This window comes from Trichechus manatus, unplaced genomic scaffold, assembly GCF_000243295.1.
Source record: "Trichechus manatus latirostris isolate Lorelei unplaced genomic scaffold, TriManLat1.0 scaffold00170, whole genome shotgun sequence".
NCBI lineage: Eukaryota > Metazoa > Chordata > Mammalia > Sirenia > Trichechidae > Trichechus > Trichechus manatus.
In genome coordinates this window covers 4,658,987-4,729,367 of record NW_004444106.1, presented here as the reverse complement: position 1 = coordinate 4,729,367, position 70,381 = coordinate 4,658,987, and the positions used below count along the sequence as shown (strand labels likewise).

At 41.2% G+C, this 70,381-nt stretch overlaps 2 protein-coding genes across 14 annotated transcripts in view; one reads left to right on the top strand and one right to left on the bottom strand.

Moving 5' to 3' along the window:
• Positions 1-14,264, top strand: part of ZNF3 (zinc finger protein 3) — a 17,842-nt gene extending 3,578 nt beyond the window's left edge. For 5 of the 8 annotated variants that reach the window (XR_002825670.1, XR_002825669.1, XR_002825666.1 and 2 more), the window contains exons 3-7: positions 888-1,026; positions 2,101-2,192; positions 2,485-2,611; positions 4,567-9,426; positions 10,576-14,264. Coding sequence is in view for 2 of the 8 variants with exons in the window: in XM_023741069.1 (XP_023596837.1) it covers positions 972-1,026; positions 2,101-2,192; positions 2,485-2,611; positions 4,567-5,621 (1,329 nt within the window). In the remaining 6 variants the exon portion in view is untranslated. Of the gene's footprint in view, positions 1-887; positions 1,027-2,100; positions 2,193-2,484; positions 2,612-3,409; positions 4,206-4,566; positions 9,750-10,575 lie in introns of those variants that run through there. The other 3 variants (XR_002825671.1, XM_023741069.1, XM_023741070.1) reach the window with 3 other exon arrangements.
• Positions 14,265-20,738: 6,474 nt separating this feature from the next.
• On the bottom strand, positions 20,739-67,178 carry ZKSCAN1 (zinc finger with KRAB and SCAN domains 1). 6 transcript variants are annotated; one of them, XR_002825665.1, is made up of 7 exons: positions 67,006-67,178; positions 58,343-58,846; positions 57,959-58,112; positions 55,816-55,907; positions 55,383-55,509; positions 50,134-52,880; positions 46,323-48,781 (listed from the first exon to the last, which is right to left on the bottom strand). XR_002825665.1 is itself a non-coding variant. In XM_012558502.2 (6 exons), exons 2-6 carry the CDS (start codon positions 58,766-58,768, stop codon positions 51,988-51,990), a joined length of 1,692 nt encoding a protein of 563 aa, XP_012413956.1. In that variant the 5' UTR covers positions 58,769-58,846; positions 67,006-67,178; the 3' UTR covers positions 46,323-51,987. The 6 variants fall into 6 exon arrangements, 5 of the variants coding, with proteins under 5 accessions (XP_023596827.1, XP_023596825.1, XP_023596826.1 ...); XM_012558502.2 differs by having other exon boundaries at positions 46,323-52,880; XM_023741056.1 differs by having other exon boundaries at positions 46,323-52,880; positions 58,343-58,804; positions 67,006-67,132.
• Between the last annotated feature and the right edge of the window lie 3,203 nt (positions 67,179-70,381).

Here is a 70,381-nt window from a genome sequence, read left to right as displayed (position 1 = left end):
TACCATGGCTTGGGTCAGGTGCACCTTAGTCCTCAAAGTGACATCTTTGCTTTTTAACACTTTAAAGAGGTCTTTTGCAGCAGATTTGCCCAGTGCAGTACATTGCTTGATTTCTTGTCTGCTGCTTCCATAGTCATTGTTGATACAAACCCATTGCCGTTGAGTCAATTCCGACTCATAGTGACCCAAGAAGAAGGAAATCCTTGACAACTTCAGTTTTTTTCACCCTTTATTATGATGTTTATTGGTCTAGTTGTGAGGATTTTCGTTTTCTTTATGTTCAGGTGTAAGGATAACACCTAAGCATATAATATAACGGCCAGAAACCTAATGAAGTAAGTTTTTCTCTCCTACCAATCCTAAGGTATATGAGGTTTTTTTTTTTTCCTCCTCTTCTATAAATGGTTAGCTTTGTTCATTATCCCAAATAGTTTTAAAAGTTGATATGATACATGCCCACTTTTGTAATCTACATGGACACACACTTACAGTTTATCCTTTTTACTTTATATAAACCTTTCAGTGCATCTGGTATTTTTCACTTTGAGTTGTTGAGTATTTCATTCTGTTAATGTCATTTGGCTCGGTTGGTCCTCCAGTGGTGATATTTTGTTATAAATGTCATTAAAGTGTGTGGCGGGAGCCACAGGTGGGATATTGTTAAGGAACTTGGGACTTTTTTGTGGTCCTTGTGGTAGTCTCATTTCAGGGAGTAGGTGTATATATCCCCAGGATCTAAAACACTAGTCCCAGTTGCTGTTCCCTCTCACTGTTCTCGGGCACTGACTGAAATGCTCATTCCCCTCTTTCTGTGTTAGGAGTTGTTTTTAGTTTTTCATTTGTTTTTATTATTATTATCTTTGAACTTTGGACTTTTGCTTCTGCAGTGCTTCCGCATTCTCATTCAAAAATCCGCTTCCTGCTGAGTCTGCGTATAGGAGACCAGAGTGCCTGAACTTCTAGCCCTACCCATGGAAACTCAGGCTGATCATGTATCTCAGGAACCTCAGGCCCTGCTTGAGAGTGGTGAGGAATAGGGATCCATTCATTCTTTTATTCAGTCATTCAGCAATCATTTATTGAACTCTTTTATTCACCAGATACTAGGTTAGGTGGTGCTAGAATACAGAGATGAGTAAGACATGGTACTTGCCATTGAGGAGCTCACAGCCTAGTGGGGGAGGCTGACAGAAACCAATAATTACTCTACTGCTTGACGGGTTTTATAACTGAGGCATTTTTTGAATGGCTGTGAATACTTTAGGCAAGATTAAGAAAACTGGCAATCACTGAATTCCATTTCTCAGACACCCTCTGACTGCAAACCTTATTTATAAACATAGCTTGTACTCTTAAGGAGCCTGGTCTTAGAGGAGACTCTTGGGAATTTGTATTTTGCTTTCATAGACTGTGCTACTGACTTTGGAGTCGGTTTCAGTCTTAATGGGTATTGTTCCCATGTTTATCAGGAAAAAGCAGTTTTGTCTATGATTCTACAGAATCTCTTACTTTTGGAGAGTCTAAGACACACTGCTGGGGGACAAATATGTAAACTTAAGAATTACAGAAAAGATGTGTGATCCAGCAGAGAAATGGGAAGCATTCATGCTTTATAGATTTGATCTGGGGATGGAGAAAGAGAAGGGCTGTGGATATTATATTCCCTGTCAGGGCTAGGGTGAAGCTACTAGTTTTCCTCTGGTCTAAGTTTGAATTCAGAGATGTAGAAGAATGATGGGAGGGACATGGACAGGATAGCCTGTTTCTGCCCATGCTTGGGAGGATGGACAACAGCGCACTAATCACTAAAGATAGCACTTGGCAAATTGCATCGAGAGTAGAGTGACTGGAGAGAAAGGACGGGACCTGGTGCAGACTGGGAAACCAAGAATTAACAGGACTTTTGGATGTCTCTCCTCAGGCAGGATGGACTTCTGTTGTAATCACCTTTAATAGCCACAGAGGAAGCTATCTTGAAATGTAAGAGGGAGTGGGTCCTAGGTTGTTACAGGACTCCATGAGTTTTCTGTGGATCTGGAAGTCAGCAGGTCAGGAGGCCAGAGAGCAGACTCACTTATGGGCCCTTTTATTGTCCATCAGCTCTTCCTTCTTCAAAAATTCCTGCCTTTTCTGATAAAGACAGCTTTGGGAATGAGATGTTGGCAGCTGCACTCCTAAAGGCCAAGTCCCGGGTGAGTTAAATGGCTCCCTTTATCCTTCCTTTCCTTCTCTTTTTGTGGAAATTTGTTGTGCAGCAACATCCTATTCAGTGCTGTAAACCATGATTTCCTCTATCAGGACCTTAGTCCTTTCCTGCTGACTAATGGAGCTTTACAGTGTCTTGGCCTCTGTCTTTCTGTACCCTCACCTCCTTTCCCCTAGTTTTCAAATATCCATCATTCAGTCCCATCCCAAACTATTTTTTTTGATGTTGCCGGTTCCATCCCTAACCTTGAAATTGCATGCAAGAACTTGTTGTTTCAGGAGTTGGTGACATTTGAGGATGTAGCTGTGTACTTTATCCGGAAGGAGTGGAAGCGTTTGGAACCTGCTCAGAGGGACCTCTATAGGGATGTGATGCTGGAGAATTATGGAAATGTCTTCTCACTGGGTAAGGAGTTAAGCTTTCGCCACAAAACTCCCTTGGAGTTTCTTTGTTTCCTTGTTTGCTAGTAACAATCCAGTCACTGAAAATGATAAACTAAGGTTTGACTTAGTGTAAGAAAATTCTAACAATAATAGTGGTAACTCACATTTGTAGAGTAATTTGCAGTTTATAAAGAGCTTTCATATACTCTCATTTACTCCTCACAGTAACAGCAATTGGGGTAGCTAGTATCATCCTCATTTTATGGATGAGGAAAGTGAAGTCAGATCTTAAGTGCTTTATGCGTGGTCATATAGCTGGTGAGTGGCAGAACTTGGGCTTTGGCCTTGTAACTCCAAATCTGGCACTTTTTCCGTGTTATTCTCAGGATTTAAAATGTAATCCCGAGACTTTTCCAAAGGATTAGCATATTGGTATTCCTGAACATATGAGGTACTGCTCTGTGCCCAAGTGAACATTCTGGGAGTCTTTACCTCCCTGCTTCTCTGTTGGATTACCTCTATGGACCTGTTGCTTTGTTCAGGACCTAGTGCAACTGCTGCTCTTGCAGAAATTTAAACTTGTTTTAAGTAGAAATTAGCTTCTTACCCTTTAGGATGTGGACTGTTAATTCTGTCTCTCACTCCACTTCAGCGAGAACATTTTCTTGAGCAGCTCCAGGGAGTCCTCCTAACTCTGATTTGAGACCTCCCTATATATTACCTTTCTGTTCCCTACGGATCCTGGGTCTGGGATTGAGCTCTGGGACTGCTCAGTATAAGCAGTATAAACCTCCTGTCCCGTGTCTTTCCCCATGAGCAGGATTCCCATTTCTGAATCCTGACATGATCTCTCAGCTGGAGTGAGAGGAAGAGCGGAGGGTCCTGGGTTTGAAGGGAACTGAGAACAGAGAGGTCCTGAGAGGTACCTGTTCAGGTGAGGGAGAAACAGCTATTTCTGTCCTTAACACTTGTTGCCCTGTCTTTACTTTTTAAAGTACTGATTAAACTAAAAACGCTGACTATCTGGAACCTTTACACTTATTCTCTGTGCCTGAAATTTCCCTGTAGCAACCCCAAGGTAATAAAAGTAGAGAAATCAAAGGTGAGATTGCTGTCCTCATCCATGTGAGCAGAGCCTTCTAGGCCTAGGACCCAGAGATGGACTAAACTGTCGTTTGTTGATTTCTGTGGACTTGGCATATGTGGCTGAGTACAAAGAGGATTTTTCTTTTTTCCTGGACTATAGGGATCACTAGTGTTCTCACCCTTGTTGTGCCTCTCTGTACTACTACTGTTTCTCATCACCGTTCCCTACTTTTCTTATCAACCGTCTATGTTTAGTTTCTTGTATTTGCTCTCCCATATCATTTTTAAACTGTTCTGGCAGTTACCATCTCCCCAAAATTATATCTGCACTCTGACCACCCTGAAGACTTTTTCACTTCATTAAGCAATATGTCCTCCTCTGCCTCTCTGCCTGATCCCTCTTCCCCTCCGTACATACTCAGCTTTCTCTATATTTTCTCTAGCTCTTTTCTCCTTGATTTTGCTTCCTGTTTTTTTCTTTCCCCGTTTCCTCAGCCTAGTTATCTTATTTTGCCTTAGCCATACACATACTGGTCAGGCCTCTTTGCTGGCATGTAAAGGCATGTGCAGTGAGCCCTGGTGGTACAGTGGTGAAACACCTGCCTGCTAACTGAAAGGTTGGTGGTTTGAACCCACCAGCCACTCTGCAAGAGAAAGATGTGGCAGTCTGCTTCTGTAAAGATTTACAGCCTCGGAAACCCTGTGGGGCAGTTCTACTCTGTCCTGTAGGGTCAGTATGAGCTGGAATCAACTCGATGGCAGTGGGTTTTATGTGTTTAAAGGCATGTGCTTTTAGCACTGTAAATATTAGTCACTTGATTATCTTGTCCTCTGGTTTTTATTCTTTTTTCCACAAGGAACAAGTGACATTTGCATTTTTTATTGTGCCAGATGGTGAGAATGATCAAGAAATTTCTGAAGATACAGGATCACATGGGGTGCTGTTGGGAAGATTCCAAAAGGGTATTTCTCAGGGTCTTAAGTTTGAAGAAGCCTATGAACAAGAAGTCGGTCTAAAGCGGCAGCTGGAGAACTCTGGAGAAAGACTGAATAGGAAGATAAAAGATTTTGGTCAAGTGACAGCTGAGGAAAAGCTGACCCCCATGAGAGATAGAAGTGAGAAATACAGTGATTTTGGGAATAGCTTTACTGTGAGTTCCAACCTTATTTCACATCAGAGACTTCCTATGGGAGACAGACCCCATAAGTGTGATGAATGTAGCAAGAGCTTTAATCGCACTTCAGACCTTATTCAACATCAGAGAATTCACACTGGGGAAAAACCCTATGAATGTAATGAATGTGGGAAGGCCTTCAGCCAGAGCTCACATCTTACTCAGCATCAGCGAATTCACACTGGTGAGAAACCTTATGAATGTAATGATTGTGGGAAGACCTTTAGTTGTAGCTCTGCTCTTATTCTACATCGAAGGATCCACACTGGGGAGAAACCTTATGAATGTAATGAATGTGGAAAAACCTTTAGTTGGAGTTCCACCCTTACTCATCATCAGAGAATCCACACTGGAGAGAAACCCTATGCTTGCAATGAATGTGGGAAGGCCTTCAGTAGGAGTTCTACCCTTATTCATCATCAGAGAATCCACACTGGAGAGAAACCTTATGAATGTAATGAGTGTGGGAAGGCCTTTAGCCAGAGCTCACACCTCTATCAGCACCAGAGAATCCACACTGGAGAGAAGCCCTACGAATGTATGGAATGTGGAGGAAAGTTTACTTATAGTTCAGGCCTTATTCAGCATCAAAGAATCCACACAGGGGAGAATCCCTATGAATGTAGTGAATGTGGGAAAGCCTTCAGGTATAGCTCAGCTCTTGTTCGCCATCAGAGAATTCACACTGGAGAGAAGCCTTTGAATGTAATGGGTATGAACAAAAGTTCTCCCAGAGTTACTGCTGAATTAAATATCAAAGAGTCTACGTGAAAGAGAGCCCACACCTGTTTGCCTCACTTCTGAATCTGAAGAGCTCCTGCCTTACTATATAAGTACAAACAGCTTAGGATATATCCCTTCCAACTCAGACCTTTCATTGTAGCAACTGGCACTTTGGGAAAATTAGCCAGCAGTGATTAGCAACCTAGTGAATTTCCCCAGAATGATACCAGCCTTAAAAAATTATGAGGCAGGCAGCAGACGAAGTGCTGGGAGTAGAGGGAAGCTCTGGAACTAATCACCCATTTTGGAAGGGAGTTTGCACTAAACCATTTTTCTTACACCAGAGGAGCCTTTCTTTCCAAGGTGAGCATGGAAGCACAGTAGGAAAAAAATTCCAAGGATTCCTCTAGTTGGAGTTAACAGCACAGAAGGCAGTGGAAAGAACGTTCTGAGTCCTGTTATTTGCTGGGGAGGAAATGGAAGCTGTATTTCAAAGCCACCGTTCCCAATCCAGCTTTAAGCTTTGATAAGGAATGTGCTATTTTGTTTCATAATTCTATTAATTATGAAAAATTGGCACTGAGATATGTATTTTATTGAGGGAAGGCAAAGACCCCTACAAAGGTATTCTGTGATATCTGTATCCTTTAGGGCCCCTGGAGCAGCTAGACCAAGTTTCTAACAGCAATCTTAGCCATATTGTGAGAGGACCCTTTGCCCTTCCCTGTTGTAATGTGACTGGGAAATCCAACTAATCATTGAGTCTAGCCTGAGAGTAGACTGTCAAAAGCAGTTAGCATTGGCCTCTGTATCCTTTCTTCCTCCCTTTTTTTCTCACCACGCCTGTGATGAACGTGATTTAATCCAAACCCCTAGTTTCTGAGGATGCTTTTAAGGAGCTTAAGTAGCCCTGCCCTCTGTCACGTGTGACATCTGGCCCCGGACCTCTCCTGACTCCACCTCTGACTCTTCAGCAGCCGAGGATTAATACACATAAAGAGTAAAGTCCCAGAGAAGGAAGGCTCTGGCCTAAGCCTGGCAGCAGGGCTCTTTGCTGGGTTAGAATGGAGCTCCCTGAGTTTTCCTGACTGAAGGGATGATCTTCCATTATGTTTTCCCAATCCTACTCATCCTGTAGTATAAATGAAGTGCACTATTAAACAGAATAGTTTTTCAGAAGGAGAGATTGAGTGTGTTTTTGTCCAGGGGCCAAGTTTATTTCAGTTAAAGCAGGAAACAGTGACTATTAATGGAATCTTAAAATTAACCTTAAAATTTTTTTTTATTGGCAACATTTCTTTTAGTCACAAACATGTGGCTTCCTTTTCCCTAAAGACTGCATCGTATTCCTCTAGATACTGCCACAGACTCTGTCAGTCATTTACACAGTCACTCTACAAAATCAATTTTGACCTCAACTACTCAGAGTAAAACCAGAGTTCACAGTTAAAGGGTACAGTCCCCCACAAGACTGCCCTTCAGACACCAGCCACAAGTTCAGGGGTTCCCAGGACACCCTTCCCATGGCTGCCTCCAGATTCAGGGGTTCTCAGTACCCACTCAGGTTTGATGATTTGCTAGAATGACTCATACAACCAGGAAAGCGCTATACTTTTATAGTCTTAAAGCAAAAAGACACAAAAAGAGCCAACCAAAGGGAAGAGACACAGGGTGAGAGGAGGTTCTAAACAGCTTCCTTGTCCTCTCCCCATGGAGTCAGAACACATCAACCTCTTGGCACATCAGTGTACAAAGAACATCATCAGTCTTACCCAAGCTTTGGTGTCCAGAGTTTTTATTGGGATTTTCATTATGAGGGCATGGTGGATTGAATCATTGGCCACATTATGGAACTCAAAATCTCCCCTTCCCCAGAGGTTGGGCTAATACGTGACGGTGGGTCCTTCTGGTGTGGCTGACCCCCACCTTGGGCCATCTCATCAGCGTAAACTATCACTGTGGTCCAGGATTGTCCGTAAATAATAAACACTGCAGTTACTTGGGAAATTCCAAGGGTTTAGAGGGTTCTCCCAGGAACCAGGGACAAAGGCCAAATTCTTTGGGTAAGTTAATTCTTCACTCCCTACACTCCTGTCTCTATACCCATTTTTGGGCTTTGTGAACTACATGTCATTCTGTGTAGTACAATACTTCAGACCAACACCTAAAACTAGGAAGGTGTTACTGGGCATGTGATTGCTGACAGAGTACTTGGTTGTTGGGTAGCAACGGGCGTATTTAGACTTCCTGATTTGGTTGGTAGGAGGATGTTACAGCCACGGAGAAGGCTAGGGTGAAAGTGTAATGGAGATGAGACAAGGTCTGGAACTCTGGCCTCTGACATTGTGATTGACCACCTAATATATGTTTTAATTTCTTAAAGCTATAATGAAGTCAGTCATTTTGGCTTTTCATCGACATTCAGTACATACTTGCAGATTGACTTTCTCAAAGTGTGGACCATGAACGGCCCATGTTAGAATCACTGGGCTGCTTATTGGAGTCCCTGAGTGGTGCAGATGGTTAACTGAAAGGTTGGTTTGAGTCCACCCAGAGCCACCTCGGAAGAAAGGCCTGGCAGACTGCTTCCCCAAAATCAGCTATTGAAAACCCACTGGAGAACAGTTATGTGATACACATGGGGTCGCCATGAGTCAGGATCAACTCAGCGGCAATTTTTTTAATTTTTTTAGGCTGCTTATAAGTAATGCAGTTTTCTGAGCCCCAAACCAGACCTAGAAAATAATTTCTGGAGATAGAGTCTAAGAATTTACATTGGGAAGGAAGAAATAGGATAGTTACAGAAAATTTCTATGAGGAGGTAAAGTTGAACTAGGTCTTAGAAGATAAAGAGATGGGGGTTCCTGGCAGGACAGTTTGAATGGACCTGAGCATGGCCGCTTAGGTGGAAGCTGAGGAAAAGACTACTAGACAGGTAAAACGTACATGATGAATGTTCACTAAATGTAGAGGATCATCCCCTTCTCTGCTCTGATGCTTAAGTCAGTACTGGACAGACTGTGAAGCCTCCACTGAAAAGACAAAATGCAGCCTGAGACTGATCAGGTCCATTGCATGAAAAATAAGAGGTTTCTTTTTGTTTTTTAAATAACTTTGAAACTACTTCTATGACATTTTACTCACCTGATTCTCCTAGCTGACCATTCCCATTTCCCATAATGATTCCCCTTCTCTCAATCTATGCATTGTTGCTCCGTCATGGTGTCAAGTTTCTGTCTCCTCTTTCTATACCATTATCATTGGAACCCATTTACTTCCATGGCTTCAGCTATCACCTCTGTGCAAGTAAGTTAAATCTGCATTTGTGGTACAGATCTTTCCCAAGCTCCAATCTTGAGTCTCCAGCAGACTGCATTTACAGTTAGACTTTAAAATTATGTGTTTAAAATCAGATTCATCTCTCCCATAAGCTGTCTCCCTCTCAAAATTTCTACAAACCTCTCAGGCTCAAAACTTAAGTTTTCTTTGTTGTCATCCTCCTACATTTAACCATCCATCAGGTTCTGGGCAGGATCAGTAAACGTAGTGGAATGACAAGAGATGGTTGTCAGAGGGGAAGTTTTCAGAGTTTGACGTTATGGGGGAGGTGGGAGGTCCCAGTGTAGATACTAATTAATAGTAGGTAACATGTCATATGCTATGTGCTAGCCTTGCCAGGCCCTGTTCCAATTTGCTCATAACAATCTACCTATAAAGTGTTGGTATTATCCCCGTTTTAGAGATGAGGAAACAGCATTGAACTTGCCCAAAGGATTTGACAATGGAAGACCTCCCCAGGATGCTGCACTTGGTGGAAGGCTGCATGATGTAGCCTTCAGGTGGAGATGGGGAGGTATGTGTGAAGAGTAAATTTCAACCAGGAGGTTGTCTTGTCAGTTACGATTCTGCAGTGTTCATAGCTCTTCTTCCTTTTCATTTCCATTGCTGCTAACCCGATAATTCTGGTCTTTATTACATCTCCCTTGGATTATATAGTCTCCTAAAGGTTTAACGTTGTTTCCTCTCAAATTAATCTCCCTAACACACTATACCAATCTTGTCATTCCTTTATCAAAAAGTTTCAGGGGCTTCTCACGTCTTTTTTTTTTTTGATTAGCTAAGGTCTATATTTTATTTCTTAGTTTTTACCTAGTGTCCTTTTCCTGTTCCAGGATCCCATCCAGGATACTACATTACATTTAGTCATCACATCTTTTTTTAATTTTTTTTTTTTTAACATTGTTATGAGACCCCAGCCGCTCACCCCATTCTGCGACAGCACACTCCTCCCCTCTGCCCGATTCACCGTGAACATTCAACCAGCTCCTAATTGTCTCTGCCTTCCCCTGGCTTCTCACTTCATACAGAATAAAATTATAACTCCTTAGCCTTATAGTCAAGGCTGTCCATGAGCTGGTCTCTACACACCTCTTACTGCTTCTCTCCAAACATCAAATAAATAGCAAAATAAACAAGGCCCCATACACTATATTCATGTCCATGAATTTGTTCACAATGTTCCCATGTCCTGCTCCAGCTCCTCGCATCTGATCAGTAAAAATTAGAGTTAAAGGGTACCTTAGAAACCATCTTATTCAACCTCCCAGTCAGTGTAGAAACTTTCAACAGTTTCCCTGACAGATGACTATCCATTCTCTACTATGTCTTCAGGGATGAGAGTCTTGTTGCACAGGGCAAGAACAGGTTATTCCATTGCTGAGCATTCTAACTGCTGGAAATTAAGTTGAGCTGAATTTATGCCTCCTTGTAAGTCCCACCATTAGCTTCTGGTTTTGTCTTCTCAAACGACACAATGTAATCATCTATAAAACGAGAGGAGTGGACATAATTTCTAAGAATTTTTAATTTTATTTTTAATAAAAACAATTCATTCCTAACACCTCCCCTCTCTACTCCCCAGCTCAAATGATTCTGAGGAAGGATATAATGTGGTGACTTTTTAACTAACAGAGAAACCTTTTTTTTAACCTGAACATTTCAGGTGACAGAAGTATCAATAATGGAGTGGCGGCAGTGAAGAGAACCTATCGATGAATTGTTTCTTCTTAATGAAAAGATTGTTTTTAAAAGCTCCCCAAAGATATATTATTTTCTTCATAAATTGTTTATAAAGAGTTTAAATTTTTTATACTTCAAACAAATTAAGGCAAGCCTGTCAGGTGCATCACTTTAAATATGTCTGTAATGAAGAACTGAAGATTTGGAAATGAGTAAGAAACTACATGGATGATTTTCTACATACAGAGATAAATATGGCCATCAGAATGGTTGTTTCAGGAATGACAGAAAGTCTTGCTGTCTTCCTCCATAAGCATGTTTTTCCATTTATGTTCCCTGCTTTGGTTGCTGACATCACCAACTTCCCAGGCAGCCAAGCCAGAAACCTGGGAATTGTTCTGGATGCCTTGTTTCTCTTCAACTTCTCACTCCTATAGCTTTTCAATGTCTCTAACCTGTCCTTTCTTCCCCATCCCTGTGACTACTGCAATGGCCTAGGCCATCTTTAAGTCTTTCCTGGACTTTGGAACCAGCCTCACAGTAGTCTCTTAGCTTCCAATTCCTTTACCCTCCAATTCAGCCTTCAAACCTATGCATGAATTCTCTCTCTAAAATGCCAATTGGATTACCAAAAATAACCCATTGCCGTCAAGTCCATTCCAACTGATAGTGACCCTATAGAACAGAGTAGAGCTGCCCCATAGGGTTTCCAAGGAATGGCTGGTAATTCAAACTGCCAAACGTCTGGTTAGCAGCCAAACTCTTAATCACTGCGCCACAAGGGCTCCAATTGGATTACACCACCTCTCAAAACCTTTTAGTGACTCCTCATCTCCTAGTCCAAATTCTATATCATGACACACAGGGCTTTTCATTTACCTCTTAGCACTCCTCTTACCCCGACTCTCACCCTTTTTCCCTCCCAAATACTTTATACTGGAGCAATGCAAAACTACTACAGTCACATGGACATCAATGCTGTTTAATGTCTCTGTGCCCTTGCAAATGCAGTTCCTGAATGCCCTCCCATCCTTGTCCACCTAGCAAACTCCTGTTCATCTCTGAAACCTCATCATCAGCTTCACCTTCTCTGTGAAGCCTTTTCAGGTCATTGTGCATGCCACCCTCCATCCCCACCAAGTTAATTTTCTCCGAGCTGCCTCTGCATCTTGCAGATACGCTCATTATTGTGCTTATCCCCCCATCCATTACTTACTATTTGTTTATACATCTGACTCCCTCACTATGGTGTTTTTTCATTTTTACGTTCCTATACTTTTCTACCACAAATATGTGTTGCTTTCATAATCAGAAAAAAAATCATTAAGAAAACAAAGGTAATACGAAGTAACATCCATTGAGCACTTTCTGTGTCAGGCATTATTCTAAGTGCTTTATCAATTCCATATTGTTGCCCCTTTGTCCAGGAAAGAAGAAAGGAAGGGGGAATGGGGAGGGGAGTTTACAAGGTGCACAGTAAATGGTGGCAGTGAAGTTAAATGAGTTTGGAGTCTAAAGCCCTAGTTTTGTCTACCATACCACATTACCAGAGGGTATCCCAAACTCCTTCAGACACATCCTCTCCTCTCACTGATTCTTTAATGTCTTCAGCAGCAATTCAGCAAGTAAATAAATGCTTGTACTGTAGGAGATACAAAGATGGATGAACTATGGTTCCTGCACTGAAGGAAACTCCAGTCTAAAGAGAGACAAAGCCAGTATTGATAATACAAGACAATGAGATGCCAGGAAAGGTACAACAATCATAATGATAGCTGATGTTCACAGACTGCTTACCTATGTGCCAGGCAGTGTTCTAAGTACTATATACGCATTAACTTGTTTTTACAACAATCACATATGGTAAGTGTTCATACTATTACTAACCCTGTTTTATAGGTGAAAAAACTGAGTCACAGAGAGGTTAAGTAACTTGCCCAATGTTACAGAGCTAGTAAGTAGTAGAACAGGGATTCAGACCTACGCAGTCTGGTTCCAGAGTTTGAACTCTTCATCACTCCACTGTACTGCCTTTCTACAAATACAATGGAGGAATTAAGAAGAAAGCAAGCTTATGTTCTTCTTGGGAGGGGCAAGGCACACGGTGATCACAAAAGGCTTTATTGAGGAAATCACGTTAAAGCTAAATTAAGAACATGGATAGGTAGAATACAAAGTCATGGGTGGGAATCTTCCTCTGGACTGACAAAAGATAGGTGCAGAAATAGGTATTCAGTTTCACTCAGGAAAATAAATATGAAATACATATTAGATGCCAGACATTGTGTCAGGGAAAGGCAGGCAATGGCTAAAAGCAGGTGAGGGAAAGAAGAGCAGATCTTGGAGGGCGGTGAATGTCTTTGTGAGTCTTCTAGGAGCTGAGGTGAAAGCTTTCAAGCCATGAATAAAAAGGAAACCTGTGTGTAAGACATGTTAGCAACAGAAAACCCAGCGAAGGATCTATTGTGGGTGAGTTATGAAGCCATAAGGGACTAGACCAGGGTGAAGGCAGTGAGAATGGAGAAGAAAGAATGAATCCAGGAGACTTCAGGGAATTGAAATTGCCTCTGAATCAAGAGAAGCATCAACAGATGAATAAGGAGGAGGACCTGGCGACAATTCCATTGTGAGTGGGTGACTCCCTTCTGTTCTTACAGTTTCTATCCAAACTGTGACGTATAATAAGGATATGCAAGATGGCAAATAATCAGTACCCTAGTTTGGATGAGGTAGAGTAATTAGAATATAATTTAAGATATTATCCATCAACTTTTATAAATGATTAATAGTTTGGCTGCTGTAACAGAGACCCAAAATAACACTGACTTAAACTTTAAGACAGAAGTGTATTTTTCTTTCAGGTAAGTGTATTTCTCAATCTTGAGGAAAATAGTTCAGGATTGATATGGTGGTTCTGTGCCATGAGCATCGTGCCAGGGACCTTCCGTCTTATTGACCACCATTCCTATGGTGTTGCCTTGTCCACATGGTCCAAGATAGTTTATTCCCATATCCACAGTCCATACAACAGGATTGAGAAAGCAAGGAAGAAGGGTATGTTCCCTCCCTCTTTAAGGGCACAATGCAGAAATTACAACTATCACTCACCATTGTCCAGAACTTAGTCACATGACCATCCTACTTACAAGGGAGCCTGGGGAATAGTCTTCATTCTGGGCCAAGATCAAGGACTCGTATGCTATGTGAGAGAAAGGGAAGAATGGATATTACAGGAAAATGAGCAGCCTCTGCCACATAGGCTGGAGCTTTTCTCAGGATGAACCCTAGGTATCTGTGCTGCTCAGATCTGACAACACTGGTGTATGAAGTTGTGAATTCAGTTCACTCAGTACTTAGCATTTACTGGGTGCCAGGCTCAGTGCAAGACTTAGGAATCAATTATGAATCAGATGTAGTCCCTGCCATCCAGGAGCATATGCTGTAGTAGGGGAGAGTTTCATAAACACAAGTTTTCAATGATGGTAGGAAGTATAATAAGGATATGCAAACAGAGAGACACCTAACCCAGCTTAGGAGTTTAGGGAGTAGATCAGAGCTTGTCTTAGCCTGTATTCTCTACGGAAGCAAAACCAGTGAAGTGTGTGTGTGTGTGTATATATATATAGAGAGAGAGAGAAAGAGAGAGAGATTGATTTATGTCAAGGAAATGGCTCATGTAGTTGTAGAGGCTGGCAAGTCCAAAGTCCATGGGTCAGGCATCAGGCTAAAGGCTTCTCCTGACTCAGGGAGCTGCTGGAACTGATAAATCCAAGATCGGCAGGTAAGACAGCAGGTTGCTGGTTCACAGGTTGTGAAGGCTGATGAATCTCAAGATTGGCAGGTAATAAGGCAAGCTGCTGGCTTAAGTCCCAAGAACCAGAATCCAGAGTAAGCAAAATTCAGCAAGCTTTGCCAGAATGTCTATATATATTTAATGTAGGCCACACCCCCAAGGAAACTCCCCTTACAACTGATTGGCTGCTCATAGCAGATCTCATCATGGAGGTGATTATATCAAATCTCATCATGGAGGTGATGACATTATGGAAGAGTAATCAGTCCACCTGTCTGCCAAATTACATCATTACATACCTGCCAAACCACTAAGAATCATGGCCCAGTCAAGTTGACACATAACCTTAACCATTACAGAGCTTTACCAAGTGAAGAAATTCAGGACTTAAAAAAAAAAAAAAAAAAAGCCAAGACTTTTTAAAATGGACTTTAAACTCTTTGAAGGAACTGTATCTTGTTCACTATTACATATGCTGTGCCTAGCATACTGCCTGATAGGAAGCATTTAATAAACATTGGCTGGATGTTGAATGAACATAGAAATAGCTCAGAGGAAAGGACAGGGCTGTGTCCAGGAAATGGGGATTTTAGTTTGGAAGAAATTGTGTGGACAAAACCAGGTGAGTTGTGTTGGAGGGTTGGGTTTCTGAAACAGCTGGACCAAAGAGAAAGACCCCACACACATGCTTCCTGAGAATTACAGCAGAAAGTGCCATCAGGGTTCACATTACAGAAGCCAACTTTAGGTGAAGCTGTTCCTGAATCTACCAGATGGTTTGAACTGTGATTCTCTTGCATTATAGTCTAAACTTTGCACACTGTGCTGAAAAGAACCTGGTAGGTAAAAACTATACAGAAAGGGCTAGGGCTCAAGGAGAATGACATTTGGAATTCAGTCCAAGTGAATTCAGTGCATTTCAGCAAGTACTTCTGAGCTGTAAGCATGCAGGATACAGGAGTAAAGAGACCATCCCTGCATTTCAGAGCTTACTTTAAAGAACTTTTTCATAGAAGAAACTGAATGGCACAAAGGACAATGTCTTCAGCAATTGTTTTTCATCAAACTTAGACACCATATAGCAGTTTCTAGTTTTCAATCTTTGATAAAATGCCAAGAATATAAAGGATGACTCCATCAAGGTGTTTTTGAAGGGGCTAAGCTAATGAGATTCAGGTGCATTGCTTTCTGGAGGTCTAACTTAAAGACACAACTTTCAGGGTCTGAAGCAGTGGAGACAAGTGTGTACACACACCCACAGAGTCATATAATCTGTATACACAGATAACTACACAGGTACAAATGCACACTGTTAGTTTCCTAGGACTGCCGAGAAACAAACTGGGTGGCTTATGAGAACAGAAACTTATTGTCTCACATTTCTGGAGGCTAGAAATCCAAATCAATGAGTTAGCCAGGCCATGGTCCCTCCGAAGTCTCTAAAGGAAGATCCTTTTTGTTCCTCCCAGCTTCCTGTAGCCCAGGTGTACCTTGGCTTGTAGACTCATCTTCACATGGCCATCTTCCTGTTTCTCTGTGTTTTTTTTTTTCTCTCTTTTTTAAGGACACCACTCAAATTGGACTAGGATGCACTCTACTCCAGTATGACCTCATGTTAACTGATAACATCTTCAAAGACCCTTTTTCCAAACAAGGTCATATTCACAGGTACCAGGAGTTAGGAATTCAACATATCTTTCAGGGGAGACACAATTTAATCCATAACACATACACTCACATGGATACATAAAATCATTTGATTGAAAAAATGTTTACGGAGCAGGGCATAGCCCTGTGATGGGGGCTAAAGTTAAAAGATGAGTAACACATTGATTCCTGTTCTCAAGGATATCGATCTTTGTGTGTTCCATTTCATTTTTGATGACTTCCAGTTTTCCTAGACTCTAACTTCATACATTTCACATTCTGATTATTAATGGATGTTTGCAGCTGCTTCTTATTTTGAGTTGTGCCACATCAACAAATGTAGGCCCCCAAAACTTTACTCCATCAACATCATTAAGGTCGACTCTACTCTGAGGAAGCAGCTCTTCCCTAGTCCTATTTTGAGTGCCTTCCAACCTGAAGGGCTCATCTTCTGGCACTATAGTAGACTAATGTTTCACTGCTAATAAGGTTTTTCACTGGCCAATTTTTTTTTTAGTAGATCACCAGGTCCTTCTACCTAGTCTGTCTTAGTCTGGAAGCTCTGCTGAACCCTGTCCACCAAGGGTGACCCTGCTGGTATTTGAAATACCGGTGGCATCGCTTCCAGCATCATAGCAATACGCAAGCCACCACAGTACAACAAACTGACAGACGAATGGTGGTCTACAGAAATACTTTCACAGAAACACCTAGTGTTTGATTAAATGACTGGATGCTATAGCCTAGCCAAGAGGTCACATAAAAACTAACCATCACTCAGACTTCCCCATTTATTACAAGTTCCACTGAAGAGCCCCATAAAAATTGAGACCTAGTTGCTATAGAAGCATCCAGCTCAATAATGCAGCTTCTTGGCTTTTTCTCCTCCCCGCCCTGATCCCTCACTCTTGCTTCCTGGGATTGCATTCCTGAATAAACTATCTGCTCTCAAGCCCTTGTCCCAGGCTCTGCTTTAGGGGAAACCCGAACTATGACAGTTGGTATTAGAAGTGGCCCTAGAAAGTAGAGCCTAGAAAGCAGAACATCAGATGGAATTTTGGAACCATTTCACTCATTGGTCAGATGGTAAAAAAGGAGCCTGGTAAGAAGTCTGGTGGTCATAATCCCTGGCATGTTATAGCAAGGGAACTATTAAGATTCTCACTAGTGGTGGCAAGGGATGTGGTACATGCAGAACGGGAATCATTAGCTTATGCAGTAGATCTATAACCTGAACATTATTAGAGCAGTGGTAATTATAAGAACTGTGGAGTTTCTCTCAGAAGTTTCGAAGAAAAAGAATGATAGGCTCAGGTCAGCCAACTATCAATTCAGGGCATGTGAAAGCCAGAAGTCCTCCACAGCAGTGTTTAAAGAGATCTTCATCTTCTGCAGCAGAGAGCAGACTGAGTTGAAAATCAGACCCAGAATTTAATTGTAAGGGTGGCAGAACTGCAAAGGTGGATAAATACAAAGCCTCACCAAGTCATTTATGCAAAAATTCAGGATCCTAATTGGGAAAGACTGAGATCCTGATATATGGGACATTTGCGTAGGTGTACTTGAGAACCTTGGGTTCCAAGTGCCCCTGAACCCTCTGGCCTAGCAAAAGCATCCCCCTCCCTCTTCCTAGAGGAGAGTTGCCTCTTTTTGCTTAGAGACCATGCAAATATCCTACTTGAGGTAGATGACCCTCAAAATAATGCTTGTCCACCTCAAGATCTGTCCCCACCTCCCCTCAATACATAGAAACCAATTAACTGAGGTCAAGTCTCAGTATGGCTTCATTGCGAAAATATTGTCACTTCTCCGAAAGAAAATGGCTTACTCACTGGAAGTGTTGCAGAACTTGGCTAAAGTTACTGGCAGGAACTAAAGAACATATGTGGGGGTGGATCTAGAGGTACAGGACTTGGAAGGGGGTACAGTGGTGGTAGTGTGCTAAATATAAAGCTGGGACTGGCGGAGAGAGTTGACATGGGAGCATTCTCCCATGCCTCAGGATTTAATGACCTGGCAAAGAACCTGGAGACAGTCTGTGGCAGGGAGGGCCTCCAAATACGTCAACATCCTAATTCCCAGAGGAAACTGAATATATTAGGTTACATGACAAAGAGAAATCAAGGTTGTAGATGAAATTAAGGCTGTTAAACAGCTGACCTTAAAATAGATTATCTTGGATTATCCAGGTGGTCCAATATAATCACAAAACCAGAAAATCAAACCCACTACCATCAAGTTGATTCCAACTCATAGTGACCCTGCAGGACAGAGTAGAACTGCCCCATAAGGTTTCTAAGGCTGTATATCTTTATGGAAGCAGACTGCCACATCTTTCTCCCAAGGATACAATCACAAGGGTCCTTAAAATGTGGAAGAGGGAAGCAGAACAGAGTCAGAGGAAAATGTTATTATGTAAGAATGGTCAGAGATATGCAACATTGCCAGCTTTGAAGACATAGGAATTGGGCCATAAGCCAAGGAATGTGGGCAGCCTCTAAAATGTAGAAGAGGCAAGGAAACAGATTCTCTTCAAGAGCCTCCAAAAAGGAATGCAGCCCTGCCACCACCTTGATTTTTGCCCAGTGAGGCCTATGCCAAAATTCTAACCTACAGAACTGTAAGGCAATATATTTTCACTATTTTAAGCCTCCAAGTTTGTGGTAAATTGTCACAGCAACAATAGAAAACTAATACACTTCTAGGATGGCTCATTAAAACTTGGACATTAATGATGGCCTATAGTAAATGAAGATGCTGGAATCATTTAGCAGAGTATTGGGAAAGGGGTCAGCTGTTGATCATGAGTATTATCAGATCCACCAAGTCATTAGGTTGAGTGGACACAACAACAATCCACCACCTCTACTTCTATGGAGGCCCAGGCACAAGCAGGACCAGAAGTAACAAGCAGGAGGCCTAGACCCCTATGTCACCTACCTTTGTTGCACTGATGCCTCTCCCTCTGCTCACATCTATGGATTCATGGAAGGTTCCCTCTGACCAGTTGATAAAGGAAAAAACAACTAAGGTCTGTTGTCATTCAGTTCGATGTTGGTGTGAGCCAAAAATGCATTGTTTCACTATGGCCCTACTTAGCAGTGGCCCTAAAGGCAGGTGTGAAGGGAAATCCAATGGACAGAGCTGCAAGCAGTGTATTTGGTCACCAACTTTGTATGGAGGCAGAAGTGGCCTGAGATACAGATTTCATGGACTGGGCAGTGGCAGGAGCTGGACTAGACAGAAAGAATAAGGTTGAAGTCTTGAGATAAGAAAACTGAGGAAGACTTCAGTTTCTGGATGAACCAATGGGATTTTTGTGTCTTACATCAATGCCCATCAGAAAGTAGCCACCGCAGAGAAGGCACTCAAAAACTAAGTGGACAGGAAGATAAAGGACAGCACATTCCTGGGACCCATCCATTTCTCACCAAAATAGGAGCAGGCATGTAACCTGGAGCAGCAGCTGCATGGGCACTGCAGACAAAAATAATTAGCTGCCGCCCGTTACTAAATTTTCTGTGGGCCTTAACCATGGTTAACATACAAACAGGATGCTGTTGTTTGCTGCTATTCAGTCGTCCCCCAACTCATGGCGACCCCATGCACAATGGAAAGGGGGCCTGATTGGTTGCAGATCAGACCATTGTGCTCCATAGGGTTTTCTTTGTCTGATTTTCAGATCGCCAGGCCTTTCTTCCTAGTCCACCTTATCTGGAAACTCCACTGAAACCTCTTTAGCATCACAGACTATACAAACCTCCACTGACAAGATGGGTGGTGGCTGCACATGAAGTACACTGGCTGTGAATCTAACCTGGGTCTCCTGCATATGAAAAGTGAGAACTCTTACTACTGAACCACCAATGCCTCATACCAACGGGATAGCTCACCATTAAATATATGCAGTTGAAGGTGCTGCAGAACATCCAGAAGATGTTTAGTAAGCAACTGAACAGATTCTTTTTCATTAATGACTCCCCTAAATATATTTGGTTTGTGTATGAAGACATTACCTGTAGCCTGCCTAATCTGCTCCCAGGATGGCATATGGGGCAATTTCCAGAGCTCAGAACTGGTACTAGATAGGAAACCTTCTTGCTGTACCTAACCCTGGTATTTCAGTGAATACTAACCAGGGATGAAGAAACTATCATAATTTGAAGAAAAGCAAATCATAGGAGGAAGGAGGTGAAGTCAATGGGTTTCTAGGTAACAGGGGGACCTACCAGCCAAAAGGCATTTTAAGGTAGAGAAAAAGAGAAACATCTTAAGAGGTCAAAGAGACTGCAGACAGAGGCGGGGAAAAGGATGTTTATAAGGTAATCATACTGTATATTGTTACCTTGTGGAGGTTGTACATAGGGTCACTATAAGTCAGAACCGACCTGATGGCACCTAACCACCACCACCTTGTGGAGTTTCAGAAGGACGCTTCCAGGGGGGAGTCAGATTTTCAGACTCTGGCATAGATAGAAAGCATACAACCAAGACACACATGAGGCCCAATAATGAAAACACGTGCTCAGTGTGCAGAAAAAGAACAGTGGGACCAACAGGCATCTACTATACACAGTCTCCCTCAACTCCCTAATACGCACATTTACAGATACTAAAATCTCTACCCTAAATCCACATTTTCTAAAAGCTAAACCGATATCAATTATTTTCTTTCTAGATAATAGTGTTCAATAATCAACACATTATTTAATAGTCTTGAGGCATTACAAGATGTTATAAATTTATTCTGAACCAGATTAAATTGTGTTTGATGTGATTCAATTCTTTAAAAATTCTAATTCAAAGAGTAAAACAGGTTATTGGTTAAAATGTTTCCCCTTTAGTTATATTCAGCACATAACAGTTTAACTATACAAAAGGCAATGCCAGTATGATTTACTGGGACCTGAGGTATGGTGAGGGAAATGGCAAGTGAGGAACCCAGTGAAGCTCTCTGAAGGATCTCCTGCTGTTCCATGCTTGAGCTCTCACTCCTCAGGCGCTCCCTGAGGCTGAGTGGAAGCAAAATCCACCACCACAGTTTATACTGCAATTACTGAGTTTCTCCCTAGCATTTATATTCTTAAAAAAAAAAAAAAAAAAGGCACACACTTGACAGTTATAGTACTTCTCCCTCTCCAGTGTGGACTCTCAGATGTTTGGAAAGATTTGACTTACTACAGAAGGCTTTCCCACAATTTTTACACCAATAGGGCTTTTCCCCAGTATGAATTCTATGGTGTTTATTAAAATTTGAGCTGTGGTTGAAGGCTCTACCACATTCCTTACATTTATATGGCTTTTCTCCAGTGTGAAGTCTCTGATGTGAACTAAGACCTGCATGCTGACTAAAGCTCTTCCCACATTCGTTACACTGATAAGGCTTCTCCCCAGTGTGTGTTCGATAATGGCGAGTGAGACTGGCTTTACCACTGAAAGATTTTCCACAATCTTTACATTGATATGGTGCCTCTCCAGTGTGACTTCTCTGATGTTTAAGGAGATCTGAGCTCTGACTGAAGGCTTTTCCACACTTGCCACAGTCATAGGGTCGGTCTACCATGTGTGTTCTATAATGAAGGGTAAGGTTTGAACTGTGGCTGAAAGCTCTCCCACATTTGGTGCATACATAAGGTTTTTCCCCAGTGTGTGTTCTCCGGTGTTTAGTAAGATTTGAGCTATTACTAAAGGCTTTTCCACACTCGGCACATATATATCGTTTCTCTCTTGTGGTAAGATTAATAGGAATTAATTCTGTGACTTTTTTGGAACCTATGTCTCGGAGAGGTGATTTTGTTCCTCTTTTCCTTTCAAGGTTTACCCGTTGCCCTTCTAACCTGGTCTCATATTTATTATCAATACTCATGGTAATAATATCCCTTTGGAATCCTTCTGTATGAGAATCTTCCTCAGAACTTTGCTGCTTATCTGTTGATTCCTCATTCTGGGTGTTCGATTCATAATCTGAAACAATAAATAGGATAAGGATATGTCAGTTTCCTCTTCTGAAGAAAAATCTGTTAAAGGAAAAATAGGATCATCAGGTGAGACCAATGAATTCTGAAGCGTGAATAAGTACAAGCTCTGTGAGAGGTCACGATATCCCAACTGATACAGATAAACCATCATCAAACCTAGTTTACAATACTGGATTTTTATATAAGCTCTTCTGCCAGAGGCTATGATGGCTGATGAGTATATTGCTTTTCTGCCAGGAAAAGATCTTTATATATAGAGGGCAATAAGGCAAAACAAGCATGTTGGGACAGCAGCAAAGTACATGGATGATGCTTAGGCAGAAACAAACAAAAATGATTCATAAAAGGTCAAAGCTGGTTAAGGAAAATGAAAAGGTAACTAAGGGACAAAAGGCTGAGTGGCAAACTCCTTCACAAAACCCAAATTTCCACAGAAGCTAAACAGAAAAGTAAACAAGAGCATTCAGTCCACTTATAATCATTCTAGTACCAGGTCCTTATTGATTCGAATGAAAGCGCTTAAGCCCCACGAGGGTTTAACACGGATAATTTAACGTACATTGGCTATGTCTTTAATTACTTCCTTTAGCTGTAAACTTAGTTATAACTGTTGAACTCAGATTTAACCAGTATATTTTTTATAGATCATTCACTAGGCAATCACACTTCTTAAGAATTCATCCACATGCATGGCAACGGGGAGTAAGGAAAATTCACTTTGAAAAACAGGCTCCCTCAGAGAACTGTTATCCCTCCAAGAATACAGAAGCCTCAAACAACACTGTACTTTCCTTCTAAGTCCATTTTTTCCTTTCCCAAGGAACTTCCTTGTCCCTCTATTTATAATCACGCTGTTAGTTGCTGTCCAGTCAGTTCTGACCATGACGACATCATGTATAACAGAACAAAACATTGCCCAGTCCTGTGTCTTCATGATTGTCAGTATGTCTGAGTCCACTGTTGTGGCTATTGTGTCAGTTCATCTAATTGAGGGTTTTCCTGTTTTTGCTGACCTACTTTACCAAACATATCATTTTCCAGTGACTGGTCTTTCTGATGACATATCCAAAGTAAGTGAGCTAGTGTCGCCATCCTCAATTCTAAGGAGTATTTCTTCTAAGATTGATTTGTTCATTCTCTTGACAGTCCATAGTATATTCAATACCCTTTGACAACACCACAATGTGAATGCATCAATTCTTCCTTTTTCACTGTCCAGCTTTCACATGCATACGAGGCAACTAAAAAGACCATGGCACCTTAGTCATCGAAGTGACATCTTTGCTTTTGAAAACTTTAAAAAGGTCTTCTGCAGATTTGCCCAATGCAATACATTGTTTATTTCTTGACTGCTGCTTCCATGGATGATGACTGTTGATCCAAGTGGAATGAAATAATTGGCAACTTCAAGTTTTCTCCATTTATCATGACGTTGTTGATCAGTCTAGTTGTGAGGATTTTTGTTTTCTTCACATTCAGGCATAATCCATACTGGAGGCTGTAGTATTTGACCTTCATCAGTAAAAGCTTCGAGTCTTCTTCATTTATGGCAAGCAAAGTTGTGTCATCTGCATATTGCAGGTTGTAATGAGTCTCCGGTTATCTAGTTATTCCATCTTAGTTATCTAGCACTGCTATAACAGAAATACCACAAGTAGATGGCTTTAACAAAGATAAATTTATTCTCTAGGAGGCTGAAAGTCCAATTTCAGGGTGCCGGCTCCAGGGGAAAGCTTTCTCTCTCTGTCAGCTCCAGGGGAAGGTCGTTGTCATCAGTCTTCTCCCAGTCTTGGAGCTTCTCAGTGCAGGACCTCGGATCCAAAGGATGTGTGCCCTTCCTGGTTCTTCATTCTTGGCAGTAGGAGGTCCCTCTGTCTCTCTGCTCACTTCTTTTTTATCTCAAAAGAGACTTACTCAAGATACAACCTAATACTGTTTAAGTCCCACCTCATCAACATCATAGATAGGATTTACAACACACAGGAAAATCACATCAGATGACAAAATGATAGACAATCGCACAATAGTGGGGATCATGGCCTAGCCAAGTTCACACACATTTTTGGGGACACAATTTAATCCATAATATTCCACATTCTGGCCCCCTAAAATACATGTCCTTACCACTTGTAAAATACATTCTCCCTATCATATCATAGCAAAAGTCTTAAATCAACTCCAAGTCCAACATCCAAAAATTCCTCTTCTTCTACGAAATCTGGAATACAAGTTATCTGCTTCCAAAGTACAATGGTAGGACAGGCACAAGGTGGATATTTCCATTACAAATGGGAGAAATGGGAGGAAAAGAAGGGATAACAGGCACCAAGCAAGTCAGCAGAACACATTACATTCGCTCTCAAGGCTTGAAAATAATCCTCTGTTCCCTGAGACCATTTAGGCAATGGCCCTGCAGACTCTGGGTGTTGGCCACACTCTCCAGATTCTGGATGGCAGCCTCTCGGCCCTGGGCTTCAGCTCTGCCTTTCAGAGCTGGAAGCACTCACTCATCTATGCCAAGAAATTTGGCAGACAGCCACCTGGCCAACTGGCTAGAAGAAATCCATATTTGTACCCATTCCAAAGAAAGGAGATCCAACAAAATGCAGAAATTATCGAACAATATCATTAATATCACACGCAAGTAAAATTTTGCTGAAGATCATTCAAAGTGGTTATAGTAGTACGTCTATAGGGAACTGCCAGAAATTCAAGCCAGATCCAGAAGAGGGTGTGGAACAATGGATATCATTGCTGATGTCTGATGGATTATGGCTGAGAGCAGAGAATACCAGAAAGATGTTTACCTGTGTTTTATTGACTATGCAAAGACATTCAACTGTGTGGACCATAACAAATTATGGATAATATTGTGAAGAACGGGAGTTCCAGAACACTTAATTGTGCTCAAGAGGAACCTGTACTTAGACGAACAGGCTGTCGTTCCAACAGAACAAGGGGATACTGCATGGTTTAAAATCAGGAAAGGTGTGCGTCAGGGTTGTATCCTTTCACAACATTTATTCAATCTGTATGCTGAGCAAATAACCCAAGAAGCTGGACTATATGAAAAATGCGGCATCAGTATTGGAGAAAGACTCATTCACAACCTGCAATATGTAAATGACACAATCTTGCTTGCTGAAAGCAAAGAGGACCTGAAGTACTTACCGATGAAGATCAAAGACCACCATCTTCAGCATGGATTATACCTCAACATAAAAAAAAACAAAACTCCTCACAACTGGACCAATAAACAACATCATGATAAATGGAGAAAGGATTTAAGTTGTCAAGGATTTCATTTTACTTGGATCCATCAAGGCCTATGGAAGCAGCAGTCAAGAAATCAAACGACGTATTGCATTGGACAAATCTGCTGCGAAAGACCTCTTTAAAGTGTTGAAAAGCAGAGATGTCACTTTGAGGACTAAGGTGCTCCTGACCCAAGCCATGGTGTTTTCAATTGCCTCAAATGCATGTAAAAGCTGGATAAGGAAGACTGAAGAAGAATTCAGGCCTTTGAATTATGGCGTTGGCAAAGAAGACTGACTATACTATGGACTGCCAGAAGAAAGAACAAATCTGTGTTGGAAGAAGTACAGCCAGAATGCTCCTAAGAAGCAAGGATGTGCAAGACTTCATCTCATGTACTTTGGACATGTTACCAGTAGGGACCAGTCCCTGGAGAAGGACATCATGCTTGGTAAAGAAGAGGGTCAACAAAAGAGAGGAAGACCCTCAATGAGATGGACTGACACAGTGGCTTAAACAATGGGCTCAAGCACAGCAAGGACTGAGAATGGCGCAGGACCGGGCAGTGTTTCATTCTGTTGTACATAAGGTCACTATGAGTCAGAACAGACTTGACGGTGCCTAACAACAACAACAGGTTGAAGAGTAGAAGACAAGCCCAAGTAGAATACTGTTTATGTATGTATTAATATATTGTTGTTAGATGCCGTTGAGTCGGTGCTGACCCATAGCAACCCTATGTACATCAGAACAAAACACTGCCCGGTCCTGTGCCATCCTCACAATCGTTGTTATGCTAGAGCCCATCGTTGCAGCCACTGTGTCAATCCATCTCGTTGAGGGTCTTCCTCTCCTTTGTTGACCCTCTTCGTTACCAAGCATGATGTCCTTCTCCAGGGACTGGTCCCTACTGATAACATGTCCAAAGTATGTAAGACATACTCTTGCCATCCTTGATTCTAAGGAGCATTCTGGTTGTACTTCTTCCAAGACAGATTTGCTTGTTCTTTTGGCAGTCCATGGTATATGCAGTCTTCTTCGCCAACACCACAATTCAAAGGCGTCAATTCTTCTCTGGTCTTCCTTATTCATCCTCCAGCTTTCACATGCATGAGGCGACTGAAAACACCATGACTTGGGACAGGTGCACCTTAGTCTTCATGGTGACATCTCTGCTTTTCAACACTTTAAAGAGGTCTTTTGCAGCAGAATTACCCAATGCAATGTGTCTTTTCATTTCCTGACTACCGCTTCCATGGGTGTTGATTGTGGATCCAAGTAAAATGAAATCCTTGACGTCAATCTTTTCTCTATTTATCATGATGTTGCTTATTGGTCCAGTTGTGAGGATTTTTGGTTTTCTTTATGTTGAGGTGTAATCCATACTGGAGGCTGTGGTCTTTGACTTTCATCATAAGTGCTTCAACTCCTCTTCACTTTTAGCAAGCAAGGTTGTGTCATCTGTATATTGCAGGTTGTTAATGAGCTTCCTCTAATCCTGATGTCCCGTTCTTCTTCATACAGTCCAGCTTCTCAGATTATTTGTTCAGCATACAGACTGAATAAGTATGGTGAAAGGATATAACCCTAATGCACACCATTCCTGACTTTAATCCATGCAGTATCCCCTTGTTGTGTTCCACCGTCTGCCTCTTGATCTATGTACAGGTTCCTCATGAGCACAATTAAGTGTTCTGGAATTCCATTCTTTGCAATGTTATCCATAATTTGTTATGATCCACACAATCGAATGCCTTTGCATAGTCAAGAAAACAGAGGCAAACATCTTTCTGGTATTCTCTGCTTTCAGCCAGGATCCATCTGACATCAGCAATGATATCCCTGGTTCCACATCTTCTTCTGAATCTAGCTTAAATTTCTGGCAGCTCCCTGTCGATATACTGCTGCAGCCACTTTTGAATGATCTTCAGCAAAATTTTGCTTGCGTGTGATATTCATATTGTTCAATAATTTCTGCATTTGGTTGGATCACCTTTCTTGGGAACAGGCATAAATATGGATCTCTTCCTCTTGGTAGCCAGGTAGCTGTCTTCCAAATTTCTTGGCATAGATAAGTAAGCACTTCCAGTGCTGCATCCATTTGTTGAAACATCTCAATTGGTATTCCGTCAATTCCTGGAGCCTTGTTTTTTGCTAATGCCTTCAGTGCAGCTTGGACTTCTTCCTGATCATATGCTACCTCCTAAAAAGGTTGAACACGAACCAATTTGGTATAGTGACTGTGTATTCCTTCCATCTTCTTTTAATGCTTCCTGCGTCGTGTGATATTTTCCCCATAGAATCCTTTAATATTGGAACTCGAGGCTTGAATTTTTTCTTCAGTTCTTTCAGCTTGAGAAATGCCAAGCGTATTCTTCCCATTTGGTTTTCCAACTTCAGGTCTTTGCACATGTCCTTATAATACTTTACTTTGTCTTCTTGAGCTTCCCTATGAAATCTTCTATTCAGATTTTACTTCATCATTTCTTCCCTTTGCTTTAGCTACTTGATGTTCAAGTGCAAGTTTGAGTCTCTTCTGACATCCAATTTTGGTCTTTTCTTCCTTTTTTGTCTTTTTTTTATGATTTCTTGCTTTCTTCATGCATGATATCCCTGATGTCATTCCACAACTCCTCTGGTCTTCAGTCATTAGTGTTCAACGTGTCAAATCTATTCTTGAGATGGTCTCCAGGTAGTACTTTGGCTCTTGTGGACTTGTTCTAATTTTCTTCAGTTTCAACTTGAACTTGCATATGAGCAATTGATGGTCTGTTCTGAAGCTGGTCCTGGCCTGGTTCTGACTGATGATACTGAGCTTTTCCATTGTCTCTTTCCACAGATGTAGTCGATCTGATTCTTGTGTATTCCATCTGGCGAGGTCCATGTGTATAGTCACCACTGATGTTGGTGAAGAAAGGTATTTGCAATGAAGAAGTCGTTGGTCTTGCAAAATTTTATCATGCAATTTCCAGCATCGTTTCTATCAGCAAGGCCATATTTTCCAACTACCAATCCTTTTCTGTCTCCAACTTTCGCATTCCAATCACCAGTAATTATCAATGAATCCTGATTGCATGTTTGATGAATTTCAGACTGCAAAAGCTGGTAAAAGTCTTCAATTTCTTCATCTTCGGCCTTAGTGGTTGGTGTGTACATTTGAATAATAGTCATATTAACTGGTCTTCCTTGTAGGCATATAGATATTATCACATAACTGACAGCGCTGTACTTCAGGATAGATCTTGAAATGTTCTTTTTGATGATGAATGCAACACCATTCCTCTTCAAGATGTCATTCCTGGCATAGCAGGCTATATGGCTGTCTGATTCAAAACAGCCAATACCAGTCCATCTCAGCTCACTAATGCCTAGGATATTGATGTTTATGTATTCCATTTTAAAAAAAAAAATTTTTTTTTTTAAAAAGTGAAAGTTTACAATTCAAGTTAGTCTCTCATACAAAAATTTATACAGTTATGTGACCCTAATTGCTCTCCCTATACTGTGACAGCACATTCCTGCTTTCCACCCAATTTCCCGTGTCCATTCAACCAGCTCCTGACCCTGCCTTCTCATCTCACCTCCAGACAGGAGCTGCCCATTTAGTCTCATGTTATCTACTTGAAGCACACTCTTCATGAGTATCATTTTATGTCCTATAGTCCAGTCTAATCTCTGAAGAGTTGGCCTCAGGAATGGTTTTAGTGCTGGGTTGACAGAGAATCTGGGGGCCATGCTCTCTGGGGTTCCTCCAGGCTCAGTCAGACCATTAAGTCTAGTCTTTTTACTAGAATTTGAGTTCTGCACCCCACTTTTCTCCTGCTCCAACAGGGACTCTGTTGTGTTCCCCGTCAGGGCAGTCATGGATGGTAGCCGGGCACCATCTAGTTCTTCTGGTCTCAGGCTGTTGCAGTCTCCAGTTTATGTGGCCCTCCATTTCATTTTTGACAATTCTCTATTTTCCTAGATTCACACTTTGTACATTCCATGTTCTGATTATTAACGGATGTTTGCAGCTGTTTATCCTCATTTTGAGGCATGCCACATCAGCAAATGAAGGTTCCAAAAGCTTGACTCCATCTATGTTATTAAGGTCAGCTCTAGTTTGAGGAGGCAGCTCTTTCCCAGTAGTATTTTGAGTCCCTTCCAACCTGAGGGGCTTATCTTCCGGCACTATATCAGACAATATTCCACAGCTTTCATAAAGTTTTCACTGACTAATTCTTTTCAGAAGTAGACAGCCAGGCCCTTCTTCCTAGTCTGACTTAGTCTGGAAGCACATGGGTGACCCTGCTGGTATCTGAATACTGGTGGCATAGCTTCCAGCATCACAGCAACACCCAAGCCCCCACAGTATGACAAACTGACAGACCAAACAACTGAGACGTTTCAGCAAATGGATGCAGTGCTGGAAGCACTCATTTCTCTCTGCCAAGAAATTTGGAAGGCAGCTACCTAGCTACCAAGAGGAACAGATCCATGTTTGTACTCATTCCAAAAAAAGGTGATCCAACAGAATGGAGAAATTATCAAACAATATCATTAATATCACACACAATTAAAATTTTGCTGAAGATCACCCAAAAGTGGCTGCAGCAGTACAACAGGGAGCTGCCAGAAATTCTAGCCAGATTCAGAAGAGGGTGTGGAACAAAGGGGTATCAGTGCTGATGTCAGATGGATCCTGGCTGAAAGCAGAGAATACCAGAAAGATGTTTACCTGTGTTTTATTGACTATGCAAAGGCATTTGATTGTGTGGATCATAACAAATTATGGATGACATTGCAAAGAATGGGAATTTCAGAGCACTTAATTGTATTCGTGAGGAACTTGTACTTAGACAAAGAGGCAGTTGTTCGAACAGAACAAGGGGATACTGTATGGTTTAAAGTCAAGAAAGGCGTACGTCATGGTTGTATCCTTTCACCACATTTATTCAATCTGTATGCTGAGCAAATAATCCAAGAAGCTGGACTATAGGAAGAAGAATATGGAATATGGCATCAGGATTGGAGGAAGACTCATTAAAAACCTGCAATATGCAGATGACACAGCCTTGTTTGCTGAAAGTGAAGAGGAGTTGAAGCACTTATGATGAAGGTCAAAGACCACAGCCTTCAGTGTGAATTACACCTCAACATAAAGAAAACAAAAATCCTCACAACTGGACCAATAAGCAACATCATGATAAATGGAGAAAAGATTGAAGTTGTCAAGGATTTCATTTTACCTGGATCCGCAATCAACATCCATTGAAGCAGCAGTCAAGAAATCAAATGATACATTGCACTGGGTAAATCTGCTGCAAAAGACCTTATGATGAAAAGCAAAGATGTCACTTTGAGGACTAAGGTGCTCCTGACCGAAGCCACGGTTTTCAATCGCATCATATACGTGCAAAAGCTGGACAATGAATCTAAGAAGACTGAAGAACTGATGCCTTTGAATTATGGTGCTGGCAAAGAATATTGAATATACCATGGAATGCTGGAAGAATGAACAAATCTGTCATGGAAGAAGTACAGCCAGAAGGTTCCTTAGAAGCAAGGATGGCGAGCCTTTGTCTCACATACTTTGGACATGTTATCAAGAGGGACCAGCTGGTGAAGGACACCATGCTTCATAAAATAGAGGGTCAGCGAAAAAGAGGAAGACCCTGAATGAGATGGGTTGACACATGGCCGCAATAATGGGCTCAAGCTAACAATGACTGTGATGGTGCAGTACCAGGCACTGTTTCATTCTGTTGTACACAGGGTCACTATGAGTTGGAACTGACTCAACAGCACCTAACAACAATGTGAACTGGAACTGACTCAATGACAACGGGTTTGGTTTTTGGTTTTCTTATTTTCTCCCCAAATATTCTACACTCACCTTGTACTTTCCTTGTCACAGCTTTAGAATCAGCCAGAAGCCCTGTTACCTTTTAGAGCGCAATGGTATTTAGAAGATCTAAGAGGGAAGCTGACTGGTTTAAAAAAAAAAAAAAGACCCATAGGTACTAAAAGTCTTTTTTACTCTCACTTTTAAATAACAGTTTAGCTAGGAACAGCATTTCATATTCACATTTATATTTTCTCCTTAGCCTTCCAGAGATATTTCATTGTCTTCCAGATCCTGCTGATGCTGAGAAATTTGCTGTCTGTCATTCCTTTAGAGGTAATCTGTCTTTTATATCTTGGTTGCTTTTAAGACATTCTATAAATTTTGGCATTCTGCAGTTTTAATATATCTAGGTGTAGATTTTGTCTTATTTATCCTATTTGGGATTCACTATTTTTCTTGAATCTGAGGATTTATGTCTTTCATTTATTCTGGACAATTCTCATTCTCTCTTTTTGAATACTGTCTCTGATTCTTTCTATTCTCTTTCTCCGTAACTGCTATTAAACATATGTTGGACATTCTCGTTCAATCCTGCACTAACCGCTAATTCCTTCCATTCTGATCTTTTTAAGCAGCATTTCATATAACTTTCTCAGATCTATGTTCTGGTTCACTAATCATCTCTTCAACTGTTTAAAACAGGCGGCATAATCTTAATTTCAATGACTATAGTTTTTACTTTTAGAAGGTATATTTTATTCTTTATCAAATTTACCTGTTCTTTAACAGTTTTTTCTTTATCTCTATTTATTTTATGTGTTAAATTATTTTAAACCAGCTTATTCTGTGAAGTCCTTTCAATGATGTTCTATTATTAGAGATTATTTAGGCTTTAATTCTCCTTTTGTTGTATCTCCTGACTTTGACTCATGTCAGACTATCTCCTTGGGTATAATTTTTATTTTCTAGAAGGACTTCCTCCCCGCTTCCCATCCTCAAATGATTCCTGTGTGGCCTAATTCACTGGAATATTCTGTCCACAGTTTTGCATTTGCTTCTGACAGGCACCCTGAGCTAATGTCTGTGTGTTAATTTCCTGGCTTAGAGGTTCCCAGGCCACGTAAGTAATATCAAGTAAAACCCTACCGAGGTAAATCTCCAGGGTTTCAACGTCTCAGGGCATGCTTCTATTTCCACTCAGTGCTCAGGGAGACCAACAAACTTCCTTACTGTAACCCTGTGCTGCTGCAATCATTTCTTTTTATTTATACTGTGAAAACTGTGAGAGCTGAAACTCAGTGGGAGTGCCTTGTTTTTCGGGTCTTGCAAGTTTTCCACCTTTGACTGGATGCAGTCTTATCACTTTTCTATTGCTCATTTCCATGGAAAATATTTGTTTTCCTTCTCTGACAGGTTTCTGCCTTGCAGAGGTACCAGCTTTTGCAGGTTTTACTGTAGTACATCTTTCTTCACTGACAGTGTAAGCTTTTGAGGGTCCTGGATTTATGCAAAGCTTTCAGTGCCAACTTGTCTTTCCTCAGGACGGTCGAAGAACCTTTTGTTCCCCACCTGAACACTAAAACCCAAAACCCTATTTTTGGCTCTGAAAACCATTGCTCCCCACCCTCCCTTTTATGTAGTACTGCCAAATGGCTATGACAAGGGAAATGGAAAATAAATCTAACTAGATATACCTTTGACTACTATATTTTTACGCAAATAACGCGCATGTTACACCCCCGCACATTTTCATAAGCATGCTATACCAATAATTTTTTACATGTTGCTGACTTCAATTTCAATTTTTTTTTCTGTCCAATGGATTTAACGTTACCAGGATAAAACTGATCTTATGGAAACTTCATTTAAGGTAGGTATTTTCCTAAACCAAGCGCAACCAATGGTGAACTGAATGGGCTTGTGATGGAAATGGGATGCCATATTGAAGCCAAAGAGTATGAATGCACAAAGAGCTAGAAATTAGTAAGTAAGAAATGATCCTAGGCCTGAAACTACAAGATGCTATTTGTACTGTATTTTACTGCTTTCATAAATCTTTAACTGAAACATAATTTTTGATAATCTGTATCTTTGAAATCAACAAATAAAAGCCACCAGAAGAAAACTGTTTTCATCTTAAAATAGCCCATTTTAGTTTATTCATTCATGATCATCATCATCATCACCAACTCCCAGAACCCTTCAAATTTGACCATCTTTTGCTCCCAGTCATCTGGAAGTTGCTGGCCTACAGTGGTTCTCATTCTCATGGAGAGGACATTCCTTTTCATAAATTTAGAAATTCAGGTGAAACTCGCCTTGAAATCTAGGATTCCTCTTTTATTTGCTAGAAGCTTTGCTTTGATCTGAATTGTGACAGTAGAGACAGCTTGGTTTTGTTCCTGTTGAGAAATAATCCACTCTTTCAAGTTGTTCTCCAATTCAGGCCATTTCACTCTGGGCCCACAACGTGCACGTTTTTGCAGATTCATTTTCTCCAGCTCTTTTTCCTTTCGCGAATGGATGACTCTGCAACTTCAAACACTCTTGCTGCCACTCTGCTGCTTGTTTTTTCCACCCTCACAACAACTTTCAGTTTGAAGTCTATGGTGTAGGACTTGCGTTTAATTCCTGCCATGATCCTAAAGGAGTCTAAGATTTAGCTTTATAAACTAAAAAAATGTGCAAAATATAATTGATAACTGTCTGGTTCTAGTAGAGATCGCAAGATTCTAATGTCAGGTGTACAAGAAGGGTCTTTTATATGCTTGCAAGCATTTGACTAAGGTGACTTATGATCATTGATGCTAAAAAGACATAATCAGACTATAAAATAAGCAGACCTAACACAGCTAATAGCTTCACTTAAGATGATCTGATAAGGTTTTCCCATTTAACTACTGAGCCAAGAGTGACTGTGTATCAGTTTTGCTTTGTTTACTCCTCCAATTAAAAGCCAGAGCTGGAATTCAATGTAGATTGAATTGAGATTCCTACTGATCGCTACTTGATGCTATTTATGCCAGTTCAGGCTTGGCTTTGTCTGTGCTTCCAATTGATAGCACATGATTTATAGGCAGGCTTCAGTAGGTTCAGGGTTCTGACTGATAACTCAAAAGTGACAGGAATATAATTATCACCTTTAACAGAAACAAATCACAGTTTCAGCTGTTATTTTCCAATTACCAGGGTACCACCAAACTTGATCCATGACTTCTTGACCATGGCTTATATCTTTATTATACAAATATAGTCAAAAGCAATATATTTGCGCTATTGAATGAGGGTGAATGAGCCAGAAATTCACTTCTGGAAATGTCACGAGACACATGCAGTATATGCATGGGGCACTATACTAGAACTTTCCCATATAACTTCATTTCTGCGTGTTATGTGTGCATGTTATTTACATGGGTGCGCTGTTTGCAAAAAAATATGGTCTTTGCAAAAAAATACGGTCTCTTTATTTTTAATTACTCTGATGACTCTAGGGAGGTGACAACTGCCTGGAGAGGAGGACTGATATTAACAATAATGAAAGGTGAAGAATTTAGCTAATCATTTTTTCTCTCTCCTAGAAGAATATGATTTTTAACAGAGTTCAAAATCTTATTTCAAAGATGGAATTTCATGTGTTTGGGACACAGTAAGCATGTAGGAGGAGGTGATTTCTGGGGGCCAAGGACCGTACTCATGAAATCACACGACACACATAAGTAGTGGCCTACTCCATCTAATATTTAAGCAAAGTCTTGATTTGAAATTATCAGGTAAATGAAGGTATATAAAATTAGAAACAACTACTACAAAATAACAAACGGAATTATCACTTATGACTTCTGAAACTATTCTGTAAACTATGGTTTGTGGAGATTCAAGCTGGAAAGTAGTTACCCTAATATAACCTTGACTTCTGAGAAATGTCCACCTCTTTCCATAGCTTCAGAAAGGCTACCTGATTATTCTCCATTTGCCCTTCCAGATCCATTCCCTGCCTTGTTCTGTGCCCCAGGAAGCGATCCTAAGGGCTGCATTGTTTTGTTTCTCTTGCCCTCTAGCTTCCAACTGGGTCTGCCAATGGGAAGCACCAGCAGAAGATCTGAGGGCAAGAAGAGGGTTAAGTCAGGGTATTTATTCACTCTGCTCTCTCCCCACCCGACTGCAGGGCCTATAACCACAGCTCCTATCAAGTAATCCCTCTCTCACGGCAACAGCTCTCGCCTGGTTGGGGTAAGAGGTCCCTCTCTTATCTAAGTTCATGGATAGTAACAGCTTTTCACTGTTGTGTGGGTGCAGCGCCGTCCCTTACGGGTTCATTTAATCTGCCCACACCTCTGTTAACAGTCCCCTCATTAAACACACTTCAACTGCCCCTTTAAGAGTCTGTTATTTGTTTCCATGCTAGGACTCTGACTGAGACAGATGTACCCTAGAGGGAAAGGGAATTATTTCTGCCTAGCTAGCCAGACCAGCCAAGTTAATCTAGGTGATCACCTCACAACCAGTAATTATGAATTATTCTGTTTCTTCATCCAGACAGGCCCAGGGCACGGGAAGGGGCCTGACAGATGGTCCCTACCTTGGATCTTTCTTAGCTCTTGGGTGAAATCCTGTTCCTCATCAATCTCTTCGATATGTAGAGGCTCCCAAGATTCATATTTGTTCCTGGCAGGACGTGGCTGCATGCCACTCAGGGATTCTTTTGCTGTTCCTGAAGATGACATCTTCTCCCACAGCTGTTTCTGTTCATCTGGAGGAGCTGGGACCTAGACACAATTAGGAATGACTGGGTTTGTGCACGATTCACTTTAAGAACTAGAATGGCAATCTTTGGAGAGCTATGTAGACCTTGTAGGAAAAAGAAAAGCAAAACATCCATCCCATTCAATCCTCTAGGCTAAAATGTTAGTTTAGGATAGAAGAAAACATGGTCTAACTCAGTAGAAACTTCCGTTCAGCTGTTCTTACTGTATGGACAACTCCTTGCTCTTGCCTGTAAGTCTATGCTCCCAATCTCCTTAAAGAAAAGAAAGTTTCCCCCTTCCCACCTCTTGTCCTGGTTCATCCAGTTCTCGTTCCAGATCTTCCAGGAGAGTAACAGCCTCTTCAGCACTCTCCGGGCAGTGCTCCTGCACCCAGGTCTGGAGCTCATTGGGCAGGATGGTCAGGAACTGCTCCAGCACCAGGAGCTCCAGGATCTGCTCCTTGGTGTGCAACTCAGGCCTCAGCCACTCACAGCAGAGCACCCGGAGTTGGCTCAGGGCCTCACGGGGTCCAGGTGTGTCATGGTACCCAAACTGCCTGAAGCGTTGGCGGAATATCTCCAGGCCAGGAAGGCACTTTTTCTTCTCCTCTTCCTCCTCCTCGACTTTTACAATCACAGGTCCCACCTGCTTCTGTGGAGGCCTAGGGCCCAGAACTGTAGCCATGCCCAGTACCTTGGTCATCACACAGACTCAGGAAACAGCCTTGCTAAAGATGAGGCTCTGTGTACCAGGGATATTGGTTCCTTTAGTTTTCTGGTTCTTTAAGGCCACAGGTTAAACCTAAGAAAATATGGTTACCATAAAATTACCAAGAAGTATTTATGGCCACACCATTTAACACAAGAAATTGTGCAAGTTATGACCACCATAAAATTACCATATAATAATTACAGTTGCTCAAAACTTTCTGGAGTCAGCTGAGAATATCCTCCTCTGACTTTACTGTACCTCCACTATCCTAAAAAGTGCACCGTGGCATAATTTTAAAATTACACTTAACTTTGCAGTGCAAACCATTTCAGAATCTCACCTTAGTTCCTGAGATTTTAACGTGCTATCCACTGCCCAGTCTGTACCTCCAGTCTGGATCTCTCTTCTGAATGACAGACGCATACAACCAACTATTCACTTAACAGTGCCACTTGGATGTCCCGTAGATATCTTTTGCTTAATAAGTCTAAAACTGAATTTCCCATCTACCCTCCTAAGGCTGTTCATCTCAGTTAATGGCAACTCCATCATTCTGTTTACTCGAACCAGAAAACCTGGAGTCATTCTTGAGTCTTCTTTCACATTCTATGTCCAACCCATAAGCAAATTCTGTCAGCTCTATGTTCAAAACATATCCAGAGTTCAACCACTTCTCACTACCTCCAACACTACCATTCCAGTCCATCACCTCTTCCCCGGAGTGTTGCAACAGTCTCCTAATTGCTTCCCCTCTACCCCCGTGTATTCACAACACAGCAGTAACGGTGATCCCGTTAAAATACAAGTCAGATAACATCATACCTCTGCTCACAATCCTTCAAGGCTTCATGTCTCACTCAAGAGTAAAAGTTATTGCAAGGGCCAAAAAGGCCCCAGAAGATCTCAGCCCCATCAACTCTCTGATCTCATCTTGTACTTCTCTCCTTGTTCATTCTACCCCATCCACATTATTTCTTAAGCTACACAAACTCGCACCTCAGAGCCTTTGTACTTGCTGCTCCCTCCACCTAACACTCTTCCTCCAGATTACACACAGCCCCCTTTCTCATCTCCTGAAAGGTCGTTACTCAGATGCTACTTTCTTGGTAAGGCATCCCTGACCACCGTTTTAAATCCCAAACTGCCATCCCTCATCCCAGAACTCCTTATCTCCCTTCCCTACTTCTTCTCCAGATCATTTAATCAAATACTATATAGTTTACTTTTTTCCCCTTCCCTATCTGTCTCCTCCCTTGAGACAACTAGAATTGTCTCCTGTTAAAACACAAGTCAGATCACATCATTCCTCTGCTCACAATTCTTCAAGGCTTCATGTCTCATTCCAGAGTAAAAGCCAAAGTCATTGCAATGGCCAAGTGATTCATATTTTAATGGGACTCTAGTTGAATATCAGCACCTGAGGACAGAAACTTTCATCTGTTTTGTTCACTTCACTGCTGTATTCCAAACATCTAGAATACGCCTAGCAGGAGCTCAAATATTTGTGGAAAGAATAAAGATGTAATACATGGATCCTCAAGGTTACTCTTAAGTCGTAAAAACAGGTTTTAAAAATAGTATTATCAATACAAACTTAAGTTTAAAAAATATGGCAGTATGACTCGTGTTTAGCTTAATATATAGCTAGACACAGAAATAATTATTGTGGAATACATAGGTTAGTATACATACATACACTTCCTAGCTTTGTCTGTGAGAGGGGCTAGAAGTAATGACACCCCAGTACTGATGAGCACACCCAGCACCCAGATCTTGGTTTCTAAATACCATTCTCTAATAAAAGGAACCAGAAAATGGAGAAATGCCTGATTCTAGGATTTGGGTACAGAATATACAAGATAAACATGGAGCATCTTGTAGTCCCAAAAAGTAAGAAAGTACTCAAAAGACAAAACAATGGCAGCATGTCGAAAAGACACAGAAGCCAACCTACAAAAGCTCTCAGTGGCCACAACTGAAGCAATTTTAGTACTGAATTATAACGTAGTAATGGATTATAGTCCCAAGTATAAGATAAATATCCATGAGTCCATACTGATATAAAAAAATGATCGAATAAATAAATGAGGAAGAAGAGACAAATCTCCTGTACGGAAGAATTCCAAATAATTTACGTAGGTACCAGGTGGAGCTTAACTCCCCATCCCTTGAGTGAAGGCTGCACTTAGTGACTTGCTTCCAAAGAGCAGAGTATGGAAAAGACTAGAAGAGAAAGTAACTTTATAGTGGAGAAACCTGGCAAACACTACCTCAGCCAGGTGATTAAGATTAATATCATCAGTGATAAGTCACGTTGATACCAGGTACTCCTGATGTGAAGGGCACTTCACCTCTGTGATCTCCTCTACCCCCACATAACCCTGGTCTAACCATGAGAAAAACATCAGACAAATCCAAACTGAGAGACATTCTACAAAATACCTGATCAGTATATCTACCAAAGTCACCAAAAACAAAGGAAGTCTGAAAAAATGTCACAGACCAGAGGACACTAAGTAGACATGAAAACTAATGTAATGTGGTATCCTGGATGGGATCCTGAAACAGAGAAAGGACATTAGGGAAAAACTAGTAAAATTCTAATAGAACTGTGGAGGTTAATTAATAGCAACATACTAATGCTGGTTCCTTAATTGTGACAAATGTACACAGTAATGTAAGATGGTAACCATAAAGGACAATGGATGAGAGATATAGGGGAACTCATCGTCTATCTTTGCCCTTTTCTATAAAGCTAAAACTATTCTAAACTAAAAAAAAAAAAAAAAAAATTTACATGGAAAAATATGGGGCACTGGGGGAAAAAAAGCAGCTTTGGTGAACTCTGATCAATTATGGAGGGGTGGCAAAGAGAAACATAGCTGTTAACATCAACACTTATGTTGAAGCAGACCACTCTTAATCTGGACTTTGAAAAAATTATGAAGTCCTTTTTCTTTTATGACCACATATATTCAAAAAAAAAAAAAAAAAAGGTGCCTACCTTGTCTCCAAAGAACCCTGGTGGTGCAGTGATTAACTGCTCAATAACTGAAAGGTCAGTGGTTCGAACCCACCAGCTGCTCCGTGGAAGAAAGATGTGGTAGTCTGCTTCTGTAAAGATGACAAAAAAAAAAAAAAACCCGCTGCCATTGAGTTGACTCCAACTCACAACAACCCTATAGGACAGGACAGAACTGCCCCATAGGTTTTAAGCGCTACGGCTGCTAACCAAAAGGTCAGCAGTTCGAATCCTCCAGGTGCTCCCTGGAAACCCAGCCAAAGCTCTTAAACCCTATGAGGCAGTTCTACTCTGTCCTATAGGGTTGCTATGAGTTGGAATCAACTCAGTGGCAAAGGGTTTGGTTTGGGTTTTGACCTGGTCTCTAGGTAATAATAAACAGAAAACCAAACCAAACCCATTGCCATCAAGTTGATTCCGACTCATAGCGACCCTACAGGACAGAGTAGAACTGCCCCACAGGGTTTCTAAGGAACAGCTGGTGGATTCGAACTGCTGACTTTTTGGTTTGCAGCTCAGCTCTTAACCACTGCACCACCAGGGATCCTCGGTACAATAGTTAATTTCTATTCTCTTCTAACAATTGTTGGAATATTAGCCTAATGATATAAAGTTTCTAACAGATCTGTTTCAAACATAATACAAAGCCTATTTTTTAAATTCATCAAATATTTTTAGCTTTTAACTAGCTGGTGATGTTATAACAATATCGCTTTTTCCTCTGAAATCACATAGGCCATTTTTCAGTTTGGCAATTCTATCTCCACAGGCTCAACTTGCTGAGGTTTAAAATACAAATCTGTTCATATCACCCAGCTGTTTAAAACCTTTAATAAACTTCTTGGCATGGCAAACAAAGTCACTCACAATCTGGCTTCCGCCTGCCCTCATCACTTCCCTTCTCATTCCCTATGCTCCATCAATTTGTCTTTCAAGTCTGAGCTTAATAATTAATCCTTAAGAAAACATGCTTGATCTCAGTCATAATAAGGGAAACGTAAATTAAAGTTACAATGAAAGGTTTCCACCTATCAGGCTGGCAAAGATAAAAGAAAAATCTTATATAACAAATTGCCAAGTTTTTTAAAAAGGAAAATTAGTAATTTCACATTTGTTATGTTGAGTTTGTCCTAAAGGTTTTTTTTCAGAGATGCCCTTCAGGTCTTGGCGTCTGTATGTTGCTCAATAAAGTGTTCATAAAATCAAACAGCATGTGGATAGAAAATGGAGGCTACATTAACCACAGTGAATTACCTTTTTAAGCTATCTAGAATTTCAGCTCAAGAAGCCCATTAAACAAAAATTCCTGATCAATCAAGCAGAAGGCTCTATCCCCAATTTTCTTCTTCTTCCTTACGATCATCTGCCAAAGTTTATGTGCCCTTATAAAAGTGCCCAAAATTCATTCTTGAATAAGATGAGGCATAAGTACATCAAATTACCATAAATTTTAATAATTTAATGAGCCTTACCAACCACTGCTTTAACATGGCACTCACTCAGTCTGTACCTGAAAACTCCTAGGCAGGCAAATTTAATAATTCTTGAGGCACAGAATTCTACTGTTGGACAGTTCTAATTGTTATAGGGTCTTTCTTAAACTGAACCAAATTCTGCATCACTTTACAGTCTACATTCACTGATCTTAGTTGCTTAGACCAATACTTTCTCATTAGCAGACTTCCAATACCTGAAAACAACTGTCTGCTTCCCAATTCTTTTCTCCTCCAGTTTATATCCAGCTCTTTCACTGTTGGGTTTTTTTTTTTTTAACATAACATGGGTTTCCTGCAGGGCTTGGAACGGGTTCAGTCCAGTTGGAACACCTGCTGAGAATCTGTATTTCTAACAAGTTTCCAGGCTATTCTAACGCTGCTGGTTAAGGAGCAATTCTGAGAACCACTAGTAGAGCAGTGGTTCTCAAAATTTATTACACATAGGAATCACTCCGGGATCTTGTTAAAATGTAGATTGTGATTCTGGAGTGGAAATGCAAATTCTTAGCAGGGGTTCGAACCACAACTAATCGATTGAAGTCCTGGTTACCTGGTACCTCACCCACCACATCACCTTTCTGTAAAGCTGTGTTTACAAACTTGAGCAGATCCCTGTTATGTGTATGCTTTCTAATCTGAACAAAGCCAAGGAGACTGTTTTCTTCCTGAACCGGACATCACCCAGTACTTCCAATGAGATTCAGCTTCTCACAGGAGGTTCCCAATCCTTTGGGCCTGTTCTCACCAATTAGACTTGTGTGAACTTCCTGTGGAGAGCCAGGCAAAAGAGAAGGCTGCCTGGGTCAACCTGGCAGATAGCTCTGCTCAAGAAGCGAACAAACTTCTGGAAAGTGAAAGAGACAAGGTTTCATCTGTTAACCCCCCGGGGTTATGGTGGTGGTAGTATTATACAATGACCCGTCTCCCGCCACCTAGGGCTGGAAAGGGAGAGGTGGCTCCTCCCCCAGCCCTCTCGTGGCCCGTGGGTAGGGGTGTGTGTTCCACCGCTGATAAGCCCGCCCCTCCCTCCACATTTAGCCCGAAACTCCCTCTCCGGTCCACCAGGCTAACCGGGGACCAGTTGGCTCACCGTGAGTCAGAGTCGCTCCGAATGCTCAGGCCTCACAACGCGCATCACCGCGTTGGCGCAACCGGAAATGCGTCACAAGCCTAGTCTACCTCGGCCCATCTAGGATTTTGGGAAGTCTTCTAGGAGTTCTGGTGGCGCGGTGGTTAAGCAGTTGGCTGCTATAGGAGAGGTGGGGCAGTTGGAAACCACTGGCAGCTCAGCGGGAGAAAGATGTGGCAGCCTTCCATAAAGATTTACAGCCTTGAAAACCCTATGGCGTCCTATGGGGTCTGAGTCTGAATGACGCCACGCAGGGGCGGATTATGGTAAGGGCCGGCTTACTTGTGCTTATTGTCTGTAGTGAACAATTTCACATGGGTTTCACCACGTCTTACACAAGTAAGCCTGTGTTTAACTTGCTTACTGGGTTTCAAGTTTACTTGCTTATTGTAAATTTGAAAAAAGGCTTTGATTCTGCAGGAAGGTGCTGTGGGGTTGGGAAAGAGATGCCAGCCATACCTAGAAGCAAAATCTTTGATGTGGTGAAAAAATGTCAAATTGTTCACTACAGATGATTTGGTAAGCAAAGTAAGCACTGTGCTTACCTTGGCAGTTGGATAATTCACCCCTGTCCACACATACAGCATACCGGGACACTATAAAGACATTTGCTAAAGAAAATGAAAAGAGAAAAAAAGGTGGAGTGGTGTAGTTAAACAACCCTATGGCTTGTAACTGGAGCTCTGTTGCTAATGAGACTTGAGGGTTTGGAGATGCAACGTGATTGTCTGGAAAATGGGCATAATACCTGCTCTAACAACTTTAACTTTGGACGTGTTATCAGGAGGGAACAGTCCCTGGAAAAGGGCATCATACTTGGTGGAGGGTCAGCAAAAAAGAGGAAGCCCCTTGATGAGATGGATTGACACAGTGGCTGTAACAATGGGCTGAAGCATAACAAAGATTGGGAGGATGGCACAGGACCGGGCAGTGTTTCTGTTGTACACACGACTGCTATGAGTCTGAACCGACTTGATGGCACCTAACAACAACTTTATAAAGGGTTGGGAGAAGTATCATGTATGTGAGAGTGCTTTGTGAACTAGCTATACAGACAATTTTTAATCCTCAAAACTCTATACTCTTGGCTCTGCTTTAATGTTAGCCCCCAGGGATGGATGTGGCTCCATCTATGACAGATGCTTTTTCTTTTCTGCCGTTATCTGGAGGGCCACTTGCCTTTTTCTTAATCAGGGAGGGTAAGGTGTCCTGCCAAGACCTCATCTTTCCCTACAATTGTAGGTTCTCCCTTGTTTGTGAAAGAACCGGGAAAAGATTTGCATAATCTCAGAGTGGAAGGCGATCACAGAGAGAATCTGGCCCAGCTCTCCCCCGTGCAAAATACTCAAGGGGGGGCCCAGCCTTACCTCAACGCCTGAATGGATGCAGTGACCCATTCTGGCTGGTTCCACAAGAAGGGTCTTCCTTCCCACAGTGGCTTCCACTAGGGCCAACTGTGCAACTTGTGCACTGTACAACCGCAGGGGTTGCCATCTTCCGATAAATGGCAGAGCTGGATTTTAAAACCAGGACTCATGCCAGCAACCAAGTTTCTACTACTTCATTGTTCCTTGTCCTCTTTTAATAACATTTTATTGTTTTCAGTGAAGGTTTACACAGCAGTGTAGGTTCCCATTCAACAAATTCTGCACAAGTTGTTCAGTGGCATTGGTTACATTCTTCGCAATGCATGAACATTCTCATTATGTCTCTTCTGGTTCCATTTCCATTAGCTTCCCTGCGCCCTTATATTCTCATCTTTGTTTTAAAAGTAATTGTCTCATATAGGTGATATTTTTAAAGGAGCACAGTACTTACGGGTGATATTTTTTGAGTCAATTGGTTTAACTACAAGATGACCTCGGGTTAGTTTTCATTCAAGGTTTGAAGAGTGTATCAGGACAGTAGTCTCGGGGAGTCCTCCAGTCTCAACCAGCCCAGTAGGCCTTTTTTTTTTTAATTTTTAGGAACTTGAGTTTCTACTCCACCTTCTTCTCCCATTCTATCAGGGTCCATCTGTTGTGGCCCTGATTACACAGCTGGTAGTGGTAGTCGGGCACCATCTAGTTCTTTTGATCTCAGGGTAGATGAGGCTGTGGTTCATGTAGACTATTTGTCCTGTAGATTAGTTTCTTCTTGGAGTCTTTGGTTTCCTTCTTTCTCTTTTGCTCTGGATGAGTAGAGACCAGTAATTGTATCTTAGATAGCCACTCACGAGCTTTTAAGACCCCATTCCTTGTCTTGTTTTATAAGTTTAATTATTCTTCCATTGTAATTTATCACCTACATTGATCCCATACGGTCATGGGACATTATGCCCCAGTTGTCTAAATCCATGACCAAGTTCAATAATGCACCCAGATACTGGACTTCTTTCCCTGTTTCTGTCCACCCTGCCCCTCAGTCCTGTTCTCTAGGATCATTTTCTATAACAAACTGCATGAAAGCCCTTATCTCAGGTTCTGCTCTCTGGGGGGATAGGCTGAGACAGTTGGACTGAATAGGGTGAATGAAGTTCACCTGAACCAGGATTTAGTCGTGACGACACCTGCTAAGTGGTTCAGTAGAATTCTTGCTTTCCATGCAGAAGACCCAGGTTTGATTCCTGGCCAATGCACCTCATTCGCAGCCACCACCTGTCAGTCAGTGGAAGCTTGTGTGTCGCTATGATGCTGAACAGGTTTTAGTGGAACTTCCAGACCAAGACAGACTAGGAAGAAAGGTCTGGCAATCTACTTCCAAAAAACCAGTCAGTGAAAACTCTATGGATCACAATGGTCCAATCCACAACCTATCCAGCAGCATTTGTTCCATTGTGCATGGGGCTGCCATGACTTGGGGCCAACTTGATGGTAGCTACCACCACCACCTTTTTCAACTTGTTTATTCTACCTTAAAACATGCTGTCCTTGAGTCAACTGACTCATGGCGACCCATGTGTTGCAGAGTAGAACTGCACTCCACAGTTTTCAAGGCTGTCACCTCTGAGAATCAGAGTGCTAGGCTGTATCTTCTAAGTCACCTCTGGGCGGGCTCAAGTCACCAACCTTTTGGTTAGTAGTTGAGCACCACCCAGGACTCCTTTATTCCACCCTAGCCCTGGAAAACAAGCAGGGCAGGGATTAGTATGCCAATCATAAGGATACTGAAAAAGAAATCAAAGCACTTAGCACCTATGTTCTAGTTTTTAAATAGGGTGAATAAGTAAATTATTTAAAAAGAAAAAACAAAACCCCAAACTGAGTTGGTTTCAATATATCATGCAATAACAAAACAAGGTTATTAGGTTAAAGGTCACAGTTTGAAGGTCTTAACTATCAGATTACAAGCTGCACCTACCATTTAAGTGGTTTTCTCAGTTTCATAAACTGATCAAAGGTCATTTTAATGGTTCCATCTTATGAGATTCCAAAAAAAAATTACATCCTTTAGGATAATTAAAAAACCACTTTATTCCATGGGAACCAAGGTTTTTTCATCCTGTGCTCTCTAAGAAGCTACCTAGAGCTGCAAGGCAGTGTTTCACAGGGAGCGTCTGTGAAATTACTTAAACAAAACAAAGAAAAAATGCTCATTTGTGCAGGGATTTTGTTTGCGGGCAGTTCTGGTTTTTTAACTTGGAAGTTGTATTTTTCTCTTTACCCAAAATATGTGTGTTTATGCAACCAAGGACAAAGAACAAACACAATTATTGCCACCTAGAGATGATAATTTATTGTTTTACCATGACCCAGAAGAGAAACAACATAAAGAGAGTATTTATTACAAGTCCCCACAATTTTCTTCCCTAACCTCACTACTCTAACATTTCTTTTTCAGACACCATTGGTCTCCTAAAATGGACTGCTGACTATAAGTGAGTATAAATTTTATTCTGCTGCCACTTCTCTTGCTTATCATTGAAATTTTAGGCCCCCATCAAGGTTTTAAATTATTATTTTTAATGTGAGAGTTCCCTAGCTTTAAAACATACAAGCAAAAAAACCTTTCCCTCTAAGATCCCATTATTTATCAAAAGAAACGTTTCTAGAAAGGTTATGAGGATTTTAAATGAACACATTTAATTTAAAAATCATTTATTAAACATCTACCAAGCATCTGGACTCTTCAGACTACTGAAATGAAAAAAAAAATCCAGTTTTTTAACAGCAATAATTTAATTCTGCAGGTATACAAAGATTAAGTTTCTTCTTTTGGTCTAATTTTTTCTAAACTAAGAAACAGGGAACTGAAAAACCAGGAAAGGTTGTCTTACCCAGTCTACAATAAACAAGACAATGCCTGAGTTAGCTTTCTCTATATAGATTTAGGCTTATCATGTTGACCTGATGGTAATAATCTATATTTAACTAAAAGTTAATAAAAATACATATGCTCATTTTAAAATAATTACTGATTTTGCTTGCATCCCACCCCTTACCCCTAAACTCATGTATTTTTAGAACGAGATTTTCCTGCATAATCACAATCTGCTTCCTCCCACCCCACCCTCCTCATGTATGTTTTCAAATAAGAACCCCTGCTACTAGCAGAAGCATTTCTAAGTCTAACATGCTTTCTCCTTGCTAGGGTAGATTAAAAATTTAAAGAGCAGCTAAATGCTGTTCAGCTGGCTGAGGTGAAGAGGGAGGCAAGCTAGCACTAACCCCAACACAACCCCCCAAATTTCTCTTCTCTCCTTCTCATGCCTCCCTGTTATTGTTAACAACCCTCCTTCCTCTTTCCCCTCCCAAAGCACCTAACCTTGTTGGAGACTAAGTGATTTTGGACTACTGCAGCTGCCTGGTCCCTTCCCTGGACCAAAGGAACATAAAACTCCAATCTGAAACTGGAATGAAATCCAAGTTTCAGTACCACCTTCCAATCACTCACAGATCTCACTCTTCAGATCTTCAAACACTCAGCCTCACAGCTTAAGGAGTGCTTGGTGAAGGGAGAAAATTTAAAGATTAACTCTGCTGATTATTGTATGATGAGTCATGATTATTTAGTAAATAGCAGTGAGAAATCTCCAAGATTAAAAAAATAAAGCTGTTAAAGTACAGCAGACCAGAGTTTAGAAGTCTACATAATGTCTGCTCTTCACCTTCCACTGTTTCACGATAACAGAGAAAAGTATGAGTTTTGTGGTGTCCAATATGAAATAGAACCAGATGGTATGAAACCAAGTTGTCATGTTAAGACATTCTGTATTACGGGATGTCAAAAGTATTCCCCAAATTTTTGTTTGGCCTCAGAACTGGAGATGGCTTACCTCCCTGTAACTTCAAGTTTGTTTTACAAAGCTTTAAAAAGTGAAACAGATAATTTCATTTTCAGATATAATAAAAAAAAAAATTAATCTGAATAGCAAAATAAGTTACTGCTTTTAAATGTAGTGTCCATTCTAAAAGTGCAACCTATGTTGGGAAAACTTTTCCAACAATGCTTTTACTTAAATGTTTCAGGAGTAACTGAAATTAAAAAAATCTATTTCTATGAAAAGATCTGAATTTCCTTTTCTCTGATTCTGTACTTTACTTAGCAGTTTGCAGAGCTTCATTTAGTTTTCTAGATGGGGAGCCCCAGCCCTTCATAAATATTTCTCAGAAGTTGCTCAGAGTAGGATGTAGAAAAATATGGCTCCTCTGGCAAGTACTGCTGCCTCTGTTTTTCTACATATTAATACTGTTACTCCAATTCACACAGAGTCTTCTATGAATACGGCAGGTTGAGCCTCATTAACTTTGGATGAGTAGATTACAATGGCTAGACACTGGAATAAAGATGACTTTAGGATAAAAATTAAAAAAAAATAAACCCATAGCTATGAATGTTAATAAGTGCTCTCTCCTAATACTCAGAAACCTGGAGAAAGTATACAGGAACATAGCCAAAGAAAATATTACAAAATTGCTTCTTCTGCCTTATCAGAAAAACTTCTTGCAATGCCAGAACTGGATGCATCTGTGCTTATCTTCCTGGAAAAAGCCCCCTTGGATGTCTTCTTATCCCAAATTTTCTAAGCATGAAGATTTGAGTCAGTAGGGGAAGCAGGACTATGGTTTATAGAATCTGGTCAAGTGGTCCCACTGGACTTTCCAGCATGTTCCCTGCTCTCAATTGGTGGAGAAGCCCCTCTCACTCCTCTTCCTGGTTTTGATGAGAAAACTCTCAGGAAGCTGTACATGTTTACAGGAATTGTTCCATTTCAGTGCCCTGTCTCTCCTAATGAATTTACTAATCTCTCCTCTTGATTTGATAAGCATCAAACTATGAAGCTTATCATTTTCCCCCTCCTCAGTTCTGTGGAACTGACTTTTCATCTATAACCACACCAGTTTCTTCACTAGTCACTCTTTTGGAGTGATATGTTCTGTCAAATAGATTAAAATATATAACATGTTTACAGGGAATTTATAGAACAGAAGTTGGAGGTACAAAACAGACACTGACAGTATGGCCACACGAAATGTGTAAAGTACCCCACATGAACAATTTTTGCAAGAAGTTGTACGTTTTGCTATTTCTTTAGCATTTCCATACTTTTCTTCTTCTGTGGATTCTCTGGAGTTGTGAAGATTGAGCTCCCTCTGCAGTGTTTCTGAAATTCATTACATGATTAGAATATACTGATGGAATTCATTTGCTGTCCAATGCAATGAGTGCTCTATGTGAAATTTTTTCTCACACATAACATTAATAAAGTTTATTTACAATGTAAGCTTTCTGATGCTAAGGACTGAAATGTGATTAAAGGCTTTGCCGCATTCATCACATTTAAGAGGTTCTTTTCCGGAATGAATTCTCTGATGTATGTAACATGTGGACTGTTCCACATAACATGTCCATATCTCTGCACATATTTAGCAGTTTTACTTTTATGCTTTTAATAAAATATTAAGTGCCTTACATATCAAGATGCCTCACACATCTGTATTCTCAGGTTTTAGCCTTGTCGGCCAGGCTGCAGTAGAAACAAACAAGTATCCCACAACCTGAAGAATTTTACTTCTCTTCCTGGCAAGGGTGGGGTATATTTTTTAAACCCTTCAAAAACTTCCATTAGGTCAACTAGCATGTCAATGAATAACTACAGAGCACTTAAAACTGTTAACAGACTTCAAATTTTTGAATGATTATCCCGAGCACTAATTAGGCATTGCAAGCCTTTTTGACCATGACCCAGTTACACTTTGCACTGAGCATCTGATCATAAATGCAACGGAAACAGTTTTAATAAACAGTCGCAGCCTGAGATTTTTCTCAGAAATACAACTTCAAACAGCTTCTTCACAAAGTGCAGCAGCTGAAGATCTGAAGCAACTCCAGTGGCTATCCCACAAAATCAATACAGTGTCCCAATAAAATGGGAATTGAATGTGGGGGACACTGGTCATATTTAACCAACTTTCATTTAAAAGACAAATACAGATGAATTATGATGTCAGGATATAGCTGTGGCTTTAAAAAAATGAAAAAAAAACCAGGCCAATGTGGGACCAACCAAAGTTCTTTCTTACTAAGAACAAAGGGAAGTCAGTGCTTTGACCAGTGCCTGGAGTTAACATGCACATCCCTACTCTCTCAGTTGCCTCCTAGCAGGCAAAAGTCCTTGCTCAAAAACAGCAGCGGTTTTCTATGCAACCATCACTGTGGCTTACTCTTTGAAGAAAATCCTTAGAGTATCTCTTCCCCTCCATTTTACTATAAAAAGTTACTTAGGTATACTCTTTTGGAGTATCTCTTCTGTTTTTCTTAAACTGGATGGACAGAAATATTCTGATAACTAGTTGGCTGACTACTTGAGGTTTCCCAGGCAACACTGATGGAACTGCCTGGAAGCTATAGGGAAGCTGTGGTTGGTTTACGTTATGAAGCCAAAGAGAGGCCAAAGAATTACTGCTGTGCAGAACTTCTATCTGGTCTGAAGCCCGAGACCACATATGACCTCACCTCATTGGCTCCCCATGAAGCCATGCTGCCTCATGGACTTTTTAGTTGTTGGTCACTGAACAAACTGATAAGTTATAGTTTATTTCTTGAGGGAAAATCTCAGACTATGTGGGGTTCACCAGTTATGGGGTCATGACAGTCTTCAGGTTTATTAGTCTATGTTGCTAAGTTTCTTCGGGGTTTCCCATAATCATTTGCTTGTCTTCATGAGCAGAGGCACCTCTACCCAAGGCCAGATGACTACCTATATAGCCCATGATACTTGGGTCTCCTGTGTGTACATGGAAGTTTCCGTTATTAGCTTCTAGGCAGCCAACTGCATCCTCCTGCTCAGATGATGGAAAGATTAGTTTTATAACTTCACCTCAGTCTTTAGTGATGAGAAACAGAAAAGATACTGCATTGTAACTACGATACAACCAACCACATCTTGTTACGCTGATGAACTTCGCAGAGCAACAAAACATGTTTAGTAACTGCCAAGTAAGGATGTCAAATGCTTTTGCAAAGTTTCTAGAAAAGTGTGGAGAAAAGGCTCCCTACAACTTTCCTTTTTCTGAAAAGCAAAAGAAAAAAAAATTATCTTCTGAACTATATTGTCTACAGTTACAAATGTTTCACAAAGTACCCAAATCATCACGTTGTTCAGCAGCTGACTGAAGTGAATTCTGGCTAAAATCTTTGCCGCAGAAAGATGTCAGAAAAATGGCCTTCGTCAATGTTCGTATTTTTTCTGCCATCTTGTGGTATTTACTCACCGATCCATGTTTAGAAAAAGTCTATGCAGGCAGCTAACCAGCATCTTTCCTTTATATTTAGGACAAAATTAGCATTAGATCCTAGAGCTTTAGCATGTCTCACGACACTGATGGTACTCTTCAGAAAAGTTGGGCCAGGTTACTATATTTCAGAGGACTTTATCAGAAATGTGAAAGCTCTGTCAAAAGTCAGTCATAATGAATGCCTCTTATGTGTGCAGCACTGTGCTCAGTGCTGTGAAGGATATAAACATATCCCTTGACAACTGAAGCATCTCTTGCGGATTGATAGAAACTTACATACGTGAAACAATTAAGGATTAAAAGACAGCGTACAATCAAGTGCTAAACTGTAGAGAAATGCATTTTGGAGTGCTATCGTGCTTTAGGGATTTCAAGAAGGGAAGTTTTTTGTTTTGAGTTGTGTTCCCATTTCAGTAGAATTTACCTCAGTGATGAGGACAGAACCATCTACATTTGTTGCAGTCCTTTTGAACTGTAGACTGGTGCACATACCCCCTTTCAGGATGAGATAGAAATCTTTGGTTTGATACTGATCAGCAGTCCTAGATTTCTATAGCTTTGGTAGGCTACCAGCGATCATACATATAACTTACTGTATATGTAACTAGTTTGAGCAGCATGTCCCAATGTAATTTTTAAAAACTGTCCCTCTTCTTTGAGAAAGATGTTGGCCAAGTAGGGCTTGTTTGCAGCAAGTAGCTTCTTAACCTTGGTATCACTTTCACGGAGCCAATCTTAATGACTTTCACCTTGTATGCTGTGGTTGTGGCGCCTTAAAGGTATCCTCATTACTAAAAAGCTTGACATTTTACTGTGTGCGTGCTTTTATCTTGTGTGGAAATATCATGTGGACTATCCATATGACTAGGTTTTCCCTGCAGGGGCTGTGTGGAAGAATTACATGCCCACAGACTACACAAAGGTAGAACACTGCTGATGTAACTATAAGGATCCTTTAAGTGTGACTTTGATTTTTTTTAAATTTTTGAGGCTTTTTTTTTTTCCTCTATGTGCATACATCTCTGAATTTTAGAAACAAAAGGGGGAAATGGCTTGTGGACAAACTCTCCCTTTACACACAACTTTTCAGGAATGCTCCAAATGCATCAAGGGAGGCTGGGCTGTAATCAGAGGCTCTCTCTCGAGTATGAATTCTGTGGTGCAGAGTAAGGGTTGAGCTCCGGGTGAAGGCCTTGCCACACTTAGTGCACTTATAAGGTTTTTCTCTGGTATGAATTCTCCGATGCAAAATAAGGTATGAGTTTCGGTTGAAAGCTTTCCCACATTCACTACATTCATAGGGTTTTTCCCCTGTGTGGATCCTCTGATGCTTAGTAAGGTCTGAGCTCTGGCTGAAGGCCTTCCCACATTCATTACATTCATAAGGTTTTTCTCCAGAGTGGATCCTCTGATGTAGAATGAGATTTGAACTATGACTGAAGGCTTTGCCACACTCATTACATTCATGAGGTTTCTCTCCTGTGTGGATTCTCTGATGTAGGACAAGGTTTGAGTTAAGACTGAAGGCTTTCCCACACTCATTACATTCATAGGGCTTTTCTCCAGTATGGATTATTTTATGGCGAATAAGGCTTGAACTCCTTGTGAAGCATTTGCCACATTCATCACATCTATGAGACTTTGTTCCCGTTGGAACTTCCTCAGGGGTATTAAAGTTTGAACTCAAACTGAAACTTCTTCCCAATCCTTTACCCTTCTCCCTTGGGCCTCTCTCTCCTGTGGTGGGTTTTTTTCCCTTGATTGTAGCTGGCCCCAAATCTCTCTTCTCTCTTCCGTTTTTCTCCTCTGAGTTTCTCTGCTGCCTTTCTGTTATTCTGCCCTGCTGTTCACGTTTTTCTCCAAACACTTTCTGGACTTTTCCTGTTGTTTCCCCATGTGATGCTGAGTCTTCTGCAACTTTAGTCTTTGAAGTTGACTCCTCATTCTCATTCCTGTTTCCACAACCTGACACAATAAATAGAAAATACAAATAGCACCTTTTTCTTTTGAACACATAAGTTAATCAACTGACATGGTTTTCCAGGAAGCTTCTACATGCCTGCAAATGACTTCACAATATTAACTGGAGATAAAGTAGGAGGAAAGGGAAAAAAAAAATGACAACAGGGAGAAGGGTTGGAAAATGAGAGGGCAAGCAAAGAGTAGAAAGGAAGGGGAAATAACAACAGAGGGGGCATACAGAGAGGATGGGAATAACAGACACATTGGGGAATGAGTAGAAGGACCAGAACCAGTTAAATATGGAAAGGATAAGGAATTAAGAAACCAAGAGGTCATGATTCTACGATTTGGTTACCCTGTAATTTGAAGCAACAAATATACATTTTTAAAATCATGTTCTGTTTCTAACATAAGTATTTAGACGTTTAAAAAACAGAGACTGGACAGGTCCTTCCAAGAAAGTGGTAAGAAACATTAGCAGAAAGAAAAGAATGTAGTTAATAAAGAAAAATAGAATACTCCTTCAGTTCTGTGAGATTTTTAGCAACAAGATGTTAACAAGCATACAAGGTGCTCTGCACTTGGCTGGCTACATGGACTTTCCAAAACAGGAAATAGTTCCTCTCTGCCAGGGAGAGCAGTATAGAGCTAACAGTACTCAAGTAACAGAGACGAGGATGAAGAAGTTGGTTGGGACATTAACAACAAAAACAAAAAACCCACTGCCATCGAGTCAATTCCAGCTCATAGGGACCCTACAGGACAGAGTAGAACTTCCTCATAGGGTTTCCAAGGCTATAAATCCTTATGGAAGCAGACTGTCACATCTTTCTCCTGTGGAGCGACTGGTGGGTTTGAACTGCTGATCTTTTGATTAGCAGCCAAGTGTTTAACCACTGCACTACCAGGGCTCCTCTTTGGGGCATTAGTAAACATAATGAAAAGCCTCCACTGACAGACAAAGGAGAATAATAGAGACCAGAAAAGAAACTGAAAATTCCTGAGATAGACCATGAATGAGATGAGAAAACAAAAACTCAACAAATGTAGAGCTTTATCCTCCCATTTTAGCAATCAGTATACTAAAACAGTCAAATTTATTATTTTGTACACTGCTATATTCTGTATATCACTTTGCTTTTAAGTGGAGATAGAAAATTGTTCATAAACGTGTGCCATTTATGTATGTTTACGTTTGTCTAGGAAAACTAAAGTACCCCAACTCTTCTTTATTTAGTTGGCCTTAACGAAGCTTTCTAGTGGGTCTGTGCTATCCTAAATAGGCCCCTGAGGGCACCTTATCCAAGGAGCTGGAAAATATCCACCCCCGGACTTTAGTGATGAAATCACCATAAACACTGTACCAGTTGTGAAAATGAAAAAATCAGACCATTTCTTTTGGATTCCAAGCTAAAGTTCTTGGCTATCTGTACAGCTCCCAGACTGTTCCCGATGTTTTTTTAAGTTACTGGAGTGAGTAATACCCACCTCATAAACAAGGATCAGTTCTTTGGCTTAATTTTCATCTAGTCCAAAGAACAAGTACCAAGAAACCATAAATCCCATTTATACCTATGGTTCAAAACAAAACCTGAAGTTTCTTTAGTAACATCCCTTTATTCACCCTCCCTCTTTCCTTCCCAGGTAGAAGGCTCACTGTGGACTTGCCTATTACAGTACTTATTTGAGGGATACTTGTAGCGCATTCTTAGGCATTAAGGTCTAGCAGAGACCAATGTAAATGTTCCAAAATAAATTCTTTTGCTGGTACTGCCTGGTAAACTAATACTGCCCTGACTGAGAAGTAAGCGTATTAGGAGAGAAAATCAACTGTGTCACCTTGTCTCATCTGGATGATACCTCTTAGGACTTCTTTGTTCCTTTCTTACTACGCATCCAGGATCCAGAGCTCTTCACAGAAGATCGTGATTAGGTTTGGAAACTGGGAATCCTGATCATAAGGAAGGTACGGGGGCAAGTTCGTGGAGTTACACAAAGCTGTCTCTGAGCACTGCTCACACAGAGTGGAAAAAAACAAAGTCAATGAAAGGATGCTTGGTAGGTTCAGATATGTGCCAGGACTGCAGGTTGGGATTAGACTGATGATCAGTTCACCTGGCCCTCTCCACTAGGAAATACAGGTACTCCTCTAGCAGGGGGACATAAACTGTAACCCACCAGGAGTGGAGCAGAATCTTCTCAGGTAACTAGATGCTGGAAGAAGTGAGAACTCAGAGCATAAGAGTCTGTTTCTCATTTCAAAGAGCAAAAACTACCTAGGTATAAAAAAAAAAAGAAAGAATCACTTTGAATCAAGGAGTCACAGTATCATGCTTTTGGGATTAAATGAACACAAATGTTCTCACTCTCTACCTGGTCCAAATAAAGGGGATCAGAATTCTCTAAATCCTCATCTACTCTCAACTGAGTACACCAGAGATCCCACAACTAACAAATAAAGAGGCAGAGAAATCTTATCAGACAATGATCCTGCATCAGTCTTACCCTGGGAAAACATGTTCCCATAAGTCTCCTGCCTGTTGTCCCTATTGAGATTCCTCCGAGCCAGGTTCTGACATCCCCATTCCTCCAGGATGAGGGACACGGCCATGTCCTCGATCTTCACCATTGCCTGAAATAATATGAGATCCCCACACTCAGTTCCTCCAAAGCTCAGGGACAATCCCATTGCCCACACCTGGAGTCAGGGAAAAGTTGTCTGCAAACATACTGGCTGCTGGGAAAGAAAATGTGGCCTTAACAGGCTCTGGTGGATTAGGGGTTTGCAGTGGAAAGACAGCAAGTGGAAAGTGGCTTCTAAGATTTCTCTGTGGGCAAGGGCATCAAGGGTGAGTGTCCTGGGAGGAGATGATAAAAGAGCTCCAGGGAGAGAGGCAAATACAAAGGACTTACGAGGGCAGAGGGGCCCACAGCTCACCTGGGAATCTGCTGTGAATAGTGCAGATGCCATCGCCTGGTCTCTGGGACTCCCCTCACGAGGAGGGGCAGGAACGTGGGAAGCAGGTAGAGCTGAGGGAGGAGAAAGGAGCTGTGAGTCAAACCAGCTCTGCTCTGAGGCCTCCCTTCAAAGAAGGACCCAGGGCCACTCTCTTTCCTGCACTAGCACGTTCAATGTTCAATTACAGAATAACTAACTACAGAGAATATATGATAAAGTATGGTCTCTGTTTTCCAAAGACTTCCAACCTCAAGCAACAGTCACAAGGAATCACAAAAAGCGTCCTTAAAATTGCCTAGTCCAACCCCTTTGTTCTAAAGGAGAGGAAACTGAGGTCCTGAGAGGGTAAAGGACCAGCCTAATGTCACAGAGTTAAGAGTGGTACAGCCAGGACTAGAACTCACATTCTTATTCTTTGCTGCAGAAGTGAGTGATAATTCAGCCCATGATTCAAATCTAGCTCTTAATTTTTCTCCAGTCCAAGGAACAGTACCAGGATATCAGAATCCCACTTATGCCTACAGCTATGAAAAATGCCATGCAGCTTTAAAAATCTTTAGCAACATCTTGAAAGGCAGATAGGAAGGGGGTCTTCTTACCTCTAGCTAAGTTTCGCCAATTTTCGTCCCTCTACTTTCTCCCTCTTTTGGCCACAATAGATAAGTTTTTTAATTAAATATATACATGGTTAAAATGCTTGTGAGATGTTTACAAGTGTATAAAGGCATGGAGTGGCACTCTTACATGATAAAGACATTTGTAATATATGATCACACTAACTACAATATGTAGGAAGAATGAGAAAAATTTTAAACTGTAAAATTAAAATCCACCTCCATCGTAAGTAATATTAGATTTGGAAATGTCATTGGTAAACAGATGAGGTTACTGAGCTGTGAAGATATTAGAGAAATAAATTTGAAACTGAATCACTAATGCCTGTAACAGTAATAAGATAAGCTAAAGCAAAAAAAAAAAATCAAGTATCTAGCACTTTGACCTTCTGTGAGTTAGGAAACACCCTGGAAGTTGAATAGGACAAAGAGGAAATTGAGAATAAATGCATATGCCTCAATTCACCCGAGAATTACTGAATGACAATTATATGTACCAGCATCTCTAAAATGATTGCTCTGGCACCTTAAAGTTCTAATGTGGCACTTACGACCATGAATATCCACCCTAGTTTCCTGAGTTCACCCTCTCTGACTTTTGCTCGTGGAATGTGGAAACACCCTCAGATATGGTGGTGGAGTTACACATAAAGTACACTGATTTCCATGATTTCTCCAGCATATGCCTATTGCTATCCTCAGGAATGCAGAGCAGAGAATGGGTCCTTAAGCTCCATGATCTAATATTCCTATCCTAAATGTCATCACAAATAAACATAGTGCTTAAGGAACATACCTTTACTAACTCTCCTTAAAATAACTCTACTTTTATTATTTGATTGTTTTACTGTCATTCTATGCACCTACTTTGATTTTAAAATCACATAAAGATATATTTTTCTCAAAAGAAAAAAAAAAAAATTAAACTGATTCTTATTTATATGACCGTGAACTGTTTTTCTCATCTCCCTCAACCAAAAACAAATTAAAAATTTTTTCATCCTTTCTCATTGTTTGATATTCTGAATTCATTTTAAAATAATTTTGAAAAGAGTGATCTTTTTATATATCTTTATGTATTATAAGTAAAATGGGTTTAAAGATTTACGATCCTTTTTAAGATAATTTATAACATACTAGAATATTTCAAAACTTAGGCTGGAAATAATAAACTATCTCTTCCCAACACTTTCCTGTTAAAAATCTGCTTGATATCAAGGATGCTAACAATTCAATAAATAAATAATGTGATGTCCATCCAAGGTCATTAAGCATATTCCATTTCCCTCTTCAGTAATTTAACTCCTAAGAGTTGGTCCTAAGATTGTCTATAAGTTTTATTTCCCCTAGTATTTAGGAATAATGACAATCATGTATTACAAAAACAAGCATGCGTTTTCATTACAGGCACTCAGTAACAGAGAGGGGACAATCCTATCCTGAAGAGCTTTATCACATTTCAACCAATGCAGTTACTTTTTTATCCCAAATCAAATCTTCCTCCTTACCTCGTGATTGTAAGAGGCGGGGTTTCCGAGATGAATGCTTGAAATGTGACTGGGCAGCCTCAGGATGAAGCTCAAAGCTGGAAGACTCCTGTACTGGATCCAGAGGCACCATCCCCCTTGTGAGCATCTCAGGTCCATGAACTTGACCTGGGACCTGAGGACAAACAGGTTGGGCTTGTGAGTAAATCACTTTTCAAAATAGGAATTAAAATATTAAAGAAGAAAGCGTAAGTATACCAGTGGATGCTGGGGGGCAGCAAAGGCCAGAATACATTTTAATATGCGAGGGGAGCAGGGAGAATAACCAACATCAGTTACTTTCTCCTTAATCCAGCCTCAAAGTCCACACCCTGCTAAAACAAAATAGGTTTCACCTCTTCTTACCTGCTGTCCTGATAAATCAAGCTCCAAATCCTCCAAAAGGGTCACAGCCTCCTCTCCACTATCTGGACGGTATTCCTGCAGCCAGACTTGCAGCTCCTTGGGCAGAATGGACAGGAACTGCTCCAGCACTAGGAGCTCTAGGATCTGCTCCTTGGTGTTTATCTCTGGTCGTAGCCACTGATGACAAAGCTCCTTAAGTCGACTAAGAGCCTCTCGAGGCCCGAAAGTGTTCTGGTAACAGAAGTGCCTGAAACGTTGGCGGAATATCTCTGGGTCGGGAGGAGGTGTCTCCTGCAAGCTGGAATCTTGCCCCCACATGTGGTCTTCCTCATCTTCCTCTTCTACCTTCACTATTACAATACCATCCTTCTCCTGTGCAGCCTGGGGGGACAGACCTGTAGCTTCCCTTGATTCAGCAGTCATCATTCAGACTTGATCCAAATAGGGTCTGTGATGTCCCTTCTGTCCTAGGAGATGCGTTATGATATTATTTCTGTACTATTCCTGAAGTATTAAAAAAAATTAGTAAAAAGGAAAAAAAGTTAATAGTAAAGAAAATAAATTGTGAGCTGTACTGCTTCCATTGTCACTTTAAATATTAAAGTTTGCAAACAGAAACCTCAAGCAGGTGAATTCCACCCTCAGGGTGTCTGCCTGGAGTCAGAGCACCTCACTTCCAGGCAGACAGCAGGTCATGAAATCATTCATTTACAGTTCTTAGCCCGGGGAGAGATGAATGACAGCAGTGTGCCAGGCATCAGGCTTAAAGCAGTATACACACAATATTATTTCATCCTCACAGCAACACTAGCAGTTAGGCAGAACTGTTAGTATCATTTTATAGATGATATAACTGAGGCTTAGAAAGCTTAAGGAATGTGCTCAGTATCAGATGGCTACCTAGTAAAGTCAACATTCAAGCCAAACTTGAGGCTCTAGGAAATGCTGATGTACTATCTTGCTATTTTTATTATATTTATGGGTGCCTTGGTATAAGGTTAAAACTTTGGTCTCCAATGTACAAGATGATCCGCTGGGGATGCACAAAGAAAATAGCAGAATGTTTATTTCTATTGTAGAAACGAGAGCAATCAACCTATATTTAACGTACAAATAAGCACCAACACCCTTCCCTCAGTCTAAATGTTTAATCGTCACGTCACATACAGCGCGTGATACATCCCAAGAGAAGAGCTAGAGCCCCATCACACAGAGGAGTTGGCAGGGTGTCCTCACTCATTGTTAACTTTTAGGTACTTTCATGTATCGCAGTTTATCTGGGGCCAGTTATGTGGAATAATGGATCATTTTATCCAGCTTTAACTAATCTCACCTTCACAAAAGTGAAGACAAGTGGCTTAAAAGATTCTTGCAGAAAAATTACAATTAGAAGAAGTACTAATGATGCCAACACAAGTGAATAACAAAAAATGGCCCAGCTGAAGCTTCCAGCCTAGTACAAAGTCTTCCGCAGCTAGATCAGGAGGCAAAAACCGTTATCTGTATCAAACAAGAAGTCAACTTATGAGTGAGAAAGTGACTGCTTTAAAAAAATGTGAGGAAAGAACAATTATGGAAACAGATGTATGTTGGGAAATATTCCTACTGTTATGTAAATTCTGTCAAAAATGCTATTAAGTATCCTGGGGAAACTGTTACATCTACATATTTTAAAAATTTGGAAATATTTTCTGACCTGTTTAAAAATCTTCTAAATGAAAAATTTCAATGGGTCTTGAGCCCATTTGATAAAAATATAAAGCACCACCTTCTGATTAGTTTGTAACAACAACTGCTTTAAGGTTACAGAAAATGGAAATGTACCAGCTGAATTTCAACAACAAAACTTTAACGTGGTTGGTAGAGAGGACCAATCATGTGTTAACAAACAGAGCTGACAATGGAATTCTTCCGTTTGAATTTATAAATCTTTGTGAAGTATCTTTTCCACCTGGGACAGCCATCAAAACTAAGTAGCAAACTGTAGTTTTAGAAACAGACCATCCAATTGCTGTATCACCATAAGCTGAACCAAGAGTTTCAAACTTGCATTTTTAATCACACGGCTGTCACTAAAAAACTATTAATTTTAGCAGAAAAGCGTTCATGTACCTTTACTAACACAAAAATTATTTTAAAATAGCACAATTAATTTTTTGCCTTATATAAAATATTCATAGTGTGTATGAACAGTATGTATGTAAATTTTTATAAGTAATTGTTTTTACTGATAGGAAGTTGTGACCAAAAAAGCTTTAAGACTACTGTTTTAATCACAACAATATGGTTTTAATCTGAGATTCATCACAGGAGCAGCTGTTCTACTTCATGTTTTTCTTTTGAGAAATAGAAATCTTTGTTAAAATAACAGTCTATATAATAACAGTGAGCCCTGGCAGCACAGTGGTTAAAGAGTTTGGCTGCTAATCAAAAGGCTGGCAATTTGAACCCAACAGCTGCTCCATGGGAGAAAGATGTGGCAATCAGCTTCCGGAAAGATTTACAGCCTTTGAAACCCCACGGGGCAGTTCTATTCTGTCTTACAGGGTCGCTATGAGTCGGAATCGACTCGACAGCAGTGCGTTTGGTTTTTTTTAAAAGAACACTATATTCAAAAGGAGCCCTGGTGGCGAAGTGGTTAAGAGCTCAGGCTGCTAACCAAAAGGTTGGCAGTTCGAATCCACCAGCCGCTCCTTGTAAAACCTATGGGGCAGTTCTACTATGTCCTATAGGGCCACTATGAGTTAGAATTGACTCAATGGCATACAATAACATATTCAAAAAGGCTTTTTATATAAATTTAAAGGAAATTTGGGAATTAGGTAATTTCTCCAATGATTCTGAAGTGGCGAAAGTCAGTAGTGCAACCATATTCTAGCCTCTGCCACTGATTCCATCAGAATCCTTTTGTACCCCACCCTCCCTGGCTTTTCAACTTCAGATCAGCGTTATCTCTAAAGTCTTTACTGCTACACTTACTTCATTTCCTAAAAATTTCCTGCTTATCTACAATATGCAAGGTATTCTGCTAGACTGAAGGGAACAAAAAGATGAGAAGCATGATTTCTATTTTACACAAATAATTACAGTACAAAGCAAAATGTGCCAAGTGTTCTATGGAGGTTTCAATGAAAGTGCTAGAAGAGCCCCGAGGGCAAAGAAACTGACGGGTTAACAGTAAGGGAGCTTCAGGTTAACAGGAAGGGAGCTTCGTGGAAGAGGTCCCCTGGGAGCTGGGGCATCAGGAGTAGACAGGATCTCAACAGGAAGAGGTGGGGAGTAGGGCAGTCCAAGATTTCACTCCCTTGGTTAGCTTTTCCCAAGCAGAGGCTAAATAATTCCTTTAAACCTTAGTTTCTTTCACTTCCTTCTGAAAAGCAGAAAGATTGTATCTTTTCCTGTTATACCTCCCACAATTATTTACTATCACTTTATCTCTAACCTGGAGCCCCTGAGTGGTGCAAATGGTTAACCAAAAGGTTGGAGGTTGAACTCCACCCACAGGTGAGTTGAAGAAAGGCCTGGCGATCTACTTCCAATAAATCAGCCCACACAGTTCTACTCTGACGCACACTGGGTTGCCATGAATTGGAACTGACTCAATGGCAACTGGCTTTTTTGTTTTTTCTCCTGCCTAGACTAGTGCCATAGTCCCACATCATTTCTCTAGCTTTAATTCCTTCCTGTTCAAATATAAACAATGTACCAATGTCAGAACAGTATTGCCAAAACATGCCTTCTCTTCAATTACCATCACTGAATCCCTGATATTTACCAATTTAGCATTTATTCAAGAGCCTTCATGACACACCCTACTCTACTTTTCCAGTCTTATTTCCCACTACATTTCTTAGCAATGATCCCCCATATTTCAGCCTATCTGGCCTATTAATGTTCCCTAAAGATGGGCTGGAGCCCTGGTGGCACAGTCGCTAAGAGCTCAGCTGCTAACTAAAAGGTCAGCAGTTCAAATCCACCAGGTGCTCCTTGGAAACCCTATGGGGCAGTTGCACTCTGTTCTGTAGGGTCGCTCTGAGTCAGAATCGACTCGACAGCAACAGGACGAGAAAGATGGGTTGTGATTTTTCATCTTCGTCCCTTTGCCGTGAACAAGCTTCTACTGTTATCAACCCCATTGATCAAATATTTGCTCTTTCTTCAAGATAGATAAATCTCTCCTGACTTTCGGAATTAAATATCTTCCTCCTTTGAACCATCTTAGTACTCTCCTATTTTCTATCTTACGGTGCTTAATATTTTCCTTGTATTTTCATTATTGAGGTTGCAGTTCTAGCCACACCTTCCAACTAATTTTAAATTCTTTAAGGGCAGGGACTCTTGCCTTCTTTGTACTTATCTCTTAGAGCACCTGGCACAGAGTTTAACTCTGTTAAGCTAAATAAAAGAATTAAGAACTACCCAAAGGATCCCAGCTCCCCCTGTCATCCTCTTATTGCCTTTAGTGGCAATTAGTGAATAGAATATTCTAATATCCCAATCACTCAGGCTTAAAACCTTATATTCTTTGACTCCTCCCTCCTTACAAGCATTCAGTCTCCAAGCACCAGGGAGAAGTAATTCTTAGTTCACAATCATTTTCCCATCTAGTCCCATCAAGTACAGCTTCCTCTTGCTGGTTCCCTGCCTTTATTTTCTCCCTACCTCCCACCCACAATTCATTCCCTACCTTACTCTCAGATTATTCTTCCTAAACGCTTGCAGTCAATACCCTCCAGTACCTGGTTCCAATTTCCCACTCAAGCTTCATTTCTCATCAGTCCCTTCCGTGAACACTACCCACCCAGCAAAATGGGTCTAATCACTATTTCCTAATATGCCTTGTATTTCTATCTCCATCCTTTCCTCACATCATACTCAATGTCTCAGCTAATCCTCTCAGCCTTTTCAAATCCTACTTGGGTCTTGGGTCTCACTTCGTCTTCCTGCTGAGCTAAGTTTAAATGTCACTTGCTCCTCATCTCTCTTCAATTTAAGGACTCTATTATAGGAGGCATAATAGTAAGAGCCAGTGTTTACTGAGTGCTTTCTAGGTACCAGGTATTAAGCATTTCACTAAAACACAACAATCTTAGGAGGTAGGTACGATTATCATTCTCACTTTACAATGAAAAAGTGAGGTTTACTGAAGTTAAACAGCTTACCTAAGGTCACACAGCAAGTAAATGGTAGAGGCAGGATTTGAACCTAGGTCTGTGTGACTCCTCAGTGCAAGTTCTTCAATCATCATACCATACTCATTCTATAGCCAACACATGGGGTAAAGAAGGGCTTCCCTGCACATAGAGAATCTTTCTAAAATGAAGGCCTGTGAAGAATGACCAACTGTCAACTCAGGAATGGGCCTGCAGCTCCATCTGCCATCCACTGTTCTCAGCAGAGATCTGTGTGACTGAAAGCCTTCCTGTGAAAAGGGAGGAGACGCAGCAGGAGGTGCAAGTGGGGAGCATCTAAAATTTAAAGGGGTGGGGGGCTTCAAACAGGATAACTGAGTAGAACTAGAGTGGTAGCTAGCCTTGCAGCAGAATCTCTACTTCTGTGAACATTCTATCCTGTCTCAGCTACATTACTGAGAATGTGGGAAAGGAATTTTGATTTGTGCCCAGTCCTAGGTCAGAGTTTTAAAGAGCAGGATGCTCCTTGGGTCAGTGAGAATCAACAGGAAGACGAAGTGAGACTCAAAAGGACAGGGATGAGGGCATGGGCACATTTTCTCTTCTTCCACTTGGGACAGGTCCTTGTCCCCACCGCCTAAGCATTTCTGTGCTCTACTCTGGGCCAGAGAAAAGCCACAGCAATAGTGGAAGGCCTGGGTTTTATTTTAGGTTTTCAAGGTGATCTGAGCACACAGTCTTCTCTCCTGCCTTTAAATGCACGGCCCTAAAGGTCTCCACCAATCATCTGGTATGTCATTTCTTATTTTTCTTTCTCTGTAATTTAATTTTTCATGCCTTTCTCCTCAGTTGTTGTTGTCGTGTGCCGTTAAGTTGATTCTGACTCACAGTGACCCTACAGGACAGAGTAGAGCTGCCCACAGGGTTTCCAAGGCTTTAATCTTTACAGGAGCAGATTGATAGGTCTTTTCTCCTGTGGAGCTGGTGGGTTCGAACCCCCAACCTTTTGGTTAGCAGCCCAGCACTTAACCATTGTGCTACCAGGGCTCCTTAAAATGGTACACTTCTTTGTACCTCTTAGACCATTTAGCATGATTCCCTACAAACATTAGTTTTTAAAAATATTTGATTGAATTTACAATGTCACTATTTTTTTACCCATCTATAAAGCCCTCAATCTCACCCCCAAATGAGCCCTACTGGCTACTTAGAAGGGTTTCACATTAGCATTAAGTTGCTCCACCACTTCCTAGCTAATAACCTTAGGCAGTCGAACCTCTCTTTGCATCAGGTTCCTCATCGGAATAATGGGGATACAAAACAATATTTGTCTCATGAAAGTTATTGTGAGGATTAAATAAGTTAACATATACAAAGCACTTAAAACAGTGCCAGTGCCTGGCATTCATAGTGAGACTTTTGTCTCACATACTTTGGACATGTTATTAGGATGGACCAGTCCGTGGAAAAGGACAGCATGGTTGGTTAAGGGTCAGCAAAAAACAGGAAGACCCTCAATGAGATGGACTGACACAGTGGCTCTAACAATGGGCTCAAGCACAGCAACGATTTTGAGGATGATGCAGGACCAGGCAGTGTTTTGTTCTGTTGTACACTGAGTCACTATGAGTTGGAACTGATTCAACAACACCTAACAACAACATAAAAGCCATTATATTTAATTTCTCAATAAACTTAAGAGGTGTAACTGTACGTTTCAATCTTCAGTCTGCTTAAAAGATTAAGCAATGGGAGAAATCCTGTAAGTGAAAGCAGCACAGGATGGAACACCTGAATGCTAGTCTCCCACAAATAAGTCACATATTCCTGAGTAAGTTACTTAACCTCTCTGGCAGTTAAGAGTCCTTATCTGTCAAATGGGGGGTGAAGGTGAGGGCGGAGGGGCAGAGAAACCACCTTTAGGGACCCTTTGAGCTGAAAAACTGAAAAACATTCTGACATCCAATGCACTTTAGATAAGATTATCCCCGGCAATCAGTTCTCACCAAGGATAAATACAAACTATTTTCTTATAAAAAAGGCTTGGAGTTACAAGCTTCGTTTATTCCAAGATTATTTTCTAAACAGGTCAGTATCTCTTCTAGGGTGTAATACTGAAAAGTCAAATAACCTGCACCTCCATTTTTTAACAGCTGTAAGCTGTTTTAAAGTATGAAAAAGCTACCTTTAAAAGACAGCTACCTATCCAAAGAATACTGATACCACTTTAGAATGAAAAGGTAAGATTTAATATAACCATAGTCTGTATTTAGATGCAATATAAAATGTGAGAAAAATTTAGAATGTCAAAATTGGTGAAAACTGCCTGAAATGATGAACAAGAACTGCACATTTTAGAGTCAATATAAACCTGGAGCAACATTCTGGGGCAAATTCTCATTATTGATCCCTGTGTAATAAAGCTATTTCTCCACATTTGGCCAGAATATAGTAACAGCGCTTTGTTGCTGGCTGCAATGAATTCTCCACAATTCAATTCTACAAGTATTTATTGAAGGCCTCCAATCCGCCTAGCACTGGCCTGTACAATAAATGCTTTCTTTGGTCCCAGGCCATGTAACAGCCACTCTTTATAATGAAAGTATCGTATTGTGTACTGGACGCACTGCAGAAAAGGAGGGGAAGGGGGTAACGTTAGGCAAAACCGTAGCTGAATTTTTCAGTTACACTGACCAAATAATTTCAAAGATGGAAGGGCCTTTTGAGAAATCTAGTTAATTTTATTGATGACAAAACTGAGTTTGTGAATGTCTTGTCTCATCCAAGGTCACTCAGCCAGTCAGTCTCCTAATGGCCCAATGCAATTTCTACAAATTTCCTTCACTCTTTACGCACTCCAAGTAAAGCAGATGAATTACCAAAAATGAAAAATCCATCTATCTCCCAGACAACTTTTTAAAAAATCCTAGAAAGCTGGAAGAAAGAGAATGGGATGTATATATTCTCTACTAGATCTGAATCACTATGACCAGGCTTCAAATATTCTTTAATCACCCTTAAGTGGCGGGGGTGGGGTGAGGGAAAACAGGTGATCTGAAAACACGTATGCGGCACGTCAAAACGTGTCCATATCGCGGCCTTCTGCATTTTACTCCTTGAGGTTCCAGAGTTCTCCGAAAAAAAAAAAAAAAAAATCTCTCACCGGAATTAAAGCAAATGGCGACGAATGAAAAGCAGAAAAATAGGGTCGCTTACGACCCTGTTCTCAGAAACGTCAAACGACTATGACGACACTGCGGGCGAGGCACCCCAAGTTTCCGAGGCACCCCATCCCAGTCCGGCCACTAAACCCTCGCCGTTCCCCGCCTGGGCCCGGGGATGGGGCGGGGATGTCTCTCAGACGACGCTTCCTACAGCCGGGCATGGGAGGGGGCAGGGGCATGGACTCTCTTCACACTCCGCCCGGGCCGCCGGGAGGGGGATCCCGGTGCCGCAGCTGCAGAGCCCACCCTCACGCACACACCCCTGCGCCCCCGCCCGCCCTCCCCAGAGGCCAGACCCAAGTCTCACCGTGAGCCCCGGGAGCGCCCTGGGGGAGCTGGGCGAAAAAGGGGAGCTGACTCTGGGGTTCAGGCCGGCCGAACGGCGCTGGACACAAACCTAGGCCCTCCCGATGCCTCGACACAGACACAATGAGTCACAAAGACCGGAAGTGTTTCAGAGTCTCGCCTTCCGGGACTGCGTTGCGCTTCCGGGACCTCTCTAGGAGTGCGGGAGGATTTTGCATCTCGGTTCCCGAATCTCTGGTCTCAGCTCCTGCCCTTGGGTGGTCATGGCACCCGCTTTGACGTTTCCTGGCCTCAGCTTGTCCGCCCAGAGGAAATGCGGGGGAAGGTGGAAATGGGGCTCAGGTTTTACTTGATACAAACAGACGCTCCAGTTCAGGCAGCAGTCCGTATGATGATTCGATTTCTCCTGTCTTTTCCATCTCGGGCAGTGCTTGTAATAATTATAGTTATTATCAAGCAATAATAATACTTAGTAATTGTATGTCTGTCGCGGAGAAACTGAAACAGGTGTGTAGACAGAGGAAGATCAAAGTGAAGCCAGGATGGCGGGTTTCACAAAACTGCAATGGTTGCTTCTCTTGGGACCCTGGAGATTTGTGCCAATTGAGTGGGTGGTATTTTCAAATACTTGGCCTGTGGACAAAGGACGTCTTTCTACAAACAAGATAGTTTTAAGGTTCTGTGTTTTGCTGTTGCGGCATATGCTATTATAGCAGTTTAAAAGGAATTTTCTGAGTAATAACAGGCACTCTTTTCTTTCAAGGTGCTTTCACACCTGCATCCATTATGGCCTTTACATCAAACCCATGGATTTCGGCAGGAGTAACTCTCCATCTTCTTTGAAGGGTTTGCTCTCATAGCGGTTCACTCAACTAATAACCTAAAGGTCGGTGATTGGACCCCACTCAGCGGGAAGAAAGGCCTGGTGATCTGCTTTCCTTTAGATTCATCAGGCAAATCAATTTTCCACTCATAGCAAGTCCATGTGACAGAGTAGAGCTGTCCCGTAGGGCAGTGGCTCACTAGGGGGGTGGAGGGTTGCAGACCACAGTGGGTAACACTGTTAGAGGGGGTGACATCAAAATGACTGTCTATAAAATTTTTGTGCAGTGTTTCAGCAGAAATGTATTATTTTTTATAAGAATATCCCTGTAGTGAGTTATAAGAACAAAAACATGTTTCATCAGCCCAGCTTCCAAGTATCAATATACCTACAAGGCTAATTTACTTTTTGAACCTTCCAGTGCGGTCCAGTCAGAGCTGCCATTATTACCCAATTACAATGATTCTTCCAATCATGTGGTTTCATCTGCAGAGGCTACAAACACTCGCTGTCGTTTTCCTTGCAGCAGATGTTTTTATAGTCCCCGATTTTGTCAAATTTTCCGGTGTTTTAGCTACAGTATTGTGGTAAGTAATAGGGATGATTTACTCACTCATCAGCAAGAATTTATATTGTTTTTGCGGCCGACTGTTTGCTGTTAGTGCTACAGATACAACATCCACATTTGTGCCTGGGTTTCAGAAGTGGTGGAAACTGAGCCTTAGAGTACATAACCATGAGACGTCCGAAGAGCACCTACGTTGCCTTGAAAAGTGGAAAGCATTGGCAGCAGGACTGAGGCTGCACAAAACCACTGATGCTAAAACTATTGCTTTGATAGAAATGGAGAAGAAAAAGTGGTGGGACAGCTTGCACAGATTGCTTGACATCACATTGTTTCTTGCCAAGCAGAATTTGGCATTCCGTGGCCACAAGGAAGATGAACCTTCATTAAATAAAGGAAACTTTCTTGAGATGGTTGAGATGCTTTCAAAATACAATCCAGTGCTGAAAGAGCACCTAATGAAATTAAAGCAGAGCACATGTAAACTTAAAGTATCAGGCTCTTATCTTGCACCCAAAACTCAGAAGAAGTTTATAAGTGCCCTGGCAAATCACATGGAGGAGAAGCTTGTCATGGACATAAAGTTTGCAAAGTACTTTGGGATCATGTTTGGCAGCATACCTGGCATAGCGCATACTGACCAGATGTCCAAAGTGATCAGATATGTAAAAATCAACGATAGAAAGTTGGAGTGAAAGAAGTTTTCCTAGGAGTTTTCTCTTTAAAGGGGAAAAAAGCTGTTGACCTCAGTTCTGACAGTCTTAAAATACTGGAAAATGATGGACCGGACATCATAATATGCTGTGCTCAAGGTTACGATAATGCTGCCACTATGGCTGGAAGCCATGGAGGTGTACAAGCCATTCTTAATGGGAAGAACAAAAAAATGTATTTATAATGAATATGTGGACCATTGGCTTAACTTGTGTGGTCAGCACTCTTTTGCTGAAAATGCATCCTGTGTGACATTTTTTGGAACTCCTGAGACAATGTTTCTTTCTTTGCTGCTTCCACCCATGGATGGGATGTGTTAATTGACCATACTGGAGTGTCAATGAACGGCTATCACCAACACACTGGAGTGCTCATCATGCTGCGGTTAAGCCAGTTAAAGAAAAGTTCAATAAGTCTGTGGTGGTGATGGAAGCTCTTTGTGATCCACGTGAAGATTTGGACACAAGAGGAGCAGCGCGAGGTCTTTTGCCTGCTGTCTGTGATTTCGCTTTTCTGTGCTATCTGTATTTCTGGTGTATTGTACTTCAGGAAGGTAATCTTACACAGCAGCACCTGCAGACTAAGGGCTTAACTCTGGACAGGGTGGTGACAAGGCTAGAGGCTCTAAGGCTTTTTCTGCATGAGGAGTGCAGTCACCTAGTGGAGCATGCAATTAAACAGGCGCTTTTAAAATCAGACGAATATGAAATTGCAGTATAGAGAAGAGCCAGGTTCAAGAAGAGGATGGCAGGGGATGGGGAGAAGGCAAGCGATGCTGGGCTCTCTCTGCAAGAAGAAAATAAGAGGGTAATGCTTGAGTACATTGACCACTTTCATTCTGAACTCCTGATCAGCTCAAGAGCCATCAAGGAGGTAGCTAGCCATGTTTGAGGCTGTTCAAGTGAAGAGTCTTATATCTGCCACTGAAGAAAAGTTAAAGGTACCGCTTCCAAAACAGAACACTTTCTATGATGAGGTATCCGAGAGTGAGCTTTTAATAGAAATACCAAGGCTGAGAAGGCACCTGAAGGCAGCAGAGATTGATCTGAAACAAGCCAAAGATTGGACAACTTTAGACATTTTGACATTCATAGTTGAATGGGACTGTGTAGAATCTCTCCCAACCCTTTCACTAAGCCTAAAATTATTTCTTTTTTTTTTTTATCTTTTGCCCATTTTTTTAAATTGTACTTTAGGTGAAGGTTTACAGAACAAATAGTTTCTCATTAAACAGTCAGTACATATATTGTTTTATGACATTGGTTAACAACCCCA

Coding starts and splice junctions, on each gene's coding strand:
- ZKSCAN1 (XM_012558502.2), bottom strand. CDS start 58,768: ATGATGACTGCTGAATCAAGGGAAGCTACAGGTCTGTCCCCCCAGGCT. Junction 55,908..57,958: donor CCGCCTCTTACAATCACGAG/GTAAGGAGGAAG, acceptor CTCCTCCCTCAG/CTCTACCTGCTTCCCACGTT. Junction 52,881..55,382: donor TGGGAACATGTTTTCCCAGG/GTAAGACTGATG, acceptor TTATTGTGTCAG/GTTGTGGAAACAGGAATGAG.